We start from the raw sequence: 72,089 nt of genomic DNA on the forward strand, positions 1-72,089 counted from the left end.
CATCCTTTGACACCATATATCCTAAAAATAATACTTTCTATGTCAAGAAAATACTTTTGTTTACTACAGTTTATACACTTGTTGCTCTTAAAGTTGAAAGTACTTATTTTAAATGTTGCAAATGTTGTTCATGGTTGTACTATATATAAATATAACATCAAAGTGAACAACCACAAAAATTTCCAGTGAAAGGACAAAGAACTTGATTTATAACTCGAATGAAAGTACTCGGACATTAGATAATCAAAATAGCATTACTAACCACTTGTTTAACCCTTTGCGAGCTTTAAAGGCTATTTTCCTTCATCTTCATGTTGTATTCGAATATGATGGTAGCCACTCTTCAAATCAAGTTTGGTAAAAATTGTTGCCCCACTTATATAATCCAATAAGTCATCTAATCGAGGGATTAGAAAACGATATCAAACTGTAATTTTATTAATAGCTCTAATGTTCACGCATGTTCTATTAGAACAATCTTTCTTTAGAGTCAACAAAGTAAGGACTGTACAAGGACTCAAACTTTCAAGAATAAATCCTTTTTCAAGAAACTCTTCCACTTGATGCCTCAACTCCTCATGTTTTCAGGACTCATACAATAATGAGGTTAACTTGGTGAAGTAAAACTTGGTACCAAATCAATTGGGTGTTATATATCCCTAAGAGGTGGTAAACCTTATGGTTGCTCATTTGGAAATAAATCTTAAAATTCCTCCAATATAAGTGTTACAACTTCAGGTACTTTTAAACTCTTGTGCCTCTTCTTATCCAATAAATTATAAACCCTCTTCATTTTTTGTTACAACATTTAAAAACTATTTCTTTCCTAATAAACAATCAGTTTTGTTGAAGAGTAATCTTTTTATTAGGTAGAAGAACAATCGTAATGTTGTTAAATATAAAGCTATAAGTATTTATTTTCTCATCGTGCAAAACGTTTCGATCTTACTACTAGGGTTTACCCAATAATAGATGACAAGCATCCGTAGCCTCGACATCAGACCAAACTTGGTCTTTATAGATTGTTCCAATGGATAAGGAAACTAAGCAACATTTAGATGTTGTTACTTGATTTAGTTTTAGTTTTATCACAGCTTCCTTTGAAATAACATTCTTGCAACTATCTGAGTCTATAACCATATGAATATTTTCCCCTCAATTGTGCAAATAGTCTGCAAAATATTTTGTCTTAACCACTCGTCTTTATCTTGCCTTTCAGAAGTGAAGAATGCGCGATTTACTATCAACATTGGTTTGATGTCACCATGTTCTTCAATGGATCATCCACTGTCACTATTATCAAAAGTTGGCTCTTCAGCAAAATCTTCAGTTTCGTTCTCTTGTTAGTTTCCACTTTCCTTAGTGTCTGCAAATAAGCCTTTGCCATATTTTTCTATTTTTTTTACACTTTGTCATTCGGTGCCCACTTTCCCTTCAATTGAAATAATGTAATCCCAAATCCAAGGATTGGGTTTTGCTGCTTTGACCATTTTCACTAGATTTACTAGTTCAGTTTGGAGGAGGGAAATTATAGAATTTGGAAGTTGAGTTTGAATTATCATGAGCAACACTTCGAGAACCTGAAAGAAGAGTCAATAGTATGCCGACTAAATTGTTTCTCGAACTATAACGCCAGTCGGTGTGCTCTTGATATAGAGTATGGAGCAAGTAAATTGAACTAGTCTTGAACTTGTGACCATAAACCCTGAATATAATGGAAACATATGGTTCTTTTGCCTCTATCAAGTCATTGCACATTACCAACTAATGGAATTAAGTATTGTAATCATCTACTAATTGATTATCTTACCTCAAATTCTATAACTATTAGTATGATAGTTTGGCGTAACTGTAAGGTAAGAATGCTTCACATGAGTGCTTCTTCAACTTTTCTTAAGAGTAAATCTTCTTTTTGCCTTGTCTCATCCTTGTGAGTTTTTTTTGTTGCCACATAGCTGCTGCCCTTCCATGAAATTGATTTGCAGCAAGTGAGAATAGTTTATTATTAGAAACTTCTTCGTATTAAAAAACTTCCTCAATGGCATTAATCTAATCCAATAATTCTTATGGCTGGCCACTTCTTTGGAATTCATGAATGTCAACTCTTAATCAAGATTCCCACCTTCTATCATCGATAAAGTTAATTTTATGTCAACACTTAGAGAATGGGTTAGCAAAGTTTTCACTTGATTGCGTTCTGGTGTACGATGACATTCAACAAGTAACTTTGACATTTGTACATCTAACATATCAATCGTGGCTGTGATGCTAACCATAACTTCATCTCTAGGAAGATTATCTTGTTCATAGGTTGCTACATATGGAACATAATGCCCACGATCTTTTCTTGGAGGTATTTTACCAATCTGGTTTTAACAGGGCTGAGGCTAAATTGAAAATTAAGTAACAACTTTAAGTAAAATGGTAACTAAGCTAAAGTTTAGGTTTCTGGTGATGATGGTCAGAAATCAGATAAGGATGGAAGGATCTGAAATATTTAAGGTTGGTGAGTATGATTGTGGTGGTGGCTTGTCTGAAAATGAGGTATTTTAGCCGAAATAGAGATAAAGGTGGTGGTTTTGTGCATGCTTCGATTCAGACAATTAGTGTATCAATCGGTGGTGGTCAATGGGTATATAGGTTGTGCTGGTGGAGAGGAGCTAATTGATGCTAATGGTGCTGGCCACAGTATGGTAGAAATCGGCAAATGACGGTGATAGTTTTCGCGACTGTTTTGGTTGTTTTTCCAGCGACTATGGTGATAGAAAGGATAATTTAAAGGATGGGATATGGTCAATGGCCTTTTCTAACTGTGATAGCGGTGGCAATCATCAAAAGGCGACAAAAAAAATGTCAGCCACTATAGATAGCTATTGTGATGGCCTCAGGTTAACCTGAATTTTTTTTTTGTTTTTTTTGTTCTTTTTTGTAAAGCTAAATGGCTCTTAGAAACGAAAAGGATATGTGTTGAAGACAGTTAAGAAGCATGTTTTTGCTCTGATGCCAAAATGATGCGCGAATGTTTAATGTTTTAATATTTTGTTGATTTTAGAGAATATCGGAATAAAAGAATAAACTAAATTCATATTGATTCAAAAGAATGTCGTGAACCTAGGGTTAAGACTCATTGATTTTCTATAATATCGAGAATTAACTAAACTAAAAAACTCACATAGAGCTTTAACTACTGAAAATATTATTGAACTCAACTCTACCTTCAATGCGTACAAGAGAGGGCTACTTATATTAGTAGTAATTATCCTAAACTAAGAAATAAAAGGAAATCAAGGTTCTAAACTAGAAAGGAAAACAGAAGTTCTAATCTTTAGGTAATAAGGAAACTAATCCAAATATGATAAGGATTCTTAATCTACAAAGAGTTTCATTGGCTTGCCGTATTTTATCTTTTGAGTGTAGGCTAGAACTAGTTAAATCTGTGTTCTAGAGCATTCTTCTATAAAGAGTTTTTATGTTTATTTGTGGCCAAAAAACTTGATTACACAACGCAGATAGTTGGACGAGAAACTTTATTTTTTTGGTAATTGCAACATGAGAATGCTTCCCCTTGTATCTTGGGATCAATGTTATTTGTCGAACTCAAAGTGGAGCTTTGACCTCGTCGATTGGATATTTTGAATAGATCTTGCCTTTTAAATTTTTTTGGGATATTAAGAATCAATCTTCAATCTGCTCAAATTATTTAATTTCCTCTTTTAAGCTTGACATGGTTAACTGAGTCTTTTTGAACTCTTCTCTTAGGGCTAGTTTTCGGAGCATGTTAATGAGTTCTTGAAGGTTTCTAAATGGGTATTTGTAGATAGTGTTCTCTAGTTATTAAATCATATCATGTCTTATAGAGATTTCGAGACTCTTTCTTATTCTGCAAAGCATCTGATGTCATTAAGAATGGGATATCGAAGCTGCCTGAAATTTTCTTTAATATCTTTCCATTTTTTAATTCTAATTTTAATAGACTTACACTTCCTCGGGCTTACATGGCTGATATACTAATATGGTTGAAGTCCAAGACTGGTTCACTTTCTCTTAAAGATAGTTATGACTTTGCAAGAGTTACCCTCCTTTAGAGCTGAAATCTATTTTATTAATCGTTGCTTGGCATCTTATTTAGAGATTAATTATCTAACAGCAGCATGATCAGAATAAACAACACAGTTGAATCAATTAAATACAATCAAAATTTATCCATTAAATAATTATTTTTCAGTGTTGATGTAATTCACTTGATCATTATTCTAAGTTATAATTGTGTACCTGGGCACTATTTAGAGTTATACTTGTGTAATGAGTAAAAAAGGACTAATCTTCTTTTTCTAGTTGCAAAATGGCTTCAATAGTATAATAGCTAACATAGCAAATTATTTTAAAAGGTAAGACCACTCAGGGTATTGCATTATAAGGGTTGACGTTAAAAAGACTAAAGATTTTTTTTAAAGGCTTTTTAACAATCTTTAGTCTATTCAAATGATGCATCTCTTATAAAGTGGTTTCACAATCAGTGCAAATGTTACTATTAAACATGGATTGTCGTTATAAATGTGTTGTTCTATATATTTTTGTTCCTAATTGATTTCGTTTGATTTTACTCTTGAGGACACATAATTATGGCATCAAAAGTTAGGTCGCTTGAACTATAGATTACAAATTAAAATTATGAAAACACGTGCCATAAAGAAGTTCAAATGCTTAAAAAGAAACAACCTAGAATATGTGATTCAGGTCAATCTGGAAAACAACAAAGGGCGTTGCATAAAGCCATTCAGGATAGACTAATGTCAAAGGTGCTACAACTATTTCATATGGACCTTATGGGATCAATACAGGTTCAAAGCTTGGCTAGAAAAAGGTACACATTTATGAGTGTAGATGATTTTTGTAGGTATTAGGGATGGCAAAAATCCCCACGGGGACGGGTACCCTCGGGGATTTTTCCTATTCGGGGAGACTTTGTGAGGGGCCTCCGTGTGCCAAAAATCGGCCGCGAGCATAGCCGTGCCCAAAAATGACCGCCCGAAGGTCGGGGCCCCAAAACCCCCCAGCGGAATGACTATAGCTCATCCCTTAATATAAAATCATGGGGATAATTTCATACCCAATTTCTTATCAGAGGAAGGAACGGGAAAATTTTTTTACCCAGTTTCTTATTCGGGGAGGGGACGATGATGAGGTGGAATCCCCATCCCCTACACATTTCCCCATTTTAATTTCTAATTTTATTTTTATTTTTTAAAATTACTAGTAAATAAATAACAAAATTTGAATTATAAAATTATAAATATTGGTAAAAATAACAAATATCAAAATATTTATATTATTAAACTTTTAGGCCTAATTAACTAATTAAAGTCTAAAATTTTTATTTAGGACATTAAAAAGACCGAATAGATTCTATTAGCTCAAAAATTTTGTTTTACTTTTAATATTCATTAAATATTTTAAACTTAAATCTATTTTTTTATTTATTTTTAGATGTTATAATTGCCCACAGCGAATCACAATTTTAATATCTAATCTAATCTAATATAATCTAATATTTGCTCTTGATTTACTCGAACTTAACTATTGTGCTGTAAAGGGAATAGTCCACATTTATAAAGTGCCCACGCCACCATTGAAAAAGTTAATTTTGAATTTAAATTCGATTTTATTTGTAATAATTTTGTATTAGTCTATTAATTTATTTATGATAGTTTGTATCCCTTGCATGCTGCGTTACTTACTACTTTAATGTATGTGACTTTTGTAATGGATATTAGTGTAAGATATATTTTGAACTTTACTTTTATTTGAATTTTTTATTTTAATATGATTAACTCAAAATCGAAAACAAAAAAATGTATTAGTTATTCGGGGATCGGGGACCCTCGGGGATCCTATGCTATTATTCGGGAGGGAGGGATGGGGATTCTCTCAAGTAATTCTGACGAGGATGGAGAGGGGACGGGGATATACGTAAAATATCGGGGATGGGTACGGGGAGATTGGTCCCCTCCCCTCCCCTCCCCATTGCCATCCCTACTAGGTATATAGGGGTTAACTTTATTAAAGACACATCAAATGCATTTGATCTGTTCATAAAACTATTTGAAAAGGTTAAAAACAACAAAATTCCAATATTGCCAAAATTAGGAGTGATCATAGAAGAAAATTTGAAAACTCCAATTTTGAAGAATATTGTAATTTATATGAAATTTCACATGAGTATTCCCCATCTATTACTCTAAAACAAAATGGTGTTATAGAAAGGAAAAATAAGACCTTACAGGAAATGACACAAGTGATGTTAAAGTCAAAAAAGCTTTCAAAGAGATTATGGGCTGAAGCACTTAACACTCCTTGCTACAATATTAATCATGTTCATCTCTGTCGAGGTACTAAGAAACTCTTTATGAGTTATAGAAAAGGTAAAAAATCTGACCTAGGTTACTTTCATATTTTTGGGAGTTTGTGCTTTATATTAAATAATCGCGAACATCTTGGTAAATTTGATTCAAAAAGTGATGAAGGCGTTTTTCTTGGTTATTTCAATAATAGTAGAGCATTCTGTGTTTATAATATGAGAACTCAAAGTATTATTGAATCTGCAAATGTGGTGATGATGATTATTATCAAGATTTTGCAGATTACTCAGTTGAGGAAGAAGAGATAACCAATCTTTTAGAAACACCAAAGGTTGTTACAACTACTCTTGAAGATCGAGTTATTGAGAAAGGTCAATATAGTGAGCCATCTTTGAAAGACAAAGAACCTGTTGAGGAAGAGGCCTCTGAGGAAACTCTAGAGAATGTAAAGAAGAAAATTTCAAAGCTCCAGGCAACCATAGACCTACAAGACCCAATAAAAAATGAAGCATCATCAACGGTTAAGAAAAATCACTCATCTGATCTTATTTTAAGTAATCTTGATAAACAAATGGTCAAAAAGAAAAGGTATGCAAATATCAAGGGTGGGAAAAATCGGGTTTGTGTCAACCCGATTTGGTTTTGGGTTGTTCGGGTTGGGCAAACATTAATCTGAATACAACCCTAACTTACAACCCTACCCGATCCGACCCGATCCGATATATGTTCGGATTGGTTCGAATCGGGTCAAAAAATCGGGTTAAATTCAAGTCTTGGAGCAGCAAAATAAAGATCGGGTCTTGGAGCAACAACAAAATGCAGATCGAGCAATTCGGGTCTTGGAGCAGTAAAATTCAAATTTGGTTCGGGTCTTGGAGCAGCAAAATGAAAATCGGTGGCACTTGGCTGTAAATCGATGGCCACAGACGCGCAGCAGCAGATCAGGAATCGATCGGGTGCGCAACAGGCAACATAAATTGCGGACCAGCGAACTCGCAGCAACACTGAGCAGTAGTGAGCACACAAACGAATTCGCAACAGATCGGACGCTTCTTAAGGTGTGGACTTCGTTGGCGACTTGCTGTTGGCCATTGGGTGTAATTGATCGTGGTCCGTGGATGTGTTTTGTGCGCAGCAGCAGCCTTGTGTTTGTGTGTGTGTGCTGTGAATGAATCTGTGATTTATGTTGTGTGTTTGTGTGATTGTGTGTGGCGTGTGTGTATGTGTTTAGGTGTTTTTTTTCAAGAAACCCGATCGGATTTTTTGATCGGATCGGGTACAACCCGATCTGATCACAACCCCATCGAGTTTCACTATTTACACCCGATCAGGTTGCTTTTACAACCAGATCCGATCCGCACCTGAAATTTTTCGGGTCGAATCAGGTCGAGTAATTTGCCCACCCCTAGCAAATATGGTAAGATTTACTTGCTCTATATATTTAATTGAGCTTAAGAATGCTAAGGAAGCTTCATTTGACGAATTTTAGGTTAAAACTATACAAGAAAAATTAGAACAATTTGAGCGAAATAATGTATGGATGTTAATACTTAGATCAAGTTACACTAATTTTATAGGAACCAAATAGATTTTTAAAAACAAAACTAATGAATTTGGTAACATAGCAAGAAATAAAGCTAAGTTGGTAGTACAAGGCTACACACAAATTGAAGGTTTTGACTTTGATGAAACCTTTACACTTGTTGCTCGACTCCAATCTATTTGTTTGCTTTTTGCAGTTGTTTTTATTATAGGTTTTAAATTATTTCAAATAGGTGTTAAGAGTGCCTTTTTTAATGGCATCTTAAATGAAGAAGTCTATGTTGAACAACCTAAAAGTTTTGAAAACCCCCCATTTCCCAAATCATGTTTTTAAATTGAAAAAGGTTTTGTATAGTTTAAAGCAAGCTCCACGAGCTTAGTATGAAAGGTTGACCAAATATTTGCTTGAAAATGGCTATAAACGAGAGGGAGTAGATAGAACACTATATATTAAGCAATTTAATCCAGTGATTTTAATTGCTCAAATCTATGTTGATGATATAGTGTTTGGTTCTACTTCTTCTGGTTGTTGTGCAAATTTTAATGTACTCGCAAGCGCACGAATCTATTGTCGTATAGACTAATGGTGACGAGTGTCGATCCCACGAGGAGGTGGATTTTAATTATATATAGAATTAATTTTGTAAATGGGTAGTTGGATTTATGGTGGAAATGATTTGGAATATGCTAATAATTAAATTAAAATGGCAAGAATAAATTCTAAAATTGGAATTGCAATTGAGAGAATAAATTGAAGAGAAAATCTATTAAATTGACGTACTTGGGTATCTGGATCCGTATCAACATACATCATGGGCTAAATAATCCGTATTAATGCCAATTAAATCATGAGGGGGGAATCCACACCTCATGAACCACGCTCTAATCAATATGGTGCTAAGGGCTTATCGTGCCAAATAATAATAACCTTGTACTAGAGGGCCGGTGAAACCAAGGCGGTACTAGACAAGATTAGTATTATTTGTCGACGAGAAGTCAAAACATCCACAAAAACTAGAGGGGAAGAGAAAATAAATTTACCAAATTAAGCCCATGACACATGTTGAGACTTCACCTTCAACCCAAGCTTGAAAGAAAATTAGCTACTCATAATTGAACTAGGGGTAAAATGGGAATTTATTAAAATACGAAGAAAATACAAGATGGAGAGGGAATTACAGAAAATGGATCCCAAAAATGGATTCAGAGATATCAAATTAGGGGGGAGAGGCCCCCTTTTTATAGATACATGGAGTAAATCATGGCTATCGGATTAAAAACAGTTTGGACGCTCAGGATTGCGCCACGTCATCAGTCAACAATCCACGGTTTGACCACGCGGATGAACAGTAACACGGTTTGACCCGACTTTGAATAGTAACGCGGTTTGACCCGGATGAACAGTAACGCGGTTTGGTTGAAAATAATCCTGTGTGATGCATGCACCGTACGCGAGATTTTTCGTCCACTGATATGCTGCCACGTCACCATCAACAGTACATAAGAATTTTAGTCCAACAGGATCGTGACACCTCATCAGTCAATGCCACATCATCGGTCATTGCCACGTCATCGATCCGTCTATGTGAACAGTGTCGTGAACAGTAACGTATACAGTCCCGTATACGTGAATAGTACCGTACATGTGAATAGTATCATTTTTCCTTTTATGCTCCTCCTAAGGTTTTCGACCGTCCTGAGTTCAAAAGTGATGTCCGTTTTGCCGTCTGATCTCTCCTTTATTGTGAAATGACTATAATGCCCCTAAAATACATAAATTACTTAATTAAAATAAAACACACGTAATTAAATCACAAGAATGTTAAATACATAAAAGTAAGGGTTGTTAGTAAGACTTGAAATGTAAAATGACGGTTTTCTCCTTTATAAATATGCATTTTCTAACACTCAACACACCCCCCAACCATCTTATTGCTAGTCCCTAGCAAATAAAGCGAAAACAAAATTCAAATTCAAAATGATTTTTTTTTTTTTAGAAACACTTGTGTTTATTCAATCAGATTAATGATAGCAATCAAATAAAAGTATAAGCATTATCTCCAGTCTAAAGCAACATCACACCCACATCAACCATCCACATGAATCAGCCTAGTAGACTTTGTTATAGCTACTTTTAAGAATGACATGTCAAACCCCAAAATCTCACTGGAAGCAGTGACACTCTTACAAATAAATTAAACCCAATAAAAATAGTCACTCCAATGAATGGTAATTGAGAGAAAATAATGAAGAAGTAATATCACATGCTCTCACCAAGATGAAATAAATATGCCCTCAGCTTAAAAATAATACGATCTCAAGTCAAATAAAAATTGTTAGTCAACCCAATTTATTTATTTATTTTTTTTATATGCACCACTACATCTTTTTAGCCCATATAACTAGCTTCTACTTCATATTATAGTTCCCTAAAATCAGGAAGGACTTTTATTAGGATGTAACGTAGGCTAAGGATATGGTTAACAAATAAAGGAAATAAGGAAAACAAAGTGTATGTTTGAGAAAAATGCAAAGAATTTTTTTATTTTTTGGAAGTTGCAAGGTGGATTTCACCTATTTTTGTTATTTTTATTCTTTTGAAACAACAACTTTTGTTTTGTTGTTGTTTTTTTTTTTTTTTTGGTATAACTTCACTGAACAACATAATTATTTACATTTTCTCAAACATAAATAGGTGATGGAACTTATAAGATATCGGATAATACTCCAAATCGGAGTGGGTCAAGATGATAATTTGACAAAGAAATTTTTTTTTTTTTAAAGGCTCAAAAGGGTTAACTATGGATATTTAATAAAAGGGATGGCTAGAAAGGCTCAAACGGATCAAAGATGGCCTTTCCATCGTCTTTTAGGGCTCTAAATAACCTTCCATATCTACTAGTTAAATGGGCCTCCAAATGTAGCAACACACTTTTTTTTTCTTTTTTTTTTCTCTTTTTCTTCTTTTTTTTTTTATTAAAGGTTAACTCAAAAGAAATCTAGAGATCGTGTATACAATAATAAACTGTTAAGCTGTATAAAGAATGGGCAAAAGGGTTACTCTCCAAGAAAAATGATAGGCTCAAAAACTCACTTGGTACTTATTATGACATGTTTATTCCTTCAAGCAACGCATATTTGTCTCCGACATCAACATGTAGAGTAGCAAACATAATGTAACATCACTTAAGACCAAAGATAATACAAATACTAAAATTTGAAATTAATCATGTCATCCGATGTTAAAACAAATCACACAATTTTTTTTTTTTAAACAACATTCTACCCCCCAACCTATTCTAAACATGAAAGGAAAATATGCATGCAGAAATGTGAAAATGATGCAAAAAATAAATTAGAAAAAGTACACTTAAAATGATAGAAAAAGAAAATGGTTTTTTTTTTTTTTACTAAGAAGATGCATTTCTAGAGGCACTACACTCCATATTCAGCCATCTTCGACTCAAAAGTTGGAAAATGTATATTCATAGAGGAGAAATTAAAAAGAAGAAAAATAAACATCAAAACTTAATAAAGAAAAAGAAAATGTCTAATTTTTTTTTTGAATTTTTTTTTTGATTTTTTTTTGAATTTTTTTTTTCAAACAATGAAGATGCGTTTCTAGAGTAACTACACTCCATATTCAGCCATCTTCAACACAAAAAGTTAGCAACAGTTAGTTTCTACAACAAAAAATTAGTAAAAACTTAACCAAAATTCCACAATTGTCGACTATTCCCTCCCCCCAACCAGAACGAAACATTATCCTCAATATTTGAAATGAAAGAAGTAGAGTTTAGAAGACATCACCTGGGTGGTGCAACACAGAAGAAAATATTTACAGGCGGAGAGTTAAATCTAATTTGTACTTCTTACTGCGGCTACGGTTACCATCATTATTTGGTCGCTCCAACACAAAGGTCCAGGGGTCTGGCTCCGGTTTATAAGCTTGTAATATATCAAGTAGCTCAGTAGCAGTGTGAGCACAAATAAAGAGTTTTTTCACATTAGAAGGAATGAAATAGTTTTTTATTGCATGGTTAAGAAATGCGATAAAGCCATCATAAAAGTTATTGACATTTAACAAACCGATGGGTTTCTGGTGAATGTGTAGATGGGCCCAAGATGCTAGTGTCATAAGTGCCTCTAGTGTTGCAAGATCTCCTGGAAGGAAAATAAAAGCATCAGCATAATTAGGCATTTCAGTTATTCTTTCTTGCATACCTGAGACGACTAACTCTTCTCCAGTTGATGAGTCAGACGAACTGCCCAATGGTTTTAGGACTCTTGGGATGATGCCTAACACTTGACTTCCTCTGATAAAAGCTGCTTCTGAGACCATTTTTGATAACCCTCGATTACCTCCTCCATACACCAAGTGTAATTTTCTCGCTGCTATGCTTCGACCAAGATCTATGGCTGCCTCAACGAACTCTTTATGTTTGCCATAGGTAAATCCAGAAAGCACATAAATGTTCTTGAATTGTCTATTGGGAGTAGCTGCCATTGTGATACTTCTCGAAAACAATTTGTGAGTGCTTGACAAAAAAGAAATCACATTTAAGAGTCTTGGTGATAGTGGGTCATGGTTGTGTATGAGGTAATATGTCAGTGTCAAATAACGCGTAAAGCACGTGGCTCGCAAGTCAAAAAGAAAACAGTAAAAAGGAAAAAGCAAACAGTAATAAAATTATTAAAGACAATAATGCAAACAATAAGACAATAATGAAATAAAATAACAATAAAGTAAAAGGATATTTACAGGTAGTTGCGACTGTGGCTCACATCTTCCTCTGGTTTTACGTCCAAAAATGGCTTGAATGCCCTCTATGGGTCGAGGATAGGCTTCCTATCCAGTTTTCTTATAAACTGGCAAACAGGGTTGTTTATAGTCAGATTCCCGAGACTATATCGTGCATGCTCTTTCTGGAATAATGGCCATAACTGGAGAATCGCTCCTTGCACATATCCACTGGGATGCGTTTCAAGAGACAAAAGGATATCATCCAATGACTCCTTATTCAAGCCATCCCTAATGAATTGAATCTTATCTTCCTTGTTATCAGACACCATTTCTAAAGAACATGGGTTTTTATTGCAACTCATTCTGGCACACTTATGACAAGCAACAGAAATTCTTCGAGCTCGTCGTTTTCTTGCATAATTTCCTTTACCACAACCAGGCATGTATGCAATAAATTTTGGAGGTAACTCACTTGCCGACCGTACTTTAGCCTCGATTAACCAACGGATGTCAGCAGGTATGTTATTCCTCATGAGTAATCGCATGCGTTCGGACCAAGCTTTATAGATCGTAAGGAGGGCATTCTGAGGAAGTGAAGGGAATCGCTTGTGAAACTTCGCTAGAATCTCATTTATGTCCATACTTTCGCCTCAGAATATCAGTTATTATGGGAAACTGAAGTAACCGACTTGATTGTCACGGAGTACCGTTATCCGCCACTTCACCGGGGTAACAAACTAAAGCACACAAACAGAAAAACAAATTAAAACACACAAAGAAAATTAAAATCGTCCTCTTATTGAATTTACCTCAAGCTCCAACTGGATGTCGTAAACACTTCTCTCAATGTCTCGGAGTTGGCGTTCTAAACCCTCAACATAGGCTACTAACTCTGGTGGTTGTAGAGCCCAAATGCGTTGTGTTTTACAAAATTGAATCTGTCTTTTGAGATGAGTTTTGACACGTTGAAGTGGTTTAAGAATGTTCAAGAGGAACGGTCTAAGTAAGGTACTCATGATTAAAAACGATAAAAGAAAACTTAATAGTTAAACAAACACAGTTATGCAAAAATAATTTCAATTAGCAGAAGAATAATATAAAGAAAAAAAAAATTAAATCAACGAAAAGAAAAAAAATTCAATTCAAATCTGGTGGGTCACTCAAATTTATTTCGGTGTCTTCTCCATGTGATTGGTATTCTAGATATGACTTTAATCTTTGACCATTAACTTTAAATGTGACACCGTTCTTTGGATCCTTAATTTCAATTGCCCCATGTGGAAAAACAGTATGAATAATAAATGGGCCAGACCAACGAGAGCGTAACTTACCTGGGAATAGGTGCAAGCGAGAATTGAATAAAAGCACTTTCTGACCTGGAGTGAAAGATTTTCTCATAATTTGCTTGTCATGGAAGACTTTCATTCGTTGCTTGTAAATCTTGGCATTTTCGTACGCGTCATTGCGAATTTCTTTAAGTTCTGCCAGCTATAATCTTCTTTCTGAGCTGGCTTGCTGCATGTCAAAATTGAATTTCTTGATGGCCCAATATGCACGATGCTTGAGTTCCACAGGTAGGTGGCAAGCTTTTCCATACACTAGCCTGTAGGGTGACATCCCAATTGGGGTCTTGAAAGCCGTTCTATATGCCCATAATGCATCATCAAGTCTTAATGACCAATCTTTCCTGTCTGGCCTCACCGTTTTTTCTAATATGTGCTTTATTTCTCGATTGGATATCTCAACTTGGCCACTGGTTTGCGGATGATACGGAGTTGCCACTTTGTGTGTGATTGAATACTTTGTCAAAAGAGCTTTGAATGCTTTGTTACAAAAGTGGGCACCACCATCACTGATTATCGCTCGTGGGAATCCAAAGCGTGAAACAATGTTGCTTTTCAAAAATGCTATCACCACCTTGTGATCATTGGTCCTACATGGAATTGCTTCTACCCATTTCGATACGTAGTCAACAGCAACCAATATGTATTGATGGCCAAAAGACGGGGGAAAGGGTCCCATGAAGTCGATACCCCATACGTCAAAAATCTCAACCACTAAAATTGGATTTAGTGGCATCATGTTCCTTCGTGTAATGCTCCCCATTCGTTGACACCTATCACATGAAGAACAGAAAGTGTAAGCGTCTCGAAATATAGTTGGCCAATAAAAACCACATTGCAAAACTTTAGTCGCGGTTTTCTTAGCACTGAAATGGCCTCCACAAGCTTGTTCATGGCAGAATGAAAGGATATTCTGAATTTCACTTTCTGGGACACATCATCTAACAATTTGGTCTGCACAATACTTGAACAAATACGGGTCATCCCAAAAGAAATTCTTTATCTCTGCAAAGAATTTAGCCTTGTCTTGCTTGGTCCAATGCTCTGGAAGTTTACCTGTAACAAGATAATTAACTATATCAGCATACCAAGGTAATACTTCCACACTCATTAATTGTTCATCTGGAAATGACTCATTTAATGGTAATTGTTCTATAATTGTGTCAAAATGGAGACGAGAGAGGTGGTCCGCCACAACATTCTCTGTGCCTTTCTTATCTTTGAATTCCAAGTCGAACTCCTGTAAAAGTAACACCCAACGAATTAGTCTGGCTTTTGCATCTTTCTTTCTCAACGGTCATTGCCAAGGTCTGAACTGAAGAAGCAAGTTGTCCCACCATCTTCTCGAGGCTTGAAACTGATTGAGCTTGTGAGTTGAAGCCTGCTCTCAACTCATTTCATAGTCCATCAATGGTGCGGTTCTGTTGCTCAATCGTGGAGTGAGTAAGATTCTTAAGATTCTGGAATGAATCCTCCCATGGTCTGGGCTGAGAGTAATTCTGGTTCTGATTGTATGGTGGCTGAGAGGCTTGAGAATTTTGTGGAATTGGTGGAGCTGGAGCTGTTGGTCCATTCTGTTGGAATCCTTGAGACCATGAAAAATTGGGGTGGTCTCTCCATCCAGGGTTATATGTGTTGGAGTATGGGTTGTAATTCGATGGTTTTCTCATTACACCTATGGCATTGGCTTGATCTGAGTATGAGTCATGGTCATGTGGCTCTGTTGATTTAGCAGTCGATAATGATGCTATTTGTCGAGAGAGACCTTCAATTATCGCTTTGACTTCTTTAATTTCTAAACTTGATTCGCCAATGTGAACCTCATTTACTCCCTTAATTCTTCTAGTATTCCTGAGTGATCGACTCCGTTGTTGGGAATTATCCGCTTGTCGCTGGAAGAATTCCCAAATCTCTGATGCACTTTTTGACATTAGCTCTCCTCCACTTGTTGCCATTAGCCATTCTTGCACATTCGGCAATAATCCCTCCAAAAAGTATTGGCATTGGTGCCATTTCTCGTACCCATGATGTGGACACTTCAAGAGTAGCCCATTAAATCGCTCCCATGTTTCGAAAAATTGCTCGTCCTCTCTCTGGGTAAACTCCGAGATTTCCCTGCGAATAGCATTGGTTTTATGCATTGGGAAATATTTATTCAAAAATTTTGTAACCATTTGTTCCCATGATGCAATGCTATTAGCAGGCAATGTATTAAGCCATGAACGAGCTCTATCCTTTAAAGAAAATGGGAATAGTCTAAGTTTAACATCATCGTCTGAAAAATTTTCATATTTAAAAGTTTGACAAATGGCATGAAAATCATTCAGATGATTATATGGATCCTCATTTTCTAGGCCATAAAATGTGGGGAGACAATTTAGCACACTAGGTTTTAATTCGAAACTCCTAGCAGCTACATTTGGGTATCTTATGCATGATGTGCTCAAATTAGCTAAGGGACTAAAATAGTCCTTAAATGGCCTCTCTTGTGGTGCTTGTAAATCCATTCCAAATTTATTTTTAATGTGCTTTTGTGTGCGAAGTGTTTTCTCAAGTTCAAGGTCTATAGGTTCAAGATTAGGTAATAATGACCTACGACCATGCATACAAGACAAATAAAATAAAAATAAAGATGGGAACAAAACAAATAAAAATAAAGAAGAGGGAGAAATTACGATACTAACCTTATTTCGCTATTACAACTTTTCTATAAAAATACACAAAAATAAATACGTGAAATAAATTAACTAAAAATTAAATTAATAAAATAAAATAAAAATTACAAAGAAAAATAAATTGAAAATTAAATTACAAAATGTTAAAGAAGAGAAAAAAAAAAAGAAATACTAACCTTTATATGTAGATTCACTTTTTTTTCTTTTTTTTTTAATTAAAAAAAATACAAGAAAACAAATAAAAGAAATTATTCACAAAAATTAATTCTATGAATTAAAATTACTTACCTCCCCGGCAACGGCTCCAAAAACTTGTTGTGCAAATTTTAATGTACTCGCAAGCGCACGAATCTATTGTCGTATAGACTAATGGTGACGAGTGTCGATCCCACGAGGAGGTGGATTTTAATTATATATAGAATTAATTTTGTAAATGGGTAGTTGGATTTATGGTGGAAATGATTTGGAATATGCTAATAATTAAATTAAAATGGCAAGAATAAATTCTAAAATTGGAATTGCAATTGAGAGAATAAATTGAAGAGAAAATCTATTAAATTGACGTACTTGGGTATCTGGATCTGTATCAACATACATCATGGGCTAAATAATCCGTATTAATGCCAATTAAATCATGAGGGGAGAATCCACACCTCATGAACCACGCTCTAATCAATATGGTGCTAAGGGCTTATCGTGCCAAATAATAATAACCTTGTACTAGAGGGCCGGTGAAACCAAGGCAGTACTAGACAAGATTAGTATTATTTGTCGACGAGAAGTCAAAACATCCACAAAAACTAGAGGGGAAGAGAAAATAAATTTACCAAATTAAGCCCATGACACATGTTGAGACTTCACCTTCAACCCAAGCTTGAAAGAAAATTAGCTACTCATAATTGAACTAGGGGTAAAATGGAAATTTATTAAAATACGAAGAAAATACAAGATGGAGAGGGAATTACAGAAAATGGATCCCAAAAATGGATTCAGAGATATCAAATTAGGGGGGAGAGGCCCCCTTTTTATAGATGCATGGAGTAAATCATGGCCATCGGATTAAAAACAGTTTGGACGCTCAGGATTGCGCCACGTCATCAGTCAACAGTCCACGGTTTGACCACGCGGATGAACAGTAACACGGTTTGACCCGACTTTGAATAGTAACGCGGTTTGACCCGGATGAACAGTAACGCGGTTTGGTTGAAAATAATCCTGTGTGATGCATGCACCGTACGCGAGATTTTTCGTCCACTGATATGCTGCCACGTCACCATCAACAGTACATAAGAATTTTAATCCAACAGGATCGTGACACCTCATCAGTCAATGTCACATCATCGGTCAATGCCACGTCATCGATCCGTCTATGTGAACAGTGTCGTGAACAGTAACATATACAGTCCCGTATACGTGAATAGTACCGTACATGTGAATAGTGTCATTTTTCCTTTTATGCTCCTCCTAAGGTTTTCGACCGTCCTGAGTTCAAAAGTGATGTCCGTTTTGCCGTCTGATCTCTCCTTTATTGTGAAATGACTATAATGCCCCTAAAATACATAAATTACTTAATTAAAATAAAACACACGTAATTAAATCACAAGAATGTTAAATACATAAAAGTAAGGGTTGTTAGTAAGACTTGAAATGTAAAATGACGGTTTTCTCCTTTATAAATATGCATTTTCTAACACTCAACACTGGTCATGTGAAAGAATTTGTAAGTCAAATGAAAATGAATTTAAGATGAGCATGGTGGGAGAATTGACTTACTTTTTGGGTTTGCAAGTGAAACAAATGGAGAATGGAATTTTTGTTAATTAAAGTATGCTAAGAGTTTAGTTAAGAGGTTTGGCTTAGATTCTGTAAAACACATGAGAACTCCTATGGGTACTAATACCGAGTTGACTATTGATGATAGTGGTTCTAGTGTTGATCCTAGTCTTTACAGAAGCATGATCGGTAGCTTACTTTATTTGACTGCAAGTGGACTTAACATATATTTCAGTGTTGGTGTATGTGTTAGGTACCAAGCAAATCCAAAGGAGTCACACTTAGCTGCTGTCAAACAAATCATTCGTTTGTTAGTGGAACAATTAATGATGGTATTTGGTACACTAATTCAAGTCTTGCAGGATATAGTAATGCATATTGGGCTCGAACTGCTGATGATAGAAAAAACACCACTAGAGGATGTTTTATCTTGGAAATAACATAGTGTCGTGTCATATTGAGAAACATAATTCAATTTCTCTCTCCACGGCTGAAGCTGAATATATTGCGGCTGAAAGTTGTTAAACCCAATTGCTCAGGATGAAACAAATGCTGGCATATTATAGTATGGTTAAGGTAATTTGACTGTGTTTTGTGATAACATGAGTGCTATCAATATTTCTAAAAATATTGTTCAACATTTTAGGACTAAGCATATTGATATTCGTCATCACTTCATTAGAGATTTAGTTGAGAGTAAGATCGTGTCCTTACAGTATATTGGTACAGAAAGCTTTAGGTGTGTGCTCTATGTAAGTCAAAATATTTTTTGCATTTAGATTTAAATCATGCGTTTGTGCATTAGATATAGGACATGTATTTAGAGTTTTTATTTTTAAATAATTGTTTTTTGGGTTTCATTTTAATAAAAAAATTGATAAATCTTGATTAATAAACGACAAGCAGTTTTTCATGTTTATAAAAACTCGAAAGCCTTAAACAAGTTTTGATTAGAGTTATTTAACCTTTCTTCAAAAGTACATAAATGGCAATTCAGTCTTTACTTTAACTTAAGGTTTTGATATTGACATGGTCTTTGTTGAAAATATTTAACTTGAGTTATCATTGTTTGTCTTGATGACCTCAAGATATGCAGACACTATGGTAAAAACTAACTACTTATAACTCTTAAGAGTGAAGTTATTCTTGAATAATGAGTCTGCGTCTTATAAATATGGCAGAAGGCGAACTACCATGAAAAGAAAGCTACCTTAAGAGGTAGAGTGAAAGCTTATGACCTTAAATTTTTTAATCAAAAAGCAGATGCTATGCTATCTAAAAAAAAAGAAAAAAATGTCTGTCAAATTCAAATGGTCAAAATTGGAAATTAAAATGATAAGGTTAGTTTGACCAACTCTATGTTTTATATTTAAGACTTTGACTATGAATATAGACGAATTTTTTGAAAATCACGTAGATTGAATTGCTTGTACGTGCACGCACACAAAAGTTTAAATTTCTCTAATCTTTATTTATTTAAGGAAATTAGAGTCTTGATTTCATGGATTAATACTTTTTTGTGAAAATTCCCAAACATATTTTCTTGTTTAATTTTGTTATTAATGCATTATTTAATTAATTTAAAAAAATTCATGATGCATTTGCATGTTTTTACATGATGAAATGTTTCTAGATTTTAAGAGTTACATGGTTTTGAAGCAAAACTCAAAATTTATTTTCTAAGTGCATTGATAAGCTTTTGCCCGTCACAACTGAGCATGTTGCATTCTTTTGGTCATAACTTTGTCTACAAAATTCTAAAATCAATTCTATAAAATTCTGTGAAAAGATTATTCAATAAGCTTTCCAAAAGGTATATGGATCACATTCTAATTCTATTTCATTCATTCTCAATTTAATTTTGAATTTTTTTGCTCTACACTATGTGTCTGTTTCGTAAAATATCATGCATACAATTTTGATTTTGCATTTTCCTTTTTGTTTCTGACTTGTTAGCATCTAATTATGTTCTTTTATTGATCTTGAATGAAATTTATATCTGTTGATGTCTTAAATTAGAATAAAATCTTCTTTATTAATTCTTTCCATATGCAAGTAGGATTTCCAAATCCTCCTTGAGCAAAGCCAGTTTTTCTATATAAGGAAGTCTCTAGGATCATTGTTTCTCACTCACGTTTTTGGTTTCCTCCTTATTTCTTTCAACTGGTCCATAAATTTTGCTTCTTCTTGCTTAACTTTGCTTGCTTTTATTATTCCTTTTCCATGGCTCTAACTCTCATTAAGCTTAAGGAAGGTGAGAGCTCTCATGCTCAACCTAATTCTAAGCGTCATCACACTCTTCCACCCTAACTTTGTTCTGGTTGTGGACGACCTCATGAGATTTATATGCTTAATTATGATGAGGATTTTGATCCCAAATTTGGACAAGTACCTCCTAAAGAATCCATGCCCTCAAGTGACAGTGACTCCATGAAAATTGATCCCAGTGACGATAGTTTTAACTCTGGACCTTCCACCTTTGACCCTAGGATCACCACCACTACCACCACTATTCCTATTGCCGTCGTCGACCACCAGTCACCGCTACATGTGCCATCACTAATGGAGCTCCTCCAAGTACTCTTTGTGAGCTTTCTACCTTTGTTGCAGCCTCTATTCGCTCTTCTCCTCCATCTAATTATTTTGCTCCTGATCATCTCCATCTTGAGGTTGAGATTTTGAAACAAGGTCGTGATATTGTTAACTTTTCCATTCGTTTCGCTAAATTACATGCCAAACTTCTTCCCTTTTGCAATCTTTTGGCAAAAGAAGGGGAGTCATTGAATTGTTTGTTTCAAGTCTTCAATTACTTGATGCAATGAGTTATGGGAGTAGTATTTCAATTCTAGGGGAGATTTTATTTTTGTTCAAGAATTTTTAGATCTTCAGATTTCTAGTTCTTAGGGGGAGTTTAGTCATTAGATGTAGACATTTTAGTGTTGTTCACCAGTCTCTTGGGGATTATCCAAATAAAATTTTTTTTTTTGAGAAGCCAAATAAAAATATTTGAATTTCCTTTGATTCGTTTTTTTTATAACGAGGTTTATTCTTACTCTAACTCGAAAAGAAATACAAAATCATTTTTTGTTAGCAGCTATGAACGAGATAATTATTAGCTCTTTTGTTATTCCATTTTATCCATCGATAAAACCTTAATGAAGAGACTTTCTTTCTTCTTATCTTTACCTTATTGTTTTATCAGTTGTGTTGTTTTATCAGTTTTGTTTATAAGTTCTTTGATTCATTTTGAGGAGTCTATGATCATGGCTAATTAAATTAAATGAAGAATCCTTAGAATGAAGATAATAACTAAATTTATTCTAATAATATAAATACAATTAATGCCACCTTAATTACTAAAGTTACGTAAATAAAAACAGATTCAATGGTTAGAAAGTACTTTTGTTGTACTAGAAAATACTTTTGTTGTACAAGTCCCAACAATATGATAATCTTAAAATTGATAAATCCATGGTAGTAATGCAACTCTCTGCTGGCAAATATAATTAATATGGGCCCCTAGTAGTAGCATCCAATATTGCCATAGATTTTGATGAATGGTGATCATACGGTGACAAGAGGTGCATCACTTTTATCTTTAGCCTTCTCTGTTGGCTCAATGGCAGCCTCAACCTTCTTCTCAGTTACATCTACAGAAGTATTAGTTTCAGCTTTGTTCTCTGTAGAAGCAAGTTCAACATCAATATCCTTTGTCCTGGATGGCTCTTCAACCTCCTTTTTTGGTTTAGAAAGATCTACCAAAGGTGCTTCATTTTGATTTTCACCTCCATTAGTTTTCTCCTGTTCAATTAAAATTTCATATAAAAAGGGACGAAAAGCTAGCAAATTCATACATATATATGTAAAATACAAATCACTAACAAATTAAGGCATATATATAAGCAGGATTTAGTTTAAACCTGAGCATTATTATTAGTCTCAGACTCAGCCTTCTCAACGCTGATAGGAGCCTCAGCTGGAGCAGAGTTAGGAGAACTGTCAAACTCCTTAGGTTTACTCGCACATCCTCCCATTATTAATCTTGAATTTTTGTGGGACGATTGAGCAAGTCTTGGGAGGTGATAGATGTAACTCTTACACACTTTTCTTTCAATTCAATTAATGGTTTGAGGCTGAAAAAACGAGTGGGGGTGAATTTTAGCAATATAGCTACAGTAGCTTCGAATTTGTAGGAGAAATTGTTGGCTTTTTGTGAATTTTTTGTCTGGCATTGTTGGTTAATTTCAACACTATTTTCTATCTGACTTTTTCATGTGGACATTACGTTTACATGCATGCATGGGTGGCAAAGACTAGTCGTATTGTTAATTTTGACAGTTATATATCACATATAGATGGGCATTTTTCAGGCCCTCCTTTGATTTGCTCCATCTATGTCAACCACTGTATAAATGTTTCCTAATTATGGACAACGATCCCAACAAAACTTTTTTAAGTATTATTTTCCATTTATTAAACTTGAAAAATGATCTCTTTTGTTTTAAAAACAAAAGAAATTGAAAAATGTATGTAAATTTTATATACAATACCTATTCAGTTTAGGAAAAAATCGTTAAGTATGCATTCTTTAATTTTGTCATCCTATTTATTTTTTGGATGTTAAGTAGGGAGAAGCAAACTAGTCTTTTCAAATCAAACGTTATTATTTTATTTTTTATTTTTAAAAAGGAAAGCATTTCTTTAAATAAAAAAAATGAAGAAATGAAATTTGTTGTTACACACGCATATATATGTCCCATCAACAGGCTATAACAAATAAGGAGTTATCCATATTAAGTCTATCATGTTATAGAAAATGTTACAAAAATTTAAATTTATTTTCACCCTAAGTTGCAATTTGTATCACCCATCTATCGAAACGTCAAAACTACTAGAATATATAATAGAATATAAGTAAAATGACATTTTACCTGAAAGGAATTTAGACCTATTGCAAATAGATGTAACCAATTAAAACCCTAAAATTAACAACTTAATTAATTTTTAAAAATACTATTCACAATTAATGTTCATGGTTATCATTCATCTGCATAAAAAATATTAATTTAAAAATAATATAAAAAACTGTAGAAATTAAATGACATGGAGATTTTTACATGGTTCGAATTAATAAATCCAACATCCACGAGGCCACGCCCTGTTGAAAGCAATTTACTAAGCTGAGATGTTACAACCTATAAATTTACTAAACTTAAAACTCTTATTTACAGTTTATCACTATATAGTTTACTTAACCTTAGACTGATTTTGCTTCTCTTGAATAATTGCTACCCCTCTTGATTCATGATCCTCAAGGCATTTCGCAAAGTAATCAATAGTAATTATTCAATTCTTCAATGTATAGTGATCCAAGATTCACATAGACTCTTCACACAAATGAAAAAAGATAAGAAAACAAATCAACATAACATTATGCGCCAAATTCAGATTCTCAAGGGAGGAGGCTGAATTTTTCTTTTCTCCTTTATACTCTGTGTTGCGTACCTTCAATTGTGAAATACCTCTCTTTACTATTTCGAGTCTACTAATAAATTCTTTGCTTTTTCAGTTTCTTAAAAGAGCTTAACTATTTAACGTTAGAATCTTTAATTTTGAAGATTATTTTTTATTTCTATTCAAAACCTTATAATCTAAAAAATTATAGATGAAAAAGTTTCTTTCTCTCTTCTCTACAAAGAAAATTACTATATGCATTAGTTCATTAAAAAAAAAATAATTTCTTGAAATATAAAGTTCATATTCATTATTTAATCATTAATTCATCATCTCAACTTTTAGTGTTCTAACCAAAAAAAAAAAAAACTTTTAGTGTTTGCAGTTGCAAACTAGTTAAGTTGGTAAAAATGTCCATAATTGTTCAATTACGATGTTTTGATACCAATTACCAAGGTAGGACTATTCTTCCATACCAATGTTGATAATGCTGTGTGTGGTCATATCCACATACATTGCAATAAAGGAATTGAATGAATTTGTTGCTGCAGGTTCTTTCTTCTTTGTAATTAATTCTACTAATGCCTAGAAGATCTTTCCTCTCCTGGTGCCCTTATTTATGACATGTTTTATAATGAAGTTGAGGTAACTCATTTTATCCTCGCAAAGCTTGAAGCTCTTTTTATAACTTGAAGACAATTAAATGTATTGTTTCCTGTTTGCCGTGATAGTATCGGACTAGTGGAGGAGTTCGCGAACTTTTTAATGCGATGGCGACAAAAAGTTATGTAAATTGTTGGCATCTATCATGAACAAGTTAGAAAACTGTCAATTTAAGCTATATTTTTTGGTATTGCATGTTACTGGAAGTTTGAAAAAGTCCGGATCATGTAATCGGACTTTTTTATTGTGCTGTGTTTAACTTATCTCTAATCGTACTGTGCTTTTAAGGCATTCATGCCTAAAATTCTAAACTTGACACAGTTCACATGCATGTCACATCATGCTGCGTGCCCTAACGAAACGTGCTTGTGTCATGTGGTGCTATACAGACACGTGTCGTGGGCCCATTGGCTATCTCTAATTCTTACATTGATCAGCGGTCCCATCTTTGGTTCCATTTTTGTTCTAAACAATTAGCTTATTGTTGGTGATTTACTAGAGACAGATTTTCTAAACAAAGGAATGATTTCGTTATTACAAAATGACTACAAAATAATAAAATGGTTATTTAAAAATAAATCTACAAATGAATAAAATGATTATTTAAAAATAAAATCTACAAATGAACTCGCAATACACTAAAACATGTTAATTCTTTTTTAAACTTGCATTTCTAGTACACCAACAGAGCATATGCTGTTATGATAATATTGGCTAAACATCCACAGGAATTTTGGAAAAAAAATGTTTATACCTCTGCTTATCATGCAATATATGAGTAGTACAAGATATAAGCTTAAATTAACAATTCACTTTTTTAATGACTTAATATACAATATAACAGAAAAACTCAATTTAATGATTAAAGAGAAAAATTCGTTATACAAGACATCGTACTCTATAAGACATCGTTCTTTATCTAGATCAACATTAAAAAGTGAACAAACATTGTTGAGAAAAGCCAGGACATAAATGATAGAACCAGTAAAAATCTAGTTTGATTGACTAAAGGAATACCTCAAAGGATTGAACTATCTCCTCACAGACAAAAGCTAATGAGAAGGCCCTCACTACCGTTGAATTTTCTATTTTGAGAAATCACCAACTTCAGTGCAAATAGTTTCGGCTTTATTTTGTTCAAATCATGCCTAGAGACAGAATTACATTTCAGGGGAATTACGCCCCTTTTGTTCTGCAATGGTTTTTTTCCTTTTGTAATTGAAAATGTACCTGTAAAAATAAAAATAATAAAAATAACGCCCATCAATGGAGATCATGATATTATAATGAAAATGTTATACATATTTCTGTATTTTTTTAAAGTGGACGACAAGTAAACTGTAAATTCTGTTGAAAATTTGTTGCACTAAAAAAAGCACGTGATGTTTCCATTACATTTTCTTGCGCAAAGCAATTGTTTTTCTTTTGAACTTTATGTTTTTGTTTTTTCTTTTGTGAAAGCTTCTAACTCTCACCGTTGCTGATGATGAAGGATATGGTCCTTCCTGATTGTGAATCTCTCTCCTAAAGAGCCTGGGCAAGGAAACAAAATTGAGGGCAGCTGTGTTTTACATTGGAATTGGGTTAAATTCTTGGGCCGATGTAATTATAGCCTTCAAGGGCCTTATGATAACCAGTGGCATTATTGCACACCCTTCAAGAACCTTATCGAATCCATATTGTTTATTTATTGCATTGAAAAATTTTACAAGTATAATTAATTTCTGATCACACATTCTTAAATGACAGAAATAACCTTCTTAGCAATCAGTAGTCATAAACCATCAAAGGAAGAAAATTAAGAGGGAATGGCACCTAGCAAGGTAGAGGTTGAAAGATCAAATAAAAGAAAAATATTTTTTTTTAATAAATAATGAATTAACCATCAAAGAAAAATAGATTTTTATATAAGGTATGAACAATATTAGTAATTGATATAGCAATCAGTAGTCATAACAGCTGTTGTTCTTCCTTTGATGGCTAATTCATTTTTATTTATTAAAAAAAATATTTTTTTCTTTTATTTGATCTTTCAACCTCTACCTTGCTAGGTGCCATTGCCTCTTTATTTTCTCCCTATTCTTTTTCCTTTTAAGTTATTGCAGAAGTGAATTATGGGTTAAAATTACTAAGTGCTAACCTTCTGCTCAAGACAACTTAAGAATTCTGCGCTATAGTTTTGAATATATAGCATATTATTGTGTCTTGAAATGAAAACATTACTCCCATAACACATACTTAAGTTAGTTCTTTATGTTGCATTATGAAAAAGAGTATAATATGAAGCTGTTGCAGTAGCATTTTTGTTTAAATCTGTATTTAATTTATGGTTTAAAATGAAAAGAAAGCGTATATATCTTATGGATGTTAATAGTTGTTAAAAATAGGAGGTGATTTGCATAAAATGTTATATAGAATTTTTAACAACTATTTAATTTATTTGTGCTTAATTTGTCCCTTCATATATATATATATATATTATAAATAGATGTAAGTAGTACAACTCTGTGTTAATGGATAGTGAAACTACTAGCACCACTCTGTACTCTTACAAAATCGCAAGTTTTAAAACAACCATATAAAGCATAATATAAAATCACACCATTTCTAAGTACACTTGATTTAATGACACAAATGGGCCAGTCATCTTTCTTTTTAATTGAGATTATACAAGGAAGAAAGAAAATATCAATAATTGAAATGAATCGATCCATCATGGTTTTAGTAAAGAAGGAAAAAAAAATTAAACAAAAATCAGACCAATGAACTTAACCTTGCATTTTTTAAGCTTTCATCTAGCGTATGAATGTTATTCCACAATTACTAAAACGAATAATTATATGCAACCCCATACAAGTTTAGTTCGATTAAATTTTACGTATGGCTGGAACCTAGACGCTTGCAAATATAGCTCATTACTTTTGTTGGCATTTGAATAAGAAATATACGGCTAAATTTGTAAAATCATCCATGACGGCCTAGGCTTTCGTTATTAAACATTTTTCTGCAGAAATTTTTTTTCACCCACTTAAATTTTCTCAGATATTACAGCAAATTATGCCGCTAACAACAGTTAACATCATTATTAAACCGAAACATATTGATTAACGAGGCTATTTTTTTTTTTAGAAGAAAATAACTTCATTCCATAAACGAGTTTAACAAATTCATGACTTCTGAGGGGTACGAATCTATCCAAACAACAGTTATACATTTCTCTAGAGCTAACGTTACTAGAGAATGAGCAATGGCATTACAAGATCTTGGCGTGTGCAGTGTTTTCCAAGAACGAAACTCCTTCAATCTATTCTGAACTTCCGAAATTAGCCACTGGATCTCTGTTCTGCTGCTCTTCCTGTTGTTAACATAATCTACCGCTTCTAGGGAGTCCGATTCAATGATTATGTTTGCCAGCCCTGCATCATAAGCTACTTTCAGTCCCCAGTTCATTGCCTCTGCTTCTGCAAAGGTAACTCCATTGTGCAGCTTTGTAGTCTTGACTGCAGCAGCCACAAAATTCTTGTTAGCATCCCTTATAACAATTCCCAGCCCAACTAAATGATTCTCCATATTTACAGCTGCATCCACGTTGATTTTACACCAGTTTGGAGGGGGGGGGGACTCCAACATACACGATTCTCCACTGTACTTCCAACATTGGGCATTTTCCCAGTACCTTGAATCCTTCTAAAGGACTCCACAACTGGCTCAGCCTTAGCTGCTGATATGCAAGGGTCCTCCCTCTTCCCTTTGAACAAGCCTTGATTTCGTAGACCCCAAATTACCCAAAGAATAGCTACCACCAACTCAGTATCTGATTTCTCCAATCTTTTCACCAGCTCATGCAATATGCCAAGAATGTCATGGCCACCAATGTTTCTAAGCTCAGCTGCAAACTTGGTAGTTTTCCATATTTTGCGAGCTGATTTACACTCCACCAACGCATGACCAACAGTCTCCATACTAATTCCATAGATTTGGCATTCGGGTTGTGCCACTATTTTCCTCCTCCACAAGTTCTCGGCTATTGGAAGTATATTTTTTGCTGCTCTCCAGATGAAGATCTTAATTTTCTCTGGTAAGGACATTGACCAAATAATAGACCATTGGTTAGTTGGCTGCTCTGAACAGGTTGGAGTATCTGGGAAATTAATCCTCAAGGCCACTTGGTATCCACTCTTAACATTGTAGATCCTTTTCTTATCATAGTGCCAAAGTATTTGGTCACCCATTGGTGTGCTGGGGATAGGAATTCTTAAGATTGTATCAACATCCTCTCTCAAGAAATGTTGGTAGATCAGATCCTCATTCCATTGGTTATCCTCATTGATCAATTCAGCTACCCGTATATCACTTGATAAAGATGGAGGGGAAACTGGTTTGAAGGACGTGGGCCTTGGAATCCAGTTTCCCTGATAGATTTGAACTTGTTGGCCATTTCCAATCCTCCATCTAATCCCCTTATAAATCACTTGTCTCCCCCACAATATGCTTCTCCAAATAAATGAGGGCTTGGAGCCCAATTTTGCAGTAAGGAACTGATTATCCTTAAAGTATCTTGCTTGTAGGACTCTTGCTACCAGGGACTTGGGAAACTGAATAATTCTCCAGCTTTGCTTAGCTACCAAGGCCTGATTAAAAGCTTGCAAAGTCTCGGAATCCCAGCCCTCCCCTCCGCTTAGCTTGGGTTAACCTTTCCCATCTTGCCCAGTGAATGCCCTTTTTCTCCATGTTGCTGCTCCACCAAAACCTTGCAATTGCTCGCTGAATATCCATGCAAATGCTCACATGGATTTTGAATACACTCATAGCATAGGCTGGAACCGCCTGAGCTACTGCCTTTATCAATACCTCTTTACCTCCGCACGAAAAGAACTTGTGCTGTCAACTCGCAATCTTGCTGAACACTCTCAGCTTAATGTCATTGAAGAATCCTAATCTTTTCCTCCCAACCATGGATGGAAGCCCCAAGTATTTTTCATGTCTAGAGACTACATTTAGCTGGAAGATGTTCTTAATTGCCGTAATGACACTATTGGTTATGTTACTGCTAAAAAACATGGAGGATTTTTCGTAGTTAAAGAGTTGACCTGACGAAGCGGCATAACACTGAAAGATTATTTTCAGGTGCATACAATCAGATTCTGAGGCTCTTGTGAAGATGAGGTTGTTGTCGGCAAACAAAAAGTGAGATATGGTGATATCTTTGTTCAACTTTAGCCCATGGATGACTTTTTTTTCTTTAGCCCTTTGCAGCATGTTCGAAAATGCCTCTGTACACATGAGAAATAGATAAGGAGAAAGAGGGCAGGCCTGCCTTAGCCCTCTCTGCGGATGGATTATGCCTTTAGTTGTCCCATTGATAATAATAGAGAAAGAGGATGTGGTAATGCATCTCATGATCAAGTTAATGCAAGGTTCCGCAAAACCTAACTTGATCATTACTTGCTTTAAGAATAGCCACTCTACTCTATTATAAGCCTTACTATTGTCTAGTTTCAGAGCTACAAGGCCATTTTTTTTCCCTTTACAATGCCTAATCTTATGGAGGCATTCATATCTTATAATAATGTTGTCAGTTATGAGTCTATCCGGTATGAAGACACTTTGAGTTGGAGAAATCACTTTGTGAAGGTGTTGTTTCAGCCTATTTGCAATTGACTTTGTAATGATTTTGTAAATTACATTACATAAACTTATGGGTCTAAACTCAGACACTTTCCTAGGCTTATTAATCTTTGAAACCATAGCAATGTAAGTGTGGTTGAGAGGAGTGATAGTACCTACTCATTTAGGATATGGAGACATGTATTAACCACACCTGTATTAACTATGTTCCAGTGCTTCTGGTAGAAAGCTGCTGGCAATCCATCTAGCCCTAGAGCTTTGGTAGGGCACATCTGAGATAGCGCCTCAACAATCTCCTCTTTAGTAAATGACTACAGCAGCTGCTCATTCATCTCCTCAGTGACTCTTGGCTTCAAACCTTCTAAGGTTGCGTCCACCTGCTTCTAGTCTGGTCTGAAGGTGGTGAACAAGTTAGCAAAGTAGCCACAAAATTCTCGTTCCACGTCCTCCCCTTTCTGCATCCAGTTACCTTGGATGTCCTATATACCCCATATTTTATTTTTCCTTCTTCGGGACGAGGCTTTGGCGTGGAAATACTTAGAGTTTTTATCACCCTCCTTCAGCCAATCTGCCCGAGACCTCTACTTCCAATAAATTTCTTCATCAAGCAATATGCGCTGGATTTGACTTTTAACTCTCTTAATTTCCTTCCCATTGCTATATTGCACGCCCTTGTATCTCATCTCCTTCAGTTTGGCTGTCAACTTCTCTAACTTTTGTTGTTTTCCTTTAAATTCCTCATTACTCCAGTTTTTAAGTTGAGCCATCGAAGAATTTGTCGTTTGTTTAAAGAGCCAAACCGGGTCAGCACCTCTCCAATTTCCATGCCTCCTCCATTCCTTATCAATAATGTCTTTACATGCCTCATAACTGCTCCATGCATCTTCATAATGGATTCTTGAGGTACTTCTTCGCGTATAGCTTAACCCATTGCCTTTTGCTTGCACCTCCATGATGATAGGACAATGGTCTGAGGTCCACGTCTCTAGATTAACAACAACACAATCCACATACTTTTCTCTCCATTCCTTATTACACAAGAACCGATCCAACCTCTCCTCCACAAAATGCTGACCAAATCTACCATTACTCCACGTGAAATGGTAGCCTTTACAACCCAGATCAATCAAATTGCATTCACATAAAGCTTCTCTAAACTCACTGATCATGTTAACATTTCTAGCATTGCCTCATAGTTTTTCATTCGGGTGCAAAATCTCATTGAAATCAGCAAAGCATAACCAGGGAATATCAGACAAACCTACTAAGTTTTTTAGCAATGTCCAAGTGTGTTGTTTCTGAGCCATCTCAGGGTGTACATATATGCCAGTGCATCCCATCTAACTACCATCCTCTCTCTGCACCCAAGCATCAACATGATGGTTGCTGTACGAGGTGACATGCACATTTGCCTCATTATACCATATCATAGCCAACCCCCCTCCCTTACCATTTCTATTCACTGCCAAATAGTTATCAATCTTTAGCTTCCTACTTGTTTCATACATTTGCTTAGCTGTTAATTTCGTCTTACAAAAAAACAAAATTAAAGGCCTTTGTTGTTTGAGAATTTTTTGAAGGGGTAGAAACGTTCGAGCATTCCCCAAGCCACGAAAGTTCTAGCTGAGGATTTTCATGGCTGTCGGCGGGGCTGGCCACCAGCCTCCGCCGCTGTATCTGTAGTTTTTAGGGTTGCCATCTCTAACTCTTCTGTTGACATCGTTTCCCATGCTAGTTTGAGCTTTACTGAAGGTGAATACTTTTGCTTTTGCTTCGGCATTGGCTGAGCCGGGCTAACCATTCTAAATTTTTTCTGGCTTGGGCTTAGTCCATATTGTTCATGACACGGTCTCTTTCTTAAATATGTCCCTAGTTTCCTTGCACTTTTCTCGCATTTAATCTGGGCCTAGCATTTCCAATTTTTCCCTTTGGGCTTTAGGCATACTAGCTCTGGCCCATTTTCCACCCCTTTCTTTTCTTCTCCGCTATTCTGGGCCTCATGTTCTTTTTCCAAACTCCCAATAACCAAACTCATTTCCCGGGTTAACTTCTCATTTTCTCTCAATTTTTTACTTGCTTTTCCCACTTCGTTGTTCAGAGCTTTGACATGTATCTCATTGCTAGTTGTCATATTTGACTAGTTGCAGTCCATTTACAGGTTTCTTGATTCTTGCATGGCAAGCATTAATTGATCTTCCCCCATCTCTTTCGCAATGCCATCTTGATTGACTGCCACGTGTATGTCTTCTTGGTTGGAGCTTGGTTCGCTTGTGGTTTCATTGGCCTTGTTCCATTTAGAGGGCTTTTGATGTTGAGGGTGAGAATTTCCCCTTTGCTCTTGGTACCCTGTCTTTGTTGGGTGATTGGCCAGTTTGCTACTACCATGTTGCCTCTTTCATGACTTCTGTTAACTCTAGGTTTTCCATAAAACTGGACTACCTGCATCCACACCCTATAAGCAAGTTCATCCTTCGGTTGTCCTTCGTACTTATCACACTCCTTATATGGGTGTCCTATCCGACCACAGCAAAAATAAAATTCTAGTAGCCTCTCATATACCACTGGAATCGAAATTTCTTCTCCCCTTGCATGCTCTATATAGATTATCTTTTTTAAAGGCTGCGTAATATCAATGGAGATCCTTACTCTGGCATATTGACCAATGCACTCCCCTTCTTCATCAGCATCAACTTCTTCTACCTTCCCAATGGTTTCCCCCAGCATTCTTACCGTGCCTTGTTTTATACATCCAATTGGGATATTGTGTAGTTGCACTGAAAAGGCTGACTGTGTAAATGATTGCTTTGTTATTTCCCTTATGCTGCTCGGTTGCTTTAGGACTATCAACGCACGTTCAAAGTGCCAAGGACCTCCAGAAAGAACTCGTTTATTGTTTGCTTACGAGGAAAACTTGAACATAAACGTCTTGCTTCCTAAGCTTTCAACTTTGAATCCCTCCGTTGTCTTCCAAACTTGTTGCAACGCTAACTTACCCTCCCATTGACTCCTCTTGGGTGCAAGACTTTCCCCAACAGGCATCCGAACACAAACTTTCTCCCTTTGCCTTTCATAACCTCGCCTATGGCAACTCTACTATTCTCACCTTCTCCTAGATTGATTGCTTTGCATTTTCGGATCAGTTCCTTTGTTTCCATGAGGCCCTGATTTGATTACGACTCTATTGCCCTAACTCACCAACCTCTCTGTTGCGAGTAATAACAGTTTAACTCACACAACTAATTTCGCCTTTAGAGAAACTCCCAGCTTGTAGGTGACTTTATTGCCCTAAGGGCGACTATCCTTTCATTCGGAGATCTCTTTCAAAGAGAGACTTAATTCTAAATAATTTACCTCTGGTGATTAACGAGGCTATTAATATACCCATAAATGGATTGTTACTAAGATGATCATGTTTCATTGTTGATTTTAAAAGGGGTATAATGATGCATTAACAACAAAAATTACTATTTTAAACCCGATTGACCCAACATACCCAATTTCTTTTTTTTTTTTCTTTTTCGGTGGAATGGCATTTATAGACAATGCCTGTGATCACAAAATTCCTACTAAACACAAGCAAGATGCATACTGCATCTTAATTTTCATATTAGCCACCAATATAATTTTATTATAGAACGGCAAAAAAAATCCTTGAATAACCACAATTAGGATCCACCTATTACAATATCAAAAATAGCATATTTTCATACTACTGATAGACTAATTTTATTACATTTGAAAGACAAGACATAATATTTAATTCAAAGTTGAGGATCTCTTCATATGGAACCCTTCACTTAAGGAGTCGAGATGCGTGAATCATTTTCACGACCACATTACTCTTTTCTCTGCTCTATGGGAGAGTTGCCGCCGTTTGTTGCTTCCATAGATAAAGAAAAACATATTGCCAATAAAAAACTTACATAAATTGAACAGGTGGAAAATCAATTATGTAAATTTTTTGCAGTGCACTACGCTGGGCTATTGTCTATCGCCATGTCATACTTGCTTAATAGTTCAATAAGAGAAATATCTTTAAGCATAAACATATGTTTTATGGAATTTGCTGCGGAAGACAATAAAAATAAGAACATCAATTCAGCTCACCTTCATAACTGGAGCAGATGATGCCATATCAGCAGAAGCATTCCTCGCTTCCATAACTCGCTTGCTGGGCCCCTCATTGCAAGAACTGTTGCCTGGGCTTGGACGCTTGTGATTATTAAATGGTTCGTTTACTGTAGCTTGCCCAGTCAGAACTATTAGTGCATTGGCTTGCGTTCCATTAAACATTAGCGACGAGAATTCGCCGGCATCGGCTTTAATGAAATATACACCAATGTCCAGACTGCGATGTCCCCCTATTACTGTAGAATTGGACGATTCTGTGAAGAAAGTTGTTAGACAGCACGAGCATCTCCAAGTTCAGTGCCCAGAGGATATGAACTTTTGGATGGAACACATGCTTCCTTGGAGATTCAGGTCTTTCCAATACCATCGATGCAGTGTTGCAGAGTTAAAGCATTTTGAAGTCGAGCAGTTTTTTAGTTTTTATTAGCACTGTCTGATCTATATATTCAAGGGCAAAATTAAATCACTTTTTTGTTGGGACTGGTTCAGCTGCCATTGATAACATGATTGTGCTATTACACCAAAAAATAACTTGATATAAAACATAGAAGCAAAAGAGCATGACTTATAGAATGGTTATTTTTTCTTCAAGTATATTAATTTTACCATAGGTCAACTGCCATTTCGAGAAAGTTGTTATTAATATAAGCAAAGAAGCTAGGAATTGCTCTTCTGACTTGCTGACTAAGATTGTTTATACAACGATCATGATCATCCATTTATCATCCCAATTTAATCAGAGTCGTACATTTAGTTAAAGGTAAAATTAACTTTTAGGTTGTTTATGTTAATAGATGAGGCGGAGTGAATTTATTACCATGCCCAAATATGAAAACTGAAATAAAACATTAATTCAAAAAAGTGCAAAATTTCAAAGAGAATTCAACATGCATCTTTGAAGACTGTAAATAACAATCAACGTTAGTAAATATGCGGGTAAAAGCTCATTTAATCCTATATTTTAAGATTAGTGTCCGTTTAGTTCCTGTATTTTTAAAATGAATTGAAACATCTCTGCCGTTAAAGTATTGATACCCCTACCGTTACTTTTTATTTCTTTTGGCTTACTTTTACAATAATACCCTTTTATAATAATTTTTTGTTTGGACATTAATAAAAAAATAATAATTAAATTACCAATTTCACCTTAGAAAATAAAAAAATTATATTAATTTTTTTGCAAGCAATATTTGTACACTTGATAGTTTGCATACAATTTTTGACAATTAAAAATTAATATAATTTTTTTATTTTTTAGGGTTAAATTGGTAATTTAATTATTTTCTTTTTATTAATGTCCAAATAAAAAATTTATTATAAAAGGGTAATATTGTAAAAGTAAGCCAAAAGAAATAAAAGTAACAATTTAATTTTTGACAATTAAAAATTAATATAATTTTTTTTAATGTTAAATTAGTAATTTAATTATTTTCTTTTTATTAATGTCCAAACAAAAAAATATTATAAAAGGGTAATATTATAAAAGTAAGCTAAAAGAAATAAAAAGTAACAGTAGGGGTATTAATACTTTAACGGCAGGGATGTTTCGAGGTATTTTTAAAAATATAGGGACTAAATGGATACTAATCTTAAAATACAGGGACTAAATGAGCTTTTACTCTAAATATGACAATGAAAAATTGTAGCCATGTCGATTTACTGGCCACATGATTGTGAAAAAATTATGAAGGAAAAAATATTGTTGCAGACAAAGAAAAATATTGTTGTAGATGAACTTGGGCAAGAAGGAACTTGTGTCATCCCCAACAACGATGGTACGTGGCTGGCCTCTACTTTGATTATTTAATTGAATAGTCTAATAATTGATCTTGTAACGCCCAAATTTCCTTTTTTATTTTTTATTTTAATGGAATTTTTAAATGACATTTTGCCCTTATAAATAGGGATTATTTTTAGGGTAATTTTTGAAAAAAAAGGGTTATTTTCCCAAATTCAATAGGGTTTCTTAAGACTCTCTATAAATTCATATTTTTCCCCTTCCATAACCCTAAACTTACAATGTTTCTTCTTCTTCTCAGTTGCTCATTACACTCTTACCCAAACCCTAGGATTCAAGCCTTTGTTTAGGAGAGAATCAAAGCAATTGGTAAGTTTACTCCCCTTATTCCCTACAAGATTTCCAATCACTCTATCTAGGATTTATATTAGCATGATTTTAGATTGTTATAGATCATAATGCATGATTTAGAATGTTTTTAAGCTTTGTTTAGGTTTTGATTTATTACGAGTTTAGTTAATCAATCCTTGACGTATTAAGCACACAGGATAATTCTGGACAGCATGAGTATCTCAAATTTAAACCTGTATCTTCTGAACGATTTTTCTTATGAAATTTATATTTCTGGAAACTAGACATGTAGGGATTCTTGAATAAATTTTATTTCATTAAATTCGAATTCATTTTTAATTTTATATGTATATTCAAAATAGAAACCACCTGGAAAACTGCGATTCTAGCATTGCGATCGGATTCACAAGATTATTTGTACTATCAAATGAACTCTAAAAATTCTGAAATTTTATATGGAAGTTAATAGATTTGTCTAGTATTCCTATTTTTAATTCCATAATTTTTTTATCAGTATTTTGTTTTATAAAAACTCAGAACCCATTCTGTTCAGTTAAGGTACTATGAAAACATGTTTGAATTTGTCAAGTAATAAATAATTTTGAAAATGTTTTTGGTATCGGATCCTATTGAATATTTTACATGAGGTACCCATGGATGTCTAGAATAGCCTTGTAGAATATTATGTCATTCTCAGTTTTAGATTAAGAGTTAAAATTCTGAGCATCAGACCTGTACGGGTATGAATAGAAAAACCAGGTTCTTAGAATAAGTTAATAATTGTCATACCTTGTATTTGTTTAAGGTGTTGTAGGTGATTGAGGCTCTTAGAGGCAGAGAGGTGTGTTAATGCAAATTCTTTTGTCGAGGTGAGTAACTTCATTCCTAGTATACTGGATATGTATAAGTATTTTGGTATTATTATTATAAGTAAAATGTTTTCATACTACTTAGAAGATTAATGGATTTTCATAACAAATTAGCTTACGAAAATGTTTTCAAAACCTAAATCCTTTTTAACAAAGTATTTTATAAATGCTTTTAAATATGTAAATTATTTTATGACATGACTACCTTTTATGATTTTATCTATAAAATACTTTGCAGGCCTAAATTGTTGTTATGGACATTTATGAAACTGATACGAATATTTTGTGCCTATGTATGATTTCAATTATTTATGATTGTACGGAAGCCACCCCTTGGGACTATTTGGAGGCCACCTCTTGAAGGCCAAAGCGTCGCAAAGTGCCACATATAATGCAAAGTGTCACGTATAAGTCATAATGTTTTGGCTCATTTTCCGTAGTTATTTTGATTCTGATTCTGATCGTATAATACGATATATGTCTGTTCTGGACCAGTATTGGGTTTCTAATCTGAGTGTGCACACGATATTCTGATTCTGTTTCTGGCCGGGTCACTGGGACTATAGGTGACACTACGTGACATGAGCTAACGTTTTATTTTCTGTATACTTATTATATGATTTGCTTTATAAGTGCATATGCTTTTGAATATTCTAAATTATTAAGAATTTATGTTATGTTATTGTGATACCTCTTTTATAAAATTTATGAATTTATGAAATATGTTTACTAAAAGAAGGCTTGCAATATTTTTGGTATCGATAGGCCTAGTGTGTTAGGAATTGTTTTACTTACCGAGTTGACGGCTCACCCCTTGTCATTAGTTTTTGCAGATTAAGTTTCTTTTGAGAGGTGCGCTTAGCTTTGGAGTTCGTAATTTTTCGTTTCCGTTTGCCATTTGAATAAGAAGAGGAATAGACTCATGTTTCTATTTAGTTTATTTCCGTTATGAACTTGTAATTTAGAGTTTGAGACTTTTGTTATTGTTATATTTTGGGAGAGATTATTTAGTGTTAGATGTATGAATTTGTGGATCTATTTGAATAAGAATTTGAGGTATTTCAGTTTGGAATTTATGAGTAAGAATATTGAATTATAAGTAACATTGTTCTTCACATGCTCCGCACGTGTTAGATTTGGGGTGTTACATATCTACTTATCAATCCCAAATTGGATCAAGGGCTGTGATTCTTCCAAAATTTCTCAAATCCTTCTACAAATAAACAACCATATGTTACAGACCCGTAAAGGAATTATACATATAAGATATAGCAGAGAGGGTTTTTTGATATTTGAAATTGAAATCCTAATTTGGCACCTGAGCAATTTTAATGTTTCATTTAGTTGTTATTTTTGACTCTTGAGAGTTGCGCAATAATAAACTATTTTTTAAAAAATAAAACTTTCATTAACTATCTTGCCTAATTTAGACAAATAGCTTTTGTGACGAATGTCGATATAGAGAAATAGAGATAGTTCAATTTAAAAAAAGAGAAACTATTCAACGTCTACTTGTTTTTTCTAACTTTTTCAAAAATACACAATTTTTTTTTTGTTAGAATCCACCAGAAGTTATATTTCTTTTCACCTTTCCACTTTCGTTTGGAGACCATTAAGAAAACTAACGGAATATTGTATAAGTGACTTTTTTACCCTCAAATGTAAAAGATAAATTATCCACCTATTTTTTCGTATTTGTTCAAAAATACACAATTCTTAATTTTTTTTTGTTGAACTTCACTTGAAGTTATATTGTTTTTCACCTTTCAACTACTATGTCATTATGAAATGACAATTTTACCCTTATGGTGTCAGCAAAGTTCTAACGGTGTTATAACGAGAGTGGACCAATAAAAAAAATTGTAATTTGAAGTGGAACTGCAAAAACAAATTTGTCTATTTTTAAAAAAAGGTGAAAAAATAGGTGGACGATGAATAATTTCCCTTAAAAAAATTACAGAGGAAGGAAACTTTTGTGACGAATGTCGATATAGAAAAATAGAGACAGTTCAATTAAAAAAATATACAGAGGAAGAAAACAAAGGGAGTGATGATATTTTGTAATTATAGATCTATATATTGTTGTTTCGTTTTATGGCATGTGGTTTCTGCGCATACATTACAAATTAATATGTAATGCAACTTTGACCAAATTTGTTTGCATGTCCGCTGCATCCTTACAATTATTTTAGTATACCCCATGAAAAAGGGCTTCACATATTAAAAGTTGAAATGAAATGGGTACACCTATAAATCAAAGAATTTGACTTGGTATAACAACTGAGAAAGGACACGTTGCTATAAACGGCGTGAAATACTATCTAAGCAACCCAAGAGAGGGGTGAATTGGGTTATCATAATTTATGCAAAACAAACCAAACAACAATTTAAATCTAATGCCTTAATAAGAACAAAAATAATAAATTTAATCAAGTAAGATAATAAAAGAGTAAGGGAAGAGAAATCAAACACGCGATTTTTATATGGTTCGGCTAACCGTGCATACGTCCACGCCTCCAAGTTCACCGGGCTTGAGGATTCCACTAAGAAAGCCTCCAAAGCTTCAACCCCTCTTACAATTGACTTCCAAGGTGTCAATAAACCTTTATAATAAGAGATTATCCCCAATCTCTTAACTCCAGTGTATCCCAACACTTACAATCTCTCAATTTGATTTTCAAGAATATTACAAAATAAATATTTCTCACACAATGTGTTTGATTACAAATGAAAATCCAAAGTGTGAGTAAATGAGATGAATACAAGAATTTAAGGCTCAATGAAAGTTGTATGCTTAATAATTTGCTCAATGGTACTTGTTGGAATCATTATTGTTTGAATTTGATTAAGCTTATTTATAGTTGGAGCTGAAATATAGTCGTTGTTGACTTTCTGCTTATTGTCGGATCGCCGTTTTGACTAGTCAATATGACAGTTGGGCTGAATTTTCAAATTGTCGGATCGTCGTTTTCAAGATGTCAGATCGCCGTTAGTGTCTAGAGACTACTCTTTAAATCTATTCGATGTCGGCTAGCCGTTATCAAGATGTCGGTTAGCTGTTTGCTACAGTGATTGCTACAGTAAATAATTTTGTTAAATTACAGTTTGGTCCCAAAACTTTATAAAACTTGTCAAATAAGTCTATTTCCAAAATTTGAAGCAATATTTGCTAATTTGAAAGTTCTCAAAACTTTTCAATTTAAAACATTAACATGAAAAGAACTAATACCATAAAATTACTTTTCATTGGATATAAAACCTTTATAATATGAAAATATATGAAAAATAATTTGAGCCTTTAAAACCAATCTTAATCAAGCTTGTTATCATCAAAATCAATATTAAAGAAATATTTGTGTTAACAATCTCCCCCTTTTTTATGATGACAAACTTTTCTTGAAAATATATGTGCAATTTTTCTCCCTCTAAGTATATGGCCATCAATTTGTAACCACACAAAAATAAATTTAATAAACAGAATATTATTCAATAGATTATATATAAATTATCTCCCCCTTCATCATAAAAACAAATGAGTGCGAAAAGGTTAAAAAGAGAAGTTCAAAGATCACCCATGTCGTAAAAATAATTTCCGCAAAATCTCCCCTTAAAAATGAACATATCCTAAAAAACAAAGTAGTTAAAACACTCCTATATAAACTCCAATTTAGCACCCAACCTCCATACCAACAAAATCAATATTATCATAAGCAAAAACCAAACATGCCATCAAAATCAATGCAATCGTAAACAAAGTTCACATATCCAACAAAATTATTATAAAAGCATCACAAGCACAACTAAAAACCAAATAGTATCAGAACAACTACATGAGATGAGTAATGTTTGTGCGAAATGTATATGTGCAAAAACCTAATATGGGGGCGGTGAAGAGGAACTACCAGGATTATAACCAAGGTGACTAAGAATATGATGCTATCCAGCAAGTAATTCCATCTGTTGATCTAACATTTGCCGCCGAAAAGTCACAAAGTCGGATTAAAGCTGCTGCTGCTGCTGCTGGGAGAGTGCATCCACTTTGTTGAAGAGTTGCTGAAGGTGATCCTTAGAAACAGAAGATGCTGCAGGAGGAACAGCAAGCTCGACTGGCTCCTCATTCTGGAGGGGGTTGCTGCTACTCGGCGAGAGGCACGAGGTCTAGCTCCAAGGCGAAAGTCAAGTAACTCATCCTCAGAATAAACGTCATTGAGCATTCGGTCATCCTTCGGAGCAACCAAAGTGTCTTCATTCTTAGAGGATTATGTCTTCACCCACTTCCCACATTTTTTAAAAAATCTGATCGCAGAAATAATCTCTCTACCTAGCTTTTGGGTCTCGACAAAAACAAGCTTAGTAATAGGTACTTTAAAGTACCTCAAAATCCTAGTAAAGATGCTACCATAAGGAAGGGACTGGTTGGTCACAGCAGGTGTGGACAGCATATGACGGAGGATATTGTAAGATAAACTCACATGTCATCCACCAACATCAAGCCTAGTTCCCTCATCACTATGACCCTATCTAGGTGTGACCATGTGTTGGAGTATGCGAATCTGAAATGGGAGAAGTTGAGACCGAAAAGACAAAGAGCAGAGGCCGTTGGAAAGATCACGACGCCTACAAATATTCCGCACACCATCCACACGACGGAAATCATTAAAATCAAGCTCTTTGCGAGTAGTATAAATATCTAAACCCCATATTGAATGCCAAGAATACTACACAAGTCAACCTTATCAAATTCAATATGGACTCCACCTATGAAAGTAATAATCTGAACTTGCCGGGTAGTGGAGAGATCCATGTTAGAGTAAAATACCCGCACTAGGTTTTCATAAACATGCTCTTTAATTCCTAAGGTCTCATTCCAATGTCTAAGCATTTGAGTAATAGTGCTACCACATATAGTACTATCCAAAAACTCATCAATGTTAATGGAGAATGAGGGTGTTACTGGTTTTCCTATGAATTTGTCGTGAAACCGTTGAGCAGAGTGAGCATTGGGAAAATTTAGACTATCAAAATCCTGACCAAAAGGCTTGGAGGAACTGGGATTGATTGGAGCCGCTTGCTTGGTTTGGGCATGCCTCTGTCCTGTAGCCATTGATGATTTTGAAAGAATTAAATTGGTAGAAAAGAAGTTTGAGAGTTTAGAGAGTGATTATAAGTTGAAATTTGACGGAAAATGGAAGAAATTTTGGGTTAAATTAGGCAAGCATAGTTCCGCGGGTTCTAGGGTTTAGAAAGGGGATTTTTTAATTTCTGAATCAAAAATTGATTTTAATCAGTCAAAAAGGTTCTAAAGATGATAAGAACTATTTTTAATGCTTCAATGTGGTGAAAAATAGAAAGAAAAATGGTGGATTTGAGAGAGAGAAGAGGTGGCTGTCGCAGGTTGAGAGAGAGAGAGAGTTGGAGATATCGTGTGAAATGAAGAAGAAGATGGTCACTGTGCACTTATCGCGTGATAACGGCGAGCCATTATTTGATATATCGGCGAACCAACAATGTCCAGAGAGCTTGTCAAAATTTTTCTTGCAAACGGCGAGCTGTTATTATGATGTTGGCGAATCGACAGTGTCCAAAATTCTTCCCAAGGTTTCTGCCCGAAAACGGTTAGCCGTTTATTGAGATAACGACAATCCGTTTTTTCTAACTTATGATTTCGCACATCTTTTTTGATATTGGCCAACAAATAATACATTTCAAGATCATTTCATTGATCCAAAATGTTTTAGGGCCAGTTCAATGCATAATTCATGAACATATATGTATTTCAACAATTAATTCATACACATATTCAAAAATACACACACTCCACTTGTATATCATGATTAAGCATTCCATAGATATTAAATCATCAAATCATAAATCAATCAATTTTAATAGACTCAATAACATGAATATATATGTTAATGAGAAAATTTCATCATCCCAAGTTCATGCTGAATTTTTTAAAATTGTTCTTCGCAAAGAGGTTTCGTAAAAATATTGACAAGTTGTTTTTCTGTAGAAATAAACTCTAATGCAATATCTCTTTTTTGAACATGATCTCTCAAGAAATGATGTCTAATTTCTATATGCTTGGTTGTAGAGTGTTGAATGAGATTCTTTGAAAGATTTATAGCACTAGTATTATCACACTTAATAGGAATTTGTTCAAGATTAATGCCATAATCTCTAAGTGTTTGTTTCATCCAAAGAGCTTGTGCACAACAACTCCCTGCGGCAATATATTATGCCTCGGTGGTTGAAAGTGCAACCAAATTTTGTTTCTTACTAAACCATGAAACAAGTGAATGACTTAGTAAATGACAAGTTCCACAAGTACTTTTCCTATCAACTTTGTAATCGGCAAAATCCGCATCCGAATAACATGTTAAATATATATGAGTTCCTCTAAGATACCAAAGGGCAAGATCTATGGTTCCACTTAAATAACGAAAAATTATTTTTACATGATGGAAATCTTGCACACAAACATACACTAAACATGATATGGGTCTACTTGCAGTTAAGTAAAGTAAAAAACCGATCATACCTCTATACATTTTAATATAAACTTCTTTACCTTTTTCATCTTTGTCAAGCTTGGTTATTATGCTCATTGGAGTATTTTTGGTCTTTGAGTCATCAATGCCAAATCTCTTGTGTAAGTCTTTCACATACTTAGCTTGATTTATAAAGATTCTTTCCTCATTTTATTTTATTTGCAGCCCAAGGAAGTACTTCAATTCTCCCATCATACTCATTTCAAATTCCTTATTCATACAAGATGAAAACTCCTTGCACAAAGGCTTATTAGTAAAACCAATGATAATATCATCAACATAAATTTGAACAACAAGAATATCTTGGTTCTTATGCTTAACAAAGAGAGTAGTATCTTCTTTACCCATCGAAAACCCATTATTCAAGAAGAAATTCTTAAGCCTATCATACCATGCTCTAGGTGCTTACTTTAATCCATATAATGCTTTTGACAACTTATAAACATGATTTGGAAAATTTTTATTTTCAAAACCAGGGGGTTGTTTCACATAAACTTCTTGAATAAAATAAAATATAAATTATCTTTATGACATGAAAAGTATCATTTCACATAATCCAAGATTCATCATTTTCCGCATCCGCAAAGGATTTTGGTTCAATTTGAGATATGAATGCAGCATGCTCACAAGTATTTCTAAATGATGATCTAGTTGTTATGCCACTTGAGGGATCTCCTAAAATCAAGTCCTTAGGATGAGAAGAAACATGCCTCCACCCCTTGGGGAATGATTGAGAAGTACCTTCATTTTGCTCTACATTCGTTTCTTCATGTTGCTCATCTTGATTCCCATGAGATGCATCCTTTTGGTTATCTTTTGATGATTCTTTTTGTAATTCTTCATCTACATCATTATCAACAACAACTTTTTCCGTAGAGAAGGTGTTAGATTCATCAAACATAACATGCATAGATTCTTCCACAACTAGAGTTCTTTTTTTTATAAACTCTATAGCTTTGCTTGAGTTTGAATATCGAAGAAAAATGCCAACATCGGATTTTGGATCAAATTTGCCAAGATTATCTTTTGTGTTCAAAATAAAACATTTGCATCCAAAAACTTTGAAATAACCAATGTTTGGTTTTCTATCTTTCCAAAGCTCATATGGAGTTTTATTGAGATTATGTCTAATCAACATACGATTTAAAACATAACTAGCAATGCTGATGGCCTCGGCCCAAAAATACTTAGGCAAGGAATTTTCATTCAACATAGTCTTTGCAATTTCTTGAATTGACCTATTTCTTCTCTCAATAACTCTATTTTGTTGTGGAGTTCTAGGTGATGAAAATTGATGCACAATGCCTAAATTATTGCAAAAGGTTTCAAATGCATGATTTTCAAACTCTCCTCCATGATCACTCCTAATACATGAAATACCATATCCTTTTTCATTTTGAACTTTCTTACAAAATACTTTAAAATTATCAAAAGCATCATCTTTATTAGCTAAAAATAATACCTATGTGTATCTAGAACATCATCAACTATTACAAAAGCATAATACTTCCCAGTTAAACTAGCATACCTTGAGGTCCAAATAAGTGTTTGTTTACCAAATTAACATGCTTCACAAATTTTATCTTTTCGAAAACCGATTTTTGAAAGACCTTTAACTAACCTTTTTAGAAATCTTTGAAATCAAATCCATGCTTGCTGAAATATAAGTGTGCAACCCAAGAGGGGGGGTGAACTATAATTTTAAAAATTATCCTAGCAAATCCACACAACAAGCAATCTAATGTCTTAATAAAAATTGAAAGTAATAAGTTCAATAAAAGCACAATAACAAATGAGTAAGGGATAAGAGAAATAAACACACAAATTTTTACGTGGTTCGGCAATCCCCGCCTACGTCCACGCCTCCAAGCGATCCAAGCTTGATGATTTCACTATCCGAGCCTTTCCAAGGCTTCAACCGTTTACAATTGACTTCAAGGTGTCAATGAACCTTTACAACAAAGAAATTATCTCTCAATCTCTTCACTCAAGTGTCTCACACACTCAAACTCTTACAATTAAGATGAAGAAATGAAAGTTACAATAAAACTCACTCAAAGAGTAGATATTCAAAAATGAAGAACAAGAAATTGGCGAATCAACTTCGGGAATCAAAGAAGTCAAGGAGATGGTTGAAGGTCTTGCTCGACAAATAGCATCGTTATCGACTGCTAAATCAACAGAGCCACATGACCATGACTCATACTCAGATCAAGCCAATGCCATAGGTGTAATGAGAAAACCATCGAATTACAACCCATACTCCAACACATATAACCCTGGATGGAGAGACCACCCCAATTTTTCATGGTCTCAAGGATTCCAACAGAATGGACCAGCAGCTCCAGCTCCACCAATGCAACTAATTCCACAAAATCCTCAAGCCTCTCAGCCACCATTTAGACCATACAATCAGAACCAGAACCACTCTCAACCTAGACCATGGGAGGATGCATTCCAGAATTTCAGGAATGTTACTCACTCCACGATTGAGCAACAGAACCGCACCATTGATGGACTATGAAATGAGTTGAGAGCAGGCTTCAACTCACAAGCTCAATCGGTTTCAAGCCTCGAGAAGATGGTGGGACAACTTGCTTCTTCAGTTCAGACCTTGGCAATGACCGTTGAGAAAGGCAAATTTCCAAGTCAACCAGTGCCTAATCCTAAAGGAGTACATGAAGCAAGTACCAGTTCACCACAGCAGCATGGAGAGATCAAAGCAGTAATGACCTTGCGAAAAGGAAAGGAAGTCGACAACAAAGTGGAGATGCCGGTGACAAAAGAAAATCAAATTGTACCTGTGAATGTTGAGGACTCATCACCGGAGGAGAAAGAAGAAACTAACCCACGAGAATACGTTCCCAAAGCTCCATTTCCTCAAAGGTTAGCTAAAGGAAAGAAGGGAAAATCCACAGGTGAGATTCTTGAAATCTTCAAACAGGTAAGTGTTAACATCCCTTTACTTGATGCTATTAAACAAGTTTCATCTTATGCCAAGTTTCTTAAAGACCTTTGTACTAAAAAGAGAAATATGCATGTTCAAAAGAAGGCATTTTTAACAGAAAATGTTAGTTCTATACTCCAACATAAAATTCCTTTAAAATGCAAAGACCCAGGCTCCCCCACTATCTCATGTAGTATAGGGAACCACACAATTGAGAATGCTTTGTTGGATTTAGGAGCTAGTGTAAATTTGTTGCCTTATTCAGTATTTGTGAAACTTGGACTGGGAGAATTACACCCAACTCCAGTGGTGTTACAGCTTGCAGATCGGTCCACGAAAATACCTCGTGGTATTGTGGAGGACGTGCTTATCCAGGTAGACAAGTTTTATTTTCCTGTTGATTTTATTGTAATTGACACTCAACCAATACAGGATTCAAGGAAGCACATCCCCATTATTCTAGGCCAACCTTTCTTGGCAACTGCGGATGCTCACATTCAATGCAGGACTGGAAATATGCAGTTGTCCTTCGGCAACATGACTATGGAACTGAACATCTTCAACATTGCCAAACAACCTCACAGTGCAGATGATGGAATTGTTGATGTGGATTTAATTGAAGCATTAGTTGATGATACTTTTGTTTCAAACCTTAGTGATGATCCTTTATAAACATGTTTAACTCACTTTGGTTTTGATTTTGATATTGACAGATCGGTTGATGAGGTCAACGCCCTGCTTGACTCAGCACTATCTATGGACACTAATAAATGGAAGTCAAAAGTTGAACAACTAGCACCATCAGAGAAGAAACTCATCCCATCATCAGAATCACCACCGAAACTCGAGCTCAAACCATTACCTAATACATTGGAATATGCATTTTTGGGAGAAGAAAGTACTCTACCGGTAATCATCTCAGCATCCCTCAATGACGAACAAAAAGGTAAGTTGTTGGATGTTTTAAAAGAGCACAAAGGAGCATTAGGATGGACCATAGCAGACATTAAAGGTATAAACCCAGTAGACTGCATGCATTACATTCACCTTGATGAAAATGCTAAATCTACTAGGGAAATGCAACGTCGGTTAAATCCTAATATGAAAGAAGTTGTTAGAACTGAAGTCCTTAAGCTATTAGATGCAGGTATCATTTACCCCATTTCTGATAGTCCATGGGTCAGTCCTGTACAAGTTGTCCCCAAAAAGTCAGGAGTTACAGTAGTTACGAATGCTGATAATGAATTGATACCCACTAGAGTGACTACAGGATGGCGTGTATGCATTGATTATAGAAAGTTGAATTCTGTCACACGTAAAGACCATTTTCCTTTACCATTTATTGATCAAATGCTTGATAGATTAGCAGGACATGAATTTTATTGCTTTCTAGATGGCTACTCAGGATATAATCAGATTCCCATAGCACCAAAAGATCAAGAGAAAACTACTTTCACTTGCCCTTTTGGCACATTTGCATATAGGAGAATGCCATTTGGATTATGTAATGCACCTGCTACATTTCAACGATGCATGTTGAGCATTTTTTCTAATATGGTTGAACGATTCCTTGAAGTCTTTATGGATGATTTTTCTGTCTTTGGTGACTCATTTGATCAATGTTTACATCATCTAACACTAGTTCTGCAGAGATGTATCGAGAAGAATTTGGTCTTAAATTGGGAGAAATGCCATTTTATGGTAAAACAAGGTATTGTTCTTGGTCACATCATTTCGAGCAAAGGTATTGAGGTTGACAAAGCCAAGGTGGATCTCATTTCTAATCTTCCTTCACCCAAAACAGTCAGAGAAGTAAGATCTTTCCTTGGGCATGCTGGTTTCTATAGACGTTTCATTAAAGATTTTAGCAAAGTTTCTAGACCCTTATGCAATCTACTTGCTAAGGATGTACCTTTTGTCTTTGATGATTCATGTCTTGTTGCGTTTGAAAAATTAAAGCATTTGTTGACATCATCACCCATCATTTAGCCCCCGAACTGGAACTTACCATTTGAGCTCATGTGTGATGCATCTGATTATGCAGTAGGTGCAGTATTAGGACAAAGAGTTGATCGAATTCCCCACGTTATTTACTATGCTAGTATGACATTGAATGATGCACAGTTGAACTATTCAACTACTGAAAAAGAAATGCTAGCAGTAGTGTTTGCATTAGAAAAATTTCGATCATATCTCATTGGTTGTAAAATAATTATATTCACGGATCATGCTGCTCTTAAATATCTTCTCACAAAGAAAGATGCAAAAGCCAGACTAATTCGTTGGGTGTTACTTTTGCAGGAATTTGACTTGGAATTCAAAGATAAGAAAGGGACAGAAAATGTTGTGGCGGACCACCTCTCTCGTCTCCATTTTGACACAATTACAGAGCCATTAATATTGAATGAGTCATTTCTAGATGAACAATTAATGAATGTGGAAGTATTACCTTGGTATGCTGATATAGTTAATTATCTTGTTACAGGTAAACTTCCAGAGCATTGGACCAAGCAAGACAAGGCTAAATTCTTTGCAGAAATAAAGAATTTCTTTTGGGATGACCCGTATTTGTTCAAGTATTGTGCAGACCAAATTGTTAGACGATGTGTCCCAGAAAGTGAAATTCAAAATATCCTTTCATTCTGCCATGAACAAGCTTGTGGAGGCCATTTCAGTGCTAAGAAAACAGCGACTAAAGTTTTACAATGTGGTTTATATTGGCCAACTATATTTCGAGATGCTTACACTTTCTGTTCTTCATGTGATAGGTGTCAACGAATGGGGAGCATTACGCGAAGGAATATGATGCCACTAAATCCAATTTTAGTGGTTGAGATTTTTGACGTATGGGGTATCGACTTCATGGGACCCTTTCCCCCTTCTTTTGGCCATCAATACATATTGGTTACTGTTGACTACGTATCAAAATGGGTAGAAGCAATTCCATGTAGGACCAATGATCACAAGGTGGTGATAGGATTTTTGAAAAGCAACATTGTCTCGCGCTTTGGATTCCCTCGAGCAATAATCAGTGATGGTGGTGCCCACTTTTGTAACAAAGCATTCAAAGCACTTTTGACAAAGTATTCAATCACACACAAAGTGGCGACCCCGTATCATCCGCAAACCAGTGGCCAAGTTGAGATATCCAATCGAGAAATAAAGCACATATTAGAAAAGACGGTGAGGCCGGACAGAAAAGATTGGTCATTAAGACTTGATGATGCCTTATGGGCATATAGAACGGCTTTCAAGACCCCGATTGGGATGTCACCCTACAGGCTAGTGTGTGGAAAAGCTTGCCACCTACCTGTGGAACTCGATCATCGTGCGTATTGGGCCATCAAGAAATTCAATTTTGACATGCAGCAAGCCAGCTCAGAAAGAAGATTACAGCTGGCAGAACTTGAAGAAATTCGCAATGACGCGTACGAAAATACCAAGATTTACAAGCAACGAATGAAAGTCTTCCATGATAAGCAAATTATGAGAAAATCGTTCACTCCAGGTCAGAAAGTGCTTTTATTCAATTCTCGCTTGCACCTATTCCTAGGTAAGTTACGCTCTCGTTGGTCTGGCCCATTTATTGTTCATACTGTTTTTCCACATGGGGCAATTGAAATTAAAGACCCAAAGAACGGTGTCACGTTTAAAGTCAATGGTCAAAGATTAAAGCCATATCTAGAGTACCAACCACATGAAGAAGACACCGAAATAAATTTGAGTGACCCACCAAATTTGAATTGATTTTTTTTTTCTTTTCGTTGATTTGATTTTTCTTTTTTTCTTTTTATTATTATTCTTTTGCTAATTGAAATTGTTTTTGCATAAGTGTGTTTATTTTACCATTAAGTTTTCTCTTATCATTTTTAATCATGAGTCTCATACTTAGACCGTTCCTCCTGAACATTCTTAAACCACTTCAACGTGTCAAAACTCATCTCAAAAGGCAGATTCAATTTTGTAAAACACAACGCATTTGGGCTCTACAACCACCAGAGTTAGTAGCCTATGTTGAGGGTTTAGAACGCCAACTCAGAGACATTGAGAGAAGTGTTTACGACATCCAATTGGAGCTTGAGGTAAATTCAATAAGAGGACGATTTTAATTTTCTTTGTGTGTTTTAATTTGTTTTTCTGTTTGCGTGCTTTAGTTTGTTACCCCGGTGAAGTGGCGGATAACGGTACTCCGTGACAATCAAGTCGGTTACTTCAGTTTCCCATAATAACTGATATTCTGAGGCGAAGGTATGGACAGAAACGAGATTCTAGCGAAGCTTCACAAGCGATTCCCTTCACTTCCTCAGAATGCCCTCCTTACGATCTATAAAGCTCGGTCCGAACGCATGCGATTACTCATGAGGAATAACATACCTGCTGACATCCGTTGGTTAATCGAGGCTAAAGTACGATCGGTAGGTGAGTTACCTCCAAAATTTATTGCATACATGCCTGGTTGTGGTAAAGGAAATTATGCAAGAAAACGACGAGCTCGAAGAATTTCTGTCGCTTGTCATAAGTGTGCCAGAATGAGTTGCAATAAAAACCCATGTTCTTTAGGAATGGTGTCTGATAACAGGGAAGATAAGATTCAATTCATTAGGGATGGCTTGAATAAGGAGTCATTGGATGATATCCTTTTGTCTCTTGAAACGCATCCCAGTGGATATGTGCAAGGAGCGATTCTCCAGTTATGGCCATTATTCCAGAAAGAGCATGCACGATATAGTCTTGGGAATCTGACTATAAACGGCCCTGTTTGCCAGTTTATAAGAAAACTGGATAGGAAGCCTATCCTCGACCTATAGAGGGCGTGAGCCACAGTCGCAACTACCTGTAAATATCCTTTTACTTTATTGTTATTTTATTTCACTATTGTCTTATTGTTTGCATTATTGTCTTTAATAATTTTATTACTGTTTGCTTTTTCCTTATTACTGTTTGCTTTTCCCTTTTTACTGTTTCCTTTTTGACTCGCGAGCCACGTGCTTTACGCGTTATTTGACATGGACATGTGACCTCATACACAACTATGACCCACTATCACCAAGACTCTTAAATGTGATTTTCTTTGTCAAGCACTCACAAATTATTTTTGCGAAGTATCACAATGGCAGCTACTCCCAATAGACAATTCAAGAACATTTGTGTGCTTTCTGGATTTACATATGGCAAACATAAAGAGTTCGTTGAGGCAGCCATAGATCTTGGTCGAAGCATAGCAGCGAGAAAATTACACTTGGTGTATGGAGGAAGTAATCGAGGGTTATCAAAAATGGTCTCAGAAGCAGCTTTTATCAGAGGAAGTCAAGTGTTAGGCATCATTCCAAGAGTCTTAAAACCATTGGGCAGTTCGTCTGACTCATCAACTGGAGAAGAGTTAGTCGTCTCAGGTATGCAAGAAAGAATAACTGAAATGCTTAATCATGCTGATGCTTTTATTTTCCTTCCAGGAGATCTTGCAACACTAGAGGCACTTATCACGCTAGCATCTTGGGCCCATCTGCACATCCACCAGAAACCCATCGGTTTGTTAAATGTCAATAACTTTTATGATGGCTTTATCGCATTTCTTAACCATGCAATAAAAAACTATTTCATTCCTTCTAATGTGAAAAAACTCTTTATTTGTGCTCACACTGCTAATGAGCTACTTGATCTGTTACAAGCTTATAGACCGGAGCCAGACCCCTGGACCTTCGTGTTGGAGCGTCCAAATAATGATGGTAACAGTAGCAGCAGTAAGAAGTACAAATTAGATTTAACTCTCCGCCTATAAATATTTTCTTCTGTGTTGCACCACCCAGGTGATGTCTTCTAAACTCTACTTCTTTCCTTTCAAACATTGAGGACAATGTTTCGTTCTGGTTGGGGGGAGGGAATAGTCGACAATTGTGGAATTTTGGTTAAGTTTTTACTAATTTTTTGTTGTAGAAACTAACTGTTGCTAACTTTTTGTGTTGAAGATGGCTGAATATAGAGTGTAGTGACTCTAGAAACGCATCTTCATCGTTTATAAAAAAAAAAAAAATTCAGACATTTTCTTTTTCTTTATTATGTGTTTATGTTTATTTTTCTTCTTTTTAATTTCTCCTCTATAAATATACATTTTCCAACTTTTGAGTCGAAGATGGCTGAATATGGAGTGTAGTTCCTCTAGAAACGCATCTTCTTTATAAAAAAAAAATCATTTTCGTTTTCTATCATTTTACGTGTAACTTTTCTAATTAGTTTTTATGCATCATTTTCACATTTCTGCATGCATATTTTCCTTTCATGTTTAGAATAGGATGGGGGGTAGAATGATGTTTAAAAAAAAATGTGTGATTTGTTTTAACATTGGATGACATGATTAATTTTAAATTTTAGTATTTGTATTATCTTTGGTCTTAAGTGATGTTACGCTATGTTTGCTACTTTACATGTTGATGTCGGAGACAAATGTTAGTTGCTTGAAGGAATGAACATGTCATAATAAGTACCAAGTGAGTTTTTGAGCCTATTATTTTTCTTGGAGAATAACCCTTTTGCCCACTCTTTATACAGCTTAGCAGTTTATTATTTTACACACGATCTCTAAATTACTTTTGAGTTAACCCTTAAAAAAAAAATTGTAAAATAAAAAAGAAAAAAAAGAAAAAAGAGTGTGTTGCTACATTTGGAGGCCCATATAACTAGTAGATATGGAAGATTATTTAGAGCCCTAAAAGACGATGGAAAGACCATCTTTGATCCGTTTGAGCCTTTCTAGCCATCCCTTTTATCAAATATCCATAGTTAACCCTTTTGAGCCTTTAAAAAATAAAAAATAAAAAAAATAATAAAAAAAAAAACCTTTTTCTTTGTCAACTTATCATCTTGACCCACTCCGATTTGGAGTATTACCCAATGTCTTATAAGTTCCATCACCTATATATGTTTGAGAAAATGTAAATAATTATGTTGTTCAGTAAAGTTATGCAAAAAAAAAAAACAAACAAAACAAAAGTTGTTGTTTCAAAAAATAAATAAATAAATAATAATAATAGGTGAAATCCACCTTGCAACTTCCAAAAAAAAAAAAAAATTCTCTGCATTTTTCTCAAACATACACTTTGTTTTCCTTATTTTCCTTCTTTGTTAGCCATGTCCCTAGCCTACGTTACGTCCTAATAAAAGTCCTTCTTGATTTTAGGGAACTATAGTTTGAAGTAGAAGCTAGTTATATGGGCTAAAAAGATGTCGTGATGCATAATAATAATTAAAAAAAAAAGAGATAAATAAATTGGGTTGACTAGCATTTTTGTTTTACTTGAGATCGTATTATTTCTAAGCTGAGGGCATATTTATTTCATCTTGGTGAGAGCATGTGATATCACTTCTTTATTATTTTCTCTCTCAATTACCATTCATTGGAGTAACTATTTTTATTGGTTTTAATTTCTTTGTGAGAGTGTCACTACTTCCAGTGAGATTTTGGGGTTTGACATGTCATTCTTGAAAGTAGCTATGACAAAGTCTGCTGAGCTGATTCATGTGGATGGTTGATGTGGGTGTGATGTTGCTTTAGACTGGAGATAATGCTTATACTTTTATTTGATTGCTATCATTAATCTGACGGAATAAATACGAATGTTTCTATTAAAAAAAATAATAATAATATTTTGAATTTGAATTTTGTTTTCGCTTTATTTGCTAGGGACTAGCAATAAGCTGGTTGGGGGGTGTGTTGAGTGTTAGAAAATGCATATTTATAAAGGAGAAAACCGTCATTTTACATTTCAAGTCTTACTAACAACCCTTACTTTTATGTATTTAACCTTCTTGTGATTTAATTACATGTGTTTTATTTTAATTAAGTATTTTATGTATTTTAGGGGCATTATAGTCATTTCACAATAAAGGAGAGATCAGACGGCAAAACAGACATCACTTTTGAACTCAGGACAGTCGAAAACCTTAGGAGGAGCATAAAAGGAAAAATGGCACTATTCATATGTACGGTACTATTCACGTGTACGGTACTAACTACGTTACTGTTCACAACACTGTTCACATAGACGGATCGATGACGTGGCATTGACCGATGATGTGGCATTGACTGATGAGGTGTCACGATCCTGTTAAGCTAAAATTCTTATGTACTGTTGATGGTGACGTGGCAGCATATCAGTGGATGAAAAATCTCGCGTACGGTACATGCATCACACAAGATTATTTTCAACCAAACCGCGTTACTGTTCATCCGAGTCAAACCGTGTTACTGTTCATCCGCGTGGTCAAACCGTTGACTGTTGACTGATGACGTGGCGCAATCCTGAGCGTCCAAACTGTTTTTAATCCGATGGCCATGATTTACTCCATGTATCTATAAAAAGGGGGCCTCCCCCCCTAATTTGATATCTCTGAATCCATTTTTGGGATCCATTTTCTGTAATTCCTTCTCCATCTTGTATTTTCTTTATATTTTAATAAATTCCCATTTTGCCCCTAGTTCAATTATGAGTGGCTAATTTTTTTTCAAGCTTGGGTTGAAGGTGAAGTCTCAACATGTGTCATGGGCTTAATTTGGTAAATTTATTTTCTCTTCCCCTCTAATTTTTGTGGATGTTTTGACTTCTCGTCGACAAATAATAATAGTCTTGTCTAGATACCGCCTTGGTTACACCGGCTCTCTAGTATAGGGTTATTATTATTTGGCACGATAAGCCCTTAGCACCATATTGATTAGAGCGTGGTTCATGAGGTGTGGATTCCCCCCTCATGATTTAATTGGCATTAATACGGATTATTTAGCCCATGATGCATGTTGATACGGATCCAGATACCCAAGTACGTCAATTTAATAGATTTTCTCTTCAATTTATTCTCTCCATTGCAATTCCAATTTTAGAATTTATTCTCGCCATTTTAATTTAAGTCTTAGCATATTCCAAATCATTTCCACCATAAATCCAACAACCCATTTACAAAATTAATTCTATACGCATAATTAAAATCCACCTCCTCGTGGGATCGACACTCAACACCATTAATCTATACTACAACAGATTCGTGCGCTTGCGAGTACATTAAAATTTGCACAACACATATCTCGATATATCTTGATATCAACTTCCTTACCTTTCTCATCCTTGTCCAGATTGATGGTAGTACTCATTGGAGTGCTTTTTGCCGTTCCATTATCATAGCCAAATCTTTTGAGTAGATCCTTCACGTACTTGGCTTGATTTATTAAAATTCCTTCCTCGTTTTGTTTGATTTAGAGTCTAAGGAAGTACTTCAACTCTCCCATCATACTCATCTCAAATTCTTTGCTCATACATGATGAAAAATCTTTACACAACAACTCATTAGTAGAACCAAAAATAATATCATCAACATAAATTTGAACAATAAGTATATCTTGGTTCTTATGCTTAACAAATAAGGTTGTGTTCGCTTTTCCCATCGAAAAATCATTATCCAATAAGAAATTTTTAAGCCTATCATACCAAGCTTTAGGTGCTTGTTTTAGTCCATACAAAGCCTTAGATAACTTATACACATGATCTGTAAATTTTTCATTTTCAAAACCAGGAGGTTGTTTCACATAAACTTCCTCCATAATATAACCATTTAAGAAAGCACTCTTGACATCCATTTGATATAAAATAAAATCCTTATGACATGCATATGCTAACAATATCCTAATGGATTCTAACCTTGCTACAGGTGCAAAAGTTTCATCAAAATCAATTCCTTCTTCTTGGTTGTAACCTTGAGCTACTAATCTAGTTTTATTTCTTACAACCACACCGGATTCATCCATTTTTTTTCTAAATACCCATTTAGTGCCTATAATGGATTGATGTTCTGGATTAGGAACTAATTCCCACACATTGTTTCTCTCAAATTGATTCAACTCCTCTTGCATTGCCATAATCCAAGATTCATTATTTTCCGCATCCGCAAAGGATTTTGGTTTAATTTGAGAAATAAATGCAGCATGCTCACATGTGTTCCTAAGAGATGATCTAGTGGCAACACCTTGTGAGGGATCTCCTAAAATTATATCCTTAGGGTGAGAGAAAACATACCTCCACTCCTTGGGGAGTGTTTGAGAAGTACCTTCATTTTGCTCTACATTTGTTTCTTCATGATGTTCCTCTTGAATTCCATGTGGTGCGTCTTTTTAGTTGTCATTTGATGCTTCTTCTTGTTCTTCTTCTTCTGCATTATCATCAACAACGACTTTCTCTGTAGAGGAGGGGTTAGACTCATCAAATGTAACATGCATAGATTCTTCCACAACTAAAGTTCTTTTATTATAAACTCTATAAGCTTTGCTTGAATTTAAATAACCAAGAAAAATACCAACATCAGATTTTGGATCAAATTTACTAAGATTATCTTTTGTTTTCAAAATAAAACATTTGCATCCAAAAACTTTAAAATAGCCAATGTTGGGTTTTCTATCTTTCCAAAGCTCATATGGAGTTTTATTGAGATTAGGTCTAATCAACACACGATTCAAAACATAACAAGTGGTGTTGATGGCTTCGGCCCAAAAATACTTAGGTAAAGAATTTTCTTTTAACATGGTCCTAGCCATTTCTTGAATAGACCTATTCTTTCTCTCTACTACTCCATTTTGTTGTGGAGTCATAGGTGATGAAAATTGATGTTCAATGCCAAAGTCATTACAAAAATTTTCAAATGCATGATTTTTAAATTCTCCACCATGATCACTTCTAATACAAGTAATAGAATAACCTTTTTCATTTTGAACCTTTTTATAGAAAATTCAAAATGCATCAATGGCATCATCCTTATTAGTTAAGAACAATACCCATGTGTATCTAGAATAATCATCTAAAATTACAAATGTATAAAATTTGCCACTTAAACTAGCATATCTAGAAGGTCCAAACAAATCTATGTGAAGTAATTAAAGTGGTTTTGAAGTAGAGACATGATTCTTGCTTTTGAAGGAGGTTTTGATTTGTTTTCCAAATTCACAAGCTTCACAAATTCTATCTTTTTAAAAATTGATTTTTGGAAGACCTTTAACCAAATCATTTTTCATGATTTTTGAAATCAAATCCATGCTTGCATGACCTAATCTTCTATGCCACAACCAACCATTATCATGCAATGCGGATAAACATTTATCATTTGTCGATGCACAATCTATATTAATGGTATAGACATTAACACGTCTATTTCCTACAAACCAAACTTTCCCATCACATGCATTCTCAATAACACATTTTGATTCATCAAAGATAACTCTATATCCTTTATCACATAATTGACTAATACTAAGCAAGTTGTGTTTCAAGTTTTCAACCAAATACACATTTTCAATGAGAGTGGAGGATACATTACCGACATTTCTAATGCCAATGATTTTTCCTTTTGAATTATCTCTAAACGATACATCTCCGCCATTTTTTATCTTAGTAAAACTTGGAAACCAAGAATAATTCCCTGTCATGTGTCTTGAACAACCGCTGTCTAAGTACCACTTATTCTTCTTCTTCTTCTTCTTCTTCAAGTCCTGTAGAGAAAATCTCAAGTTTTAGGTACCCAAACCTTTTTGGGTCCTTGAGAGTTAGCAATGGTTCCTTTCGGAACCCAAACACATTTCACACCATAATATGCATTTCTCTTCACTGCACATCTATTTTTCATATGACTATCTTGATTGCAATAATGATATACAATTTGATTGTTAATAGATGTATTCTTCACAAAATAACTCTTGTAATATTTTTGTTTCAAATTTAGTTTATAACCAATGCGTCATTTGTCAAATACACATTTTTGTGAGTTTAGCAACTTGTCCAACATCTTTTGCCCATTTGTGAATTTTAGCACAATTTCATTTAGTTCATTGCTCTTCTTTCTAAGCATTTCATTTTCATTTTTCAAGTCATTCACGTGTGACTCTAAGTGCTCATGTGGAGTGCTAGAATTCTCAAATAATTCGCAACTAGACACTCTATGAAACTCTTTCTTATCTAGTGCACAAAACAAAGCATTCATAGCCTTGGAGTTTAGAGAAGCTTTTCTCTTTTCAAATTCATTCCATTCCCGTGAAGGTTTTGGAATATCTTTCCCGGCTTCATTTTTAGTCAAAGGCATGAAATGACCCTCATTAACGATTTCCCAAATTTCATAATCTAAGGCTTGCAAGTAAATTCTCATCCTAATTTTCCAATACGGGTAATCGTTTCCATCAAAGTAAGGTGGTCTAGTGGTAGACTGTCCTTCCCTAAATGTGGAATCATTTTGAGTTACCATTGATCTTTAGCTCTAGACGGTTAAGTCTAAATAAGAGCACCTTGCTCTGATACCAAATGAAATATAAGTGTGCAACCCAAGAGGGGGCGTGAATTAGAATTTTAAAAATTATCCTAGCAAATCCACACAACAAGCAATCTAATGTCTTAATAAAAATTGAAAGCAATAAGTTCAATAAAAGCACAATAACAAATGAATAAGGGAGAAGAGAAACAAATACACGAATTTTTACATGGTTCGGCAATCCCCGCCTACACGTCCACGCCTCCAAGCGATCCAAGCTTGAGGATTTCACTATCCGAGCCTTTCCAAGGCTTCAACTGTTTACAATTGACTTCGAGGTGTCAATGAACCTTTACAACAAAGAGATTATCTCCCAATCTCTTCACTCAAGTGTCTCACACACTTAAACTCTTACAATTAAGATGAAGAAATGAAAGTTACAATAAAACTCACTCAAAGAGTAGATATTCAAAAATGAAGAACAAGAGATGATTCAATGTTTTGTGATTTGCAAATTGAAAGCTCAAGATATCTCGTGTGCTTTTTGTTTATGCTTGCTAGAGAGCTTGAAAATGAATTGGATTTGAGTTTTTATAGTTTGAGCTCAAAAACTAGCCGTTATGCAATTTTAGTCATAACTGGCTTGCTATTTAGGAATCCGGTAAGCCGCTTTTATGTTACCGTTAAGACAAAAATTTGAATTTCAGAATATCCGGCATGCCGCTTTTCATATCCGGTTAGCCACTTTTGAAATCCGGATTGCCACTTGCGAAATCCGGATAGCCGTTTATGCTCCAGAAGCTTACTACCCTAAATCCAGATTGTCGTTTACCATATCCGGCTAGCTGCTTGCTACAGTAACTTTTACAGTGAAATATTTTTTAAAATTATAGTTTGATCCCAAAACTTTATAAAACTGTATTATGGCCCAAAACGTTATGAAAACTTTCAAATAGGTCCAATTTTAGAATTTTTAAATAATGCTTTGTCAATCCCAAAACTTTCTGAAATTATGATTTCACCCAAACTATATGAAATTATAGAATGACCCAAAATATTTAAATAGTTTCAAATAAGTCCAAATTCGAAATTTAAAACACTATCAAAGATTTTAAAATACTTTCATTTTAGGCAAAAATACTTTAATTCCATAACATTATTTTCTTATTATAAAGGCACAGTTCATAAATCTTTACTTAATCAATACATGTGGTTTGTTATCATCAAAATTAATATTTATAGCCATATAGGCTAACACTTGCATGTCCTAATCTTCTATGCCATAACCAACCATCATCATGCAATGCGGAAAAACATTTATCATGTGTAGATGCACAATCTATATCAGTGCTATAAACATTAACAAATCTATTTCCTATAAATAATGTCTTGCCATCACATGCGTTCTCAATAACACATCTATTCTTATAAAAAACAACTTTATAACCCTTATCACACAATTGACTAAAGCTGAGCAAATTGTGTTTCAAGTTTTCAACCAAACACACATTTTCACCGTTTTCAATCTGGGTAAAACTTGAAAACCAAGAGTAATTCCTTGTCATGTGTCTTGAACATTCACTGTCCAAGTATCACTTATTTTTCTTTTTCTTTGATCCTTGCAGAAATTTTTTGTAAGTTTTAGGTACCCAAAACTTCTTGGGTCCTTGAGTGTTAGCAATAGTTCCTTTTGGAACCCAAATACATTTCACACCATAATATGCATTTCTTTTCACTAGACATCTATTTTTCATTTGCCCATCTTGATTACAATAATGATACACAACTTGATTATTGATAAGGGTACTTTTGACAAAGTAATTCTTATAATATTTTTGTTTCAAATTTGGTTTATAACCAATACCTCCTTTGTCAAACGCACATTTTTGTGAATTGAGCATGTTATCCAACATCTTTTGCCGATTTGTAAATTTTAGCACAATTTTATTTAGCTTATTATTCTTCTTCTTAAGCACTTCATTCTCTTTCATCAATTCATTTACATATGATTTTTCGACTAACCGTGCCTTCGTCCACGCCTTCAAACTCAACAGGCTTGAGGATTCCACTAAGCAAGTCTCCAAGGCTTCAACCCCTCTTACAATTGACTTCTAAGGTGTCAATAAACCTTTACAATAAAAGATTATCCCCAATCTCTTAACCTAAGTGTATCCCAACACTTATAATCTCTCAATTTGATTTTCAAGAATATTACAAAATAAATCTTTCTCACACAATATGTTTGATTACAAATGAAAATCCAAAGTGTGAGTAAATGAGATGAATACAAGAATTTTAGGCTCAATGAAAGTTGTATGCTCAATAATTTGCTCAATGATAGTTGTTGGAATCGTTATTGTTTGAATTTGATTATTCTTATTTATAGTTGGAGCTTAAATATAACCGTTGTTGACTTTCTGCTCATTGTCGGATTGCTGTTTTGACTAGTCAATATGACAGTTGGGCTGAATTTTCAAATTGTCGTATCGCCGTTTGCAAGATGTCAGATTGTTGTTAGTGTCCAAAGACTACTCTTCAAATATGTTCGATGTCGGCTAGCCATTATCAAGATTTCGGTTAGTTGTTTGCTATAGTGACTGCTACAGTGAACTATTTTGTAAAATTATAGTTTGGCCCCAAAACTTTATAAAATAATACCGTGAGCCAAAACTTTATAAAACTTGTCAAATAAGTCCATTTCGAGAATTTTAAGCAATATTTGCTAATTTGAAAGTTCTCAAAACTTTTTAATTTAAAACATTAACATGAAAATAACTAATATCATAAAATTACTTTTCATTGGATGAAAAACCTTTATAATATAAAAATATATGAAAAATAATTTGAGCCTTTAAAACCAATCTTAATTAAGTTTGTTATCATCAAAATCAATATTAGAGAAATATTTATGTTAACACGGAGGAATCAGTTGCATGATTAATTCATATGTTGCTGTCTTCATCAACCCATTGTCAATATCATTCCGTGATACATAGTTTTCCAATTTTTTACAACTATTAAATCACCATTCATAGATCACTATATTCATATGAGTAAAAATATTATGATGACTTTAATTTATGAATGACTCTAAATTTTGTTCAATGGCTGTAAGTAGTTTTAACTGCATGCATTCCCACCACATTATACTATTAGGGCTTACTCTTCGTTTACAATCAATGTCCATCGAGTGCTTCAAAAGTGTTAATCTCCATCCGACCTTTCATAGAATATTTTATTAACTGAAAATGAGAGTTCATTCATTATAATATATGATCGACATCTAGATTGCAACACTAAACATAATTTGTGCCTAAACAAGGGGGCCAAGTCTTCCTTGGTGTCAGTAGTTGTAGTCCAATTTGTACAATATTATTTTCACAAATTACAACGTAGCAGATACCTATAATAGTCACATACTAAAGAGTTACAGTAGTTTATGGGCCAACTCCACAACCATCTCAAACACATTCACTTTGAACTTCATCGACACTTTTGGGCTGACTTCCCCCCTACGATGCCTCAAATTTTCCCATGGCAGAGGTGATAGAAAATTTCCATTTTAGCGTAGAAACTGAGAAAGCAATCCAGGTTCATGTCGTTATTAGTAGTGTCGTGTCCTGTAATTTGGAGTGTAATCACCATAAAGTATTATGATGTAATGTTAATTTAGTTATAATTAATAGTATGGATAACAGTAAATAAATTCCACAATCATTAAGGCATAATAAAAAATCTTGCCAAATAATAAATAAACAATTGATGTTTAAAGGTTAGAGATAATAGCATTAAAATCTCTCTCAATTGGATTGTAGTTTTTACATTTTGTCAAAGATAAATAACTTGGTAAACTTAGACCCAATAAAGACATCCGGATGATGTGGTGACATACTAAAGGGCAAATGTGTACACTTTACAAAATTACTTATCCACAACAACAAGACATGTAAAACAAACTCCGATGAGACGGTAAGAATGAAAATATTGTTTAATTTTGACCAAACATCATAATTATTTTGTCAAACATTGCTAAGCACTAAAGATGGTTTGTGTGAATTTTTTATTGATGGCTGAGTAGTAAAGGGGAGGAATACAATTTTTTGGAAAGTTCATTTAATTGGTAAATAGATTTCAGTTTGAATTTTGTTAGATTTTGTCACTTAATTTGCTAAGGACTAACAATAAGCTAGTTAGGGGGTGTATTTAGTACTGGAGAATGCATATGTATAAAGGGTAAAATTATCATTTTGTGCTCCAAGTCTCACAAACATTTTCCACTTTTACATGTTTAAATCCTCTAAGCTTTTATTATGTGTGTTTTATTATTATTTAAGTATTTTATGTATTTCAAGGATATTTTGGCTATTTCACAACTAATAAGAAGACGGACAACAAAATAAATGGCATTTTTGAACTCAAAATGGTTGAAAGCCTTAGGAGGAGCATAAAATTATATTCGACACTATTCATGTATATAGTACTATTCACAAGTACGACACTGTTCACGTATATAGTATGATGACATGGCATTGATTGATGGCAACATCCTATTGGACCAATGATGTGTCATTGACTGATTATGTGACATTGACTAATGATATGGCGTTGACTGATGATGTGGCAAGATGTTATTGGACCAAAATACTAATATGGCATTGACCATTGATGTGGTAGCATCTAATTGGACCGAAATACTGATGTGGTGTTGACTAATGATGTGTTCTAGCCAATAAAAGCTTGCCACGTGACACAATCCTGAGCGTCTAAATTGGTTTCATCTTATGGTCATGATTTACCCATTGTATTGATAAATAGAAGACTCCCCTCTAATTTGACACCCTTGAATCCATTTTTTGAGCTCCATTTTATGAGTTGCTAATTCAATTTCAAGCTTGAGTTGAAGGTGAAGCCTTAACATGATTCATGGGCTTAATTAGGTAAATTTTTTTTTCTCTGATTTATATGGTTGTTTGACTCATTGTTGGCAGATAATGTATCTTGTCTAGATTTTGCACGGTAAATCGACTCTTTAGTGAAGGATTGTTACTGTCTAGCACAATGAGCACTTAGCACCATATTCATTAGAGAGAAATTTCCCTCCAGAATTTTATGGGTCGTCTTGATTCAATGTTGATAGAGAGTGCATCTAAGCTATTTAATGGACGGTTGTCGATAGAAGGATTATTATTGTCTAGCACAACGTGTTCTTGAGAACACACTTAGTGGAAGATCATTATCCTCTGGCACATAGAGCGCTTGATACTATATTTATTAGACTGAGGATTATAAGGAGTGAAAATACCCTCTCATGAATTAATTTGAACTAACAAAGGAAATAGTAAATCCATGGTGAAATGTTAAGTGTGAATCTTGAGATTGAAGCGTTTCATTTGCATTGTTTTTATCTTTAATTCATTCCCGTCATTTTATTCTAAATTGAAGGAAAAAATCACTTACAACCAAGTCACATATACGCTTACAAAATTAACCTTATGCATAATTAAATCTACCTCTTTTTGGGATTGACACTCATCACCACATATCTATATTACAATAGTGTGCTTGCGAGTACAATAAAATTTGTATAACAAGTTTTTTGTGCTGTTCCCAGGGAGGTAAGTTATTTTAATTTGTAGAGTTAATTTTCTTTATAAATATTGTAACTAATTTTGTGTGTAGGTTTTAAGTGTGTTTTCATAGTAAGTGTGTAGCAGTGTGATAAGATCAGTATCGTAACTTCTCCCCTCTCTCTTTATTTTCATTAGTTTTTTTTTTAATTTTTATGTGTTCTTTGCATGCATGGTCGAAGGTCAAAGTCACCTGATCTATAACTTGTAGACCTTGAATTAGAAAAAACACTTCACACATTGCGACACGTTGCATAACAGGATAAAACTGAGGATAAAATTGAAATAAATTTGCAACAACAAGCATAAGCACCACAAGAAAAGCAATTTATTGAGTACTTTGGTCCATTAGCTAATTTGAGTACATTATACATAAGATACCCAAATGTAGCTACTAGGAGTTTCAAGTTAAAGCCTAGTGTGTTAAACTGTCTTCCAATATTTTATGGCCTAGAAAATGAAGATTCATATAATCATTTGAATAATTTTCATGTTGTTTGCCAAACTTTTATGAAAATTGTTCAGATGAAGATTTCAAGCTTAGACTATTTCTATTTTCTCTAAAAGATAGAGCTCGTTCATAATTCAATCCATTGCCTACTAATCACATCATGGGAACAAACGGTAACTAAGTTTCTAAATAAATACTTCCCAGTATATAAAACTAATGTTATTCCTAGGGAAATTTCAGAGTTTACTTAAAGAGAATACGAGCAATTCTTCGAAACATAGGAGCAATTAAACGGGTTACTTTTGGAGTTTCCACACCATGGGTACGAGAAATGACACCAATGTCAATATTTCTTAGAGGATTATTGCCGCTTGTCAAGAATGGTTAATGGCAACAAGTGTAGGTGAGCTCATGTTTAAAAGCACATCAGATATTTGGGATTTCTTCTAGCGACAAACAGATAATTCCCAACAGCGAAGTTGATCATTCAGGAATGTGAGAAAAATCAAAGGAGTCAATGAAATCCATGTTGGCGAGTCAAGATAAAAAATCAAGGAACTTAAAGAGATAGTTGAAGGACTTTCTCGCCAAATAGCATTATTGACGGCTACCAAATCAACAGAGCCACAACCCTACAACCAATTTGATTCATACCTAGATCAAGCTAATGCCATAAATGTAATGGGAGAGACCATCCCAACTTTTCATGGTCTTAAGGATTCCAACAGAACAGAACAGTTGCTTCAACTCAACCAATCCAACCAGTTCATCAAGCTCCTCAAGTCTCTCAACCACCATTCAGACCATATAATCAGAACTAGAACTACTTAGAAGTTAAACCATGGGAAGAGGCATTTCAAAGTCTCAAAAATTTTACTCACATCGTAATAGAACAATAAAATCGCACAATTGATGAGTTGCGGAATGAGATGAGAGCTGGATTCAATTCACAAGGCCAATCAAATTCAAACTTTAAAAGGATGGTAGGCCAACTTGCTTATTTAGTTGAAACCTTGGCGATGACTGTTGAAAACGGTAAATTCCCAAACCAGCCAATGCCTAATCCTAAAGCAATACATGAAGTGATTACAAGTTCACCCCAACAGTATGAAAAGGTTAAAGCCATCATGGCCTTGTGAAAAGGCAAAGAAGTTGACAATAAAGTAGAAATACGGTGATAAAGACAACTTAAGTTGTACTCTTAAACTCTGAGGACCTATCACTAAAAGAGCAAAAAGATAAGTAGTCCACGAGAATACATCCCAAAAGAACCTTTTTCCTCAAAGGTTAGCTAAAGCAAAAAAAGGAGTTCCACAGGTCAGATTATGGAAATTTTTAAACAGATAAATACTAACATTCCTTTGCTTGATACTATTAAATAAGTGCTTTCTTACACCAAGTTTCTTAAAGACATTTTTGCTAAACAGAAAAGCATTCATGTCCAAAAAAGGAATTTTTAACAGAAAACATTATTTCTATACTCTAACAAAAAAATCTTCCAAAATACAAAGATCTAGGCCGCCCTACCATCTCATATAGCATAGGAAATCACACATTTGAGAATGCTTTGTTACGTTTAGGAGCTAGTGTAAATATTTTGACTTATTCAGTGTTTCTGAAATTTAGACTAAGAATATTACACCCTACTCTAGTTGTGTTGCAACTTTCAGATTGATCCATGAAAATATCTCGCGGTATTGTGGAGGATGTACTTATTCAGGTAGACAAGTTTTATTTTCCTGTTGATTTCATTGTGATTGACACTTAAACAGTGCAGGATTCAAAGAAGCACATCCCCATATCCTAGGTCGTCCTTTCTTAGTAACTACCGATACTCACATTCAATGCAAGACTAGAAGTATGCAGTTGTCCTTTAGCAATTTGACTATGGAGTTTAATATGTTAAACTTCGCCAAACAGCCTTATGATGAGGAAGATGGAGTCGATGATGTGAATGTAATTGAAGAATCAATTGATCATACACTACCTTCTAACATTAATGATGACCTGTTACAAGAATGGTTAACTCATTTTGGATTAGTTTTTTACGAGATCAATGTCTTTCTCGATTCACGGAAGCTATAGAAAGAGCAATTGGCAACATCAGGGGAAAATCTCATCCCATCACTAGAATCACCACCAAAGTTTGATCTTAAATCGTTACCCAACACTTTGAAGTATATATTCTTGGGAGAAGAAAACGCGTTGTCAGAAATCATCTCATCTTCCCTTGACGACAAACAAAAGAATGTAGATATCATTTACCCCATCTATGGTTCAAAAAAATATCACAGTTGGCAAAACCAGAGGGGATTCGCAACGATAAAAATGCTAAGGTTGCAAGAAGAGGATCAAAGTCGTTTATGACAAGCGAATTATAAGAAAATCTTTCACACCAAGTCAAAAAGTGTTTTATTCAATTCTCCCTTTCACCTCTCCCTAAGTAAATTATGCTCTCGATGGTCTAGGCTATTTATTGTTCACACTGTTTTTCCACATAAGGCCATTGAAATTAAGGTAATGATCATAATTGGCTTTATGTGATTGACAATATGGTTTGGATCCTAACTTTTAAAGTTAATGGTCAAAGATTAAAATCATATTTAGAGTATCAACCACACAAAAATAAATTTGGGTGACCCACTAGATCTGGACTGTGACTTTTTCCTATTCTTTTTCAGTTATTTAACTTTTTGTTATTTTCTTTTATTATTTCTTTGCTGATTGAAATTATTTGTTTAACAGTTGTTTTCTCTATCATCATTTGTTTAACAATCCCTCAATGAGGAAAATCCTCTTCAACCACCTTAAGCGACTTCTATGTGTGAAGCATAACCTAAACGGCTTGCTCCAAGTTTGTCAATCAGATCCTGTTTGGGATCTATGACCACCAGCATTAGTATCTTATTTTGAAGAGATAGAAAGATAATTGAGAACAATTGAAGGCGGTATCTGTGAAATCCAATTAGAACTTGCGGTAAACTTAATAAGAGGACGACGGTGAGTTAACATCCCTCTTTCTATATTTTTTGTTTTTATTTCATTGTTTGCTTTCATATGTGCTTTGATTTTGCTAGATTGATTCTTTTCTTTGGTGTTTTATCATTTGTCACCCCGATTAAGTGACAAATAACGGTATTATGTGATTATTGAATTTAATTCGTTCAGTTTCCCAGAAGAATTGATATTCCTCAGCAATGCTTCAAAAACCCTTGTACTTCTTTAGGAATAGTGTCCGATAACAAAGAAGTGTTGTACTAAAATTCAAATGTTATGGGTGTTAATGTGCAAGTGTACGTAATAAGTAATATAATGATGAGTATTCAAGATCGTCTCCACAGAGATTGATGTTATTATATTTGCTACAGTAATCTCAATAGCGCAGTTTTACTTTAATTAAAAATTGAAAACAGAGGAGAATAATAACATCTTTTCTTATTTTTAAGTACCTTTAACAGCTAGTACAATAGGGTTAATTTATAGGACTACACATTCCTAATTTAACTTCCTAATTTTTAGAAATATACAAATTAGTAATAGTTGTACAAATCAGACAAATTAGATAACTAATCCTAGAAATCAAGAATGTCAACTAATCTAATCTTTCTATATTTTCTACACCCCTCCTCAAGTTGGTGCATAGATATTAATCATGCCCAACTTGTCAATGAAAGATTCAAACTTTGGCCTGAAGTGTCCCTTGGTAAGAACATTTGCTATTTGTTGCTCTGAATGGATGAACGACATACAAATAACTCAATTCTCCAGTTTTTCTTTAATAAAATGCCTATCAATCTCAATATTCTTCATATGATCATGCTGAACTAGATTATTTACCATGCTTATTGCTGATTTATTATCACATAATAGTCTCATAGGCGCTTCAATATCTAATTTCAGTTCTCCAAGGACTCTTTTAATCCATAACACCTCACAAACTCCATTTGCCATCCTAAACTCAGCTTCAGCACTATTCCTGGCACACCCATATATACTTCCTCTTTCAATTCTGTATTAAGAAACACGTTTTTAACATCCAATTGAAACAACAAGCACTCCAAATTAATAGCTACAAAGAGTAGTATTCGAATGGTATTTAGTTTGGCTACGGGAGCAAATGTCTCTTGATAATAAACTTCATAGGTCTGTGTGAATCTTTTTGCTAATAACCTTGCTTTATAGTATTCCAAAGATCCATCTGAGTTATATTTCACATTGAAAATCCACTTGCAACCAACAATCAATTTTCCTTTAGGCAAATAAACCATCTCCCACGTTTCTTTTTTTTTCTAGAGCCTCTATTTCTTCACGAACAACCTTCTCCCATTCAGAAACCTTTAGCGCTTCCTATATAGACTTATGTATATCCACACTTGACAATTGTGAGACAAAAGTATAATAAGATGATGACAAGTCCTTATAAGACACAAAATTGATGATAAAATGATGACAAGTTTGTATAAGACACAAAATTGGAAAAGGGATGCCGAGTACATGATCTAATTCCTTTCCTAAGAGCTATGGGAAGATCTGGAAGGTCAGAATGTACTTGTGGGAAAGATAAAGACTTAGACTTTATAAATTTAGAGATGGTACTTGGATTTTCAGAATTAGTGTTTTTCAAATCTTGAATTGGATCAGATTCATGGCATTGAGAAAGTTGCGCTGCATCTTTCTTACTTTGAATACATTTCTCCCTAGTGTAAGTTTTCCTGAACAATCTCTCATCATTGAAGTGTGTCTCGTCTATTATCCTAGTGTCATTTTTATATTCAGGCACTAAGGTAGTCTTCTTATCCTCCTTATTCAAGGTATTAAGATTAAAAATTACAGTTTCATTATTTGCCTTACCATTAGTACTCATGTCAAGCTCAAACACTGAGTCTTCATTTCCTTCCCCCCTGAAGAGGAGGATTAAAAAAACTTTGAGACTCAAAGAATGTAACATCCATCATGATAAAATATTTTTGTTTGTTAGGATTAAAACATTTATACCCTTTATTAGGAGGAGAATATCCCAGAAAAACACATTTTAAAGCCTGTGGATCTAGTTTATCCCTATTATGATTGTGTATATGTACAAAGGCAACACATCCAAAGACTTTTAAAGGTAAATCTGAAGTCAAACGTGTCCTTGAATTTTTTTTTTAAAATTGTCAATGGTGTCTGAAAGTTGAAAACTCTTGATGGCATTCTATTAATAAGATATGTAGCAGTAAGAATTACTTCCCCCTATAAGTATTTAGAAACTTTAGTGGTGAACATTAAAGACCTAGCTACTTCTTGGAGGTGCTTATTTTTTCGTTTTGCTATCCCGTTTTGTTAAGGAGTGTCATTACAAGAGCTATGATGAACAATTCTTTTCTCTAAGAAAAATGACCCCAATATTTGATTAAAGTATTCATTCTCATTGTCACTTCGAAACACTTGAATGCTTTATATGGTTTAATAGGAAAGGATGCACGATGGTGTTTAACTAATTGACAAATATCTCATTGAAAAGACTAGAAGTTTATTACAAAACAAGTTTGGAAACAAATACTTTAAATATAAAATGCTAGGATGGCCTAACTTACGGTGCCATAACATTATTTTCTCATCAGTAGAACTAAAGCATGCTCCGAGATTTGAAATTTTTTGTTGCTGACACATAGAGTTTCCATCATCAAAGTAATAGAGACCGTAATACTCTCTAGCATTGCCAATCATCCTCCCCGTATCCAATTCCTGAAATTCACAATAATTTGGAAGAAATTTAGCACAACACTTTAAATCACGAGTTATTTTACTTACAGACAAAGGATTACAATAGAGATTTGGAACATGAAGGACATCGTGCAGAACGAGAGTATTAGAGATAACAATTATGAAATACAAGTATGCAACCCAAGAGGGGGGGTGAATTGGGATTCTAAAAATTATTCAATTTATAAAGAAAAACTTAATGCAAATATAATCCAAATTCAAAGCAATAACAATTAAGTTGATCACAATATAAAAAGATAAGGGAAGAGGGATTCAAACACAGAGATTTTTACGTGGTTCGGCCAACCTCGCTTACGTTCACGCCTCCAAGCTTTCCGGGCTTGAGGATTCCACTAAGCAAGCCTCCAAGGCTTCATATGCTTACACTTGACTTCCAAGGTGTCAATAAACCTTTACAAGATTATCCCCACTCTCTTAACCCAAGTGTATCCCAACACTTATAATCACTCAAAGTAAAAGATTACAAATTGATTTGCCTCTCACAATATATAGAATTACACAATGATGCTTAATATGTGAATAGATGAAGCAAGAATGTGTTCTAAGCTCTATGAAGATTGTATTCTTGAATATTAGCTCAATGGTCGTGTTGTGATCAATCCTCTTTGAATTTGAATGAGTTTATTTATATTTGGAGCTGAAAAACTAGCCGTTACAAACTGTCGGCCCGAAAACGGTTCGCCGTTAACTATTAATGGTTAACCGTTTAGGCTGGTCAAAAGTTACCGTTAGTCCAAATTTCAAATAAACGGTTTGCCGTTTATGATTAACCTTTCACCGTTAAATTCCAGTGACCTACAATATGAACATCAGTTATCCGTTTACATTAAACTGTTAAGGATTTGCATGAAGTGACTTCTCTGGATATTATCGGTTAATATTTATCTCCAGTAACCTGCAAAACAATTTAGCCTTATCCGATTTCGTTAAATAGTGCCAGAGGAAAAACAACCTTCAATTCTGGATGATATCAGTTAACTGTTTAAATAAACGGTTCACCGTTAAGTTCCAGTAGCCTTCCCATCTTTTGTGTTTTCCGTTTTTCATAAACGGTTAGAGCTTTAGGCAATAAGTTGCTCTCTGGTATGAATCGGTTAACCGTTTAAAGGAAAACAGTTTACCGTTTAGTTCCAGTAGCCTTCCCATCCTTTGTGTTTTCCGTTTATCATAAACGGTTAGAGCTTTAGGCAATATGTTGCTCTCTAGT

General features: G+C 34.5%; 2 protein-coding genes across 2 annotated transcripts; both read right to left on the minus strand.

Annotated features, from left to right (window-relative positions):
• Positions 1-21,830: 21,830 nt before the first annotated feature.
• Positions 21,831-22,559, minus strand: LOC18048426. Its single transcript, XM_006441229.2, has 2 exons — positions 22,357-22,559; positions 21,831-22,237 (listed from the first exon to the last, which is right to left on the minus strand). The coding sequence occupies exons 1-2, from the start codon at positions 22,468-22,470 to the stop codon at positions 22,001-22,003; spliced, it is 351 nt and encodes a 116-aa protein (XP_006441292.1). The 5' UTR covers positions 22,471-22,559; the 3' UTR covers positions 21,831-22,000.
• An 8,203-nt stretch (positions 22,560-30,762) lies between these two features.
• Positions 30,763-31,350, minus strand: LOC112099593. The gene has a single exon (XM_024187007.1). It carries the CDS (start codon positions 31,348-31,350, stop codon positions 30,763-30,765), a length of 588 nt encoding a protein of 195 aa, XP_024042775.1.
• Positions 31,351-72,089: the final 40,739 nt, after the last annotated feature.

Source organism: Citrus clementina, unplaced genomic scaffold, assembly GCF_000493195.1.
Source record: "Citrus clementina cultivar Clemenules unplaced genomic scaffold, Citrus_clementina_v1.0 scaffold_3, whole genome shotgun sequence".
NCBI lineage: Eukaryota > Viridiplantae > Streptophyta > Magnoliopsida > Sapindales > Rutaceae > Citrus > Citrus x clementina.

Coding starts and splice junctions, on each gene's coding strand:
- LOC18048426 (XM_006441229.2), bottom strand. CDS start 22,470: ATGGGAGGATGTGCGAGTAAACCTAAGGAGTTTGACAGTTCTCCTAAC. Junction 22,238..22,356: donor AGACTAATAATAATGCTCAG/GTTTAAACTAAA, acceptor TTAATTGAACAG/GAGAAAACTAATGGAGGTGA.
- LOC112099593 (XM_024187007.1), bottom strand. CDS start 31,350: ATGATCAGTGAGTTTAGAGAAGCTTTATGTGAATGCAATTTGATTGAT.